Genomic DNA, 72,089 nt, shown 5'->3' with positions numbered 1-72,089 from the left:
AAGAAAGTAACATTCCTGCCTACAATCCAGGCTGTCAAAAATAAGAAGAAAATAACAAAAGACTGGCACTTCCAAATCAGAAAACTGTTGTGATCAGGTGAAAACTAAGAGTAAAGAAGATGCAACCATCTCTTTAACATAAAAGATTTAATAAAGAGAAAAGCAAATAAAAAACACAAAGCAAAAAAAAACCAAATAAATGCAATAAACAACAAAATACTGTATATACATATTCCTCGAATACAAAAATGTTAATTAATAAAATAAATATAAAACCCCATAAAATATAAAAAATAATTGCCATGCAGCCACATATTTCTCATCGCTTTGTTGTATATTTTTAGAAGATTTTTTTTACAGACAGAAGTGAGCATGGCAGAATTTGTGAGATGAATGATTACTCTTCCTCCAAGCGAAGATGTATTTTTGCTTCTTTAAAATCAGTGTTTTGCCCAAGGTTACAAAGATCTTTTACTGAAAGGTTATGTTGTAATTAACTTTAACTGCAGAACCTTCCACCACACACCGGTGCGTGGTCTTAAAATAGTGCCGCCATAACTGCAATGGATCAGTGCATTGTGACCCGGCGCCTGATCTATCTGTACGGTTACGAGAGCTTCTGTCCTCGTCTAACGAGAGCTGGATTTGATTAGTCTTCTATTTTTCATCTGTCGCTCTCACCTCTAGCGTCTTTCAAGCTGATCTAGTTAAAATTAACAAGCAGGAGTAAAGCCAGGAACAAATATCAGCTGGAAATAACAGAAAAAATAATAATAAAATGGTTATAAGGAAACTGGCGCTGTAACATCTCTTCATCACAAAACAAGATTTTCCCTGTTAATGACCTGAAACGTGTTACTGCAAATCGAAATGTCAGCTAAGTAGATAAGGACAGCAGACAGTAGGCTGAGTTCTAGCTTTTCCTTTTCGCTTGTTACTAAAAGGCAACTTATACCATTTATTGCAAATGTTATGATGTGAGATCTGTTTAGATCAATTGGCCCTCATCAGCGCAGCGCAACCTCCTGCCGAGCATTGAAGCAAAGCCTTGATCCATGCATCTGGAGAGATAAGCATCTGTAGATAATCCCCTTTTTCATTCTATTGATTTGTTATCACTGTACTTCAAAGAAAATATATAATGAGAGAAAGACCTATTGTTTAAATCAGGATTTTGTAATAAATGTTTCTTTTTGTTGTGATATGCCAATTTTTATTTTTCATAGCATAATCTGTGTAAAGAAATATAGAAATATTGCAATATTGACATTGGCCACCAGGGCTATTTTAGTCTTTTATATGCTGGTCTTTACAAACACTTTTCAGCAGTCTCAATATCATTGCTGTTGGGGTCATAATGACAGCTAGTACCTCTACACAGAGCTGATAACTCAGAATCCGCCAATCATTATAGGTGGTCACAGCTCACATCCTCCTCCTGATAACACATCTATATACAGTAGATAGCAAACGATCCACCATTCACAATAGGAGATGTCACAGCTCACCTCATCCTCCTGTACAATGACTGATAATATAGAGGAGTAGAATGGGCTATAGGTGCTGACAAGGTACTGGTCCGGAAGTTCTGGGGCCGGGACTACTTTTGCAGGGGGGAAGGAGATTGAGGACAGAGCAGACCATTGACCTGTGTAGAAAGGGCGTGGTGAACCACAAAAGTATAAGATGGTTTTTGCTGGAGAAGAGAGGGGCTTCCCGCCAGAGAGAGGAGTTAGCGAGGATTGGCGCTGAGGCGCGGGTAGAGATAGGCTGCACAGCAGAGATAACGGCCGGGTACAACATGGACTCCCAGACCTCATCAGGCGTGCGTAGGAATGTACGCCGATTGGAGAATGTTAGGCGTCGGGTTCCTGTCACTACACAGCAGGAATCCAGAGCCTTGCATTTGGCAGTCTCCCATTCCTCTTCGGCTGCTCAGCAGACTCGTCGATCCTGGCACTCTGCTCAGACCAGCTCTGTGGGTTTGGTTGCTGCTCCCACCTCTGGTCCAGCTATAGCAATGCATGCTGGTCAGCAGCGAGCTACTCCAGGGACTAAGTCCTCCTTTCGGTCAACTGAGCATGCCCGTGGGACGATCTCTCATTGGAGATCGGAGGTCACATGCACAGGTCCTTCTCCAGCTCGGATTGGACCATCAGGAAGGTCAGGAAGGTCCCGGAAGGACGCTGCTATAAAAGGTTCGCATGGCCGCTTGGCCATGTGCTAATATAGAGAAAGATTTAGACCATGTGGAGTGAGTGTTGTATGCATGTATGAATGTCTCTGGTGAATGACTCATTGGAAACCCCTACCCTTGGTACGCATGTGTTGCGTAACCTAGCCTGCTAGCGCCCAGGCTTAGGTGTAGGTAGAGGCAGAGTCAGAGACTGGCATCAACATCCACCTGTAGCTTTGTCTGTACGCCACGGTGCACATAGTCTGCACTCCTCTGTGATCAGCATTCATTAGAGGCGTCCGCAGGTGCGACACCGCACTCTCAATAGGTCTAGAGGGACTCAGACCTCGTGTCCTTGGGACTGAGTTCTGTGACCACATACTGAGCGCTCTCTTGCCGAGTGCTGTGAGTTAAACAGGCTCCGGCATTTATGTTCAGCGGTGGCGCGGCTCTGTGTCGTAACAGAGTTCACTACTGTTCACACTGGGTGACATTAACCCACGTGTGACCTTTTGTATACCACTTTATACTTCCGCCATTACTAAGCAGCAGTTTACCACCCCTGCACGGTGGACCCCAGGCTGTGAATGCACCTTACTATTATTTTATTATTTGGTGCGTTCCGCCAGCCCTAACAGAGGATCGCAGTGAATTACTCCCTGATATGCTGCAGCATAATGGACTAGGGGCTCAGCGGGTCAGACCAATGACCGCCCGCTGCTACCAGAAGTGAGACCAACTTGTTAGGTGGGGAATCCAGAAGAACTCAGCATTGGCCTCAGCCGGCAGTCAGCCATCCAACCCAGGGAGAGAGAAAGACATCCGAGTTACGCTAAGTGTAATTGACATTTATAAACTGCCATCTTCAGTTATCTCCCCCCTTTATACCCATCTGCTTTCACCTTGTTTATTCCCTGCTGCTCCCTGCGAGGAGTTTATCACTGTACGTATTAAATAATTGTTTTCCCCCGTTACCCTTTGCTCTGCACCTCATGCCTCTGTCACTGCATCCTAGTACCTGTGCTACATTTGGTGTAGTCAGCAGGATGCAGTCTTTGGACACAGGCGCTGCAGATCAATCCATCATGAGTGCTCCAAGGTCTAACTTGCCATTAGGGGCCATGTTCAGCCATCTCCCAAAATTAATGGGAAGTAATATGATATTGTGGGACTGAACTGAGAGGATTAAGAGCATGTTGCAGATGCACCCCATGACCCCTGCTATGCAAGCTGAGATTGCTTTAATGGCCCTGGTTGGTGAGGCCCGTTACTCAGTTATGTTCTGCCTCCCCCATGAGCGGGATGCATGGTGATCTCACTGATGTCAAGAAGCTGCGGATGTGACTGTTTCAAAGCGTTCAGCGGGAGGGAGAAACTGTGACGCATTATATCAATGCATTGCAGGAGGTGAACGCGTATATCACTAAGTGGGATGATGTGGGACCTTAGTAATGGGGCCCCTAATATGATATTGAGAGATCAGTTTTTGTCGGGCCTCAGGGAGGCGCCGCTCAAGCAGGCCTTGTGAGAATGCGTGTGTACTAGCCCACGTATGACCTTCTTAGAAGTGGGGCGGAGACACATGTGAGAGAACAGAAACAGGGGATGGCGAACCTAGCAGGGATGATCCGGAAAAAAGACGGGACCCTACGTTTCAGTGTTAACTACAGATGACTGAATGCCTGTACGTTGCAGGACTCCTATCCATTGCCAAGAATTGAGGAGTACCTATTTGCATTGGGAAAGGCAATGTACTTTTCATCCCTCGACCTGGCCAGTGGGTACTGGAAGGTGCCCATGGCTGAACACGTACGGCCGAAGATGGCGCTTGTTTCCCTGTGAGAAGGTTATCCCTGAATCTATTAAACAAGTAATTGTTGTCCCCTGTTACCCTTTGCTCTGTGCCTCTGTGCCATTGCTGCGTGGAATTTCCCACGCAGCAATGGCATAAAGTGAGACTAGGGACTTTTTTTTTTTTTTTACAGTGGTGGAGGAATACAGTGCGGAAGGATACCTACCTTCCGTCATTGTATTCCTGGAGCTGGTAGAGAACGGTAGCATCAGCTGATGCTGCTGTTCTCCACGCAAAATCAACGTGGGACCCTCGTGGACTTCTGCGGATCGGGGTAAGTATATTGGTGTTTTTTTATTTTGATATTTATTCCTCAGGCGACAATGGCTTCGGGGATCAAAGTGACAAGTGACGGTGAGTATGTACTCTATGTTATATGTACTGTATGTCTATATGTATGTATTGTATGTAGTATATATGTATGTTGCATGCATGTAGTATATATGCAGTATATATGTAGTATGCATGTTGCATGCATGTGGTATATATGTAGTATGTATGTTGCATGCATGTAGTGTATGTATGTAGCATGTATGTAGTATGTATGTAGTATGCATGTAGTATGTAGCATGTATGTAGTATGTTGCATGTATGTAGCATGTAGTGTGTATGTTGCATGTATGTAGCATGTAGTATATATGTAGTATGTATGTTACATGTAGTATATATAGTATATATGTAGTATGCATGTTGCATGCATGTAGTGTATATGTTGTATGTATGTAGTATGTATGTAGCATGTATGTAGTATGTAGTATGCATGTAGTATGTAGCATGTATGTAGTATGTATGTAGCAAGTATGTAGTATGTATGTTGCATGTATGTAGCATGTAGTATATATGTAGTATGTATGTTACATGTAATATATATAGTATATATGTTGCATGCATGTGGTATATATGTAGTATGTATGTTGCATGCATGTAGTGTATGTATGTAATATTTATTAGCATGTATGTAGTATGTAGTATGCATGTAGTATGTAGCATGTATGTAGTATGTATGTTGCATGTAGTATATATGTAGTATGTATGTTACATGTAGTATATATGTAGTATGCATGTTGTATGTATGTAGCATGTATGTAGCATGTAAATTTTTTTTTTTTTTACATTCAACACATTAGCCGGATGATGGGACTACTACTGTCCCATCATTGTCTAATGTGTCAATCACTGTCATTGTAGCAGGCATAGCCCGATGGGACTTGTAGTCCCATCGGACGATGCCTGCACAGACCACCGGCAGGCCGGCACAGCCCCCCGGCAGGCCGGTACAGACCCCCGGGCAGTCGGCACAGACCCCCGGAGCCTGCACAGACCCCCGGACAGTCGGCACAGACCACCGGCAGGCCGGTACAGACCCCCGGACAGTCGGCACAGACCCCCCGAAGGCCCGAACTGACGGCGCATCATGATGCGCACAGACAGCGCATCATGATGACGTCATTTCGGTAGCCAATCAGAGCCACAAAAGTGGCTCATTGCATTTTGGACTTCCGATTCCGGTATCCGATACGAAAAAAGTATTGGTACTCGGTATCGGAATTCCGATACGGCAAATATCGGCCGATACCCGATACTTGCGGTATCGGAAAGCTCAACACTACAAATAAGTCATTTTTTCTGAGCCGCACAGTGATACACATTATGGTGGACACAGTAGGACATGACTGTAGGGAGTCCCTGAAGTAGGCTACAGCTGCCTGTCATGCGAGTGGAGTTCTAAGTAACAGCAAGAAAGAGGAACTTGAGTGTAATTCATAACTACAAGTACTTCAGATTAGCGCTAATAAGGAGACGTTCAGAAAAGTCACATTTGGAAGGGAGAGCTGGAAGAGTGTGCTCCATCTGCCTGGGAGTTGGCTGAGCCCCTCACCTGAAGGACACGACATTGAAGCGGGCACCTGTGTATGCCAGAAAAGTGAGTAAAGCATTGTAACTGCATTCAGCTGTGTCATTGCCTCCTTCCTGTGCCAACCCCTTCAGCACTGCTACATCTCTGTGCCTAACACTACACCATCTACCTCAACATCTATTCTCATCTGCCCTGGGACTACAGCTCTGCCTGCGGAGAGCTATTACACCTCTGCTGCATCCCACTATCTGTCCCAGAGGATCTGCACTGCAGCGCTTGTCCCCTTCTGACCAAATACCACAGGTGGCGTCACGAACTTATCTACACATAAACTTTATTCCACCTATTTTACATGGACACCCAGGGCCATGGACCGCGTCACTGCCACCGCGACACATCCCCTTTAAGACACCGGCCCGGTACCGAGTGAGAACCCCACTTGCCCTGGGGGTGATCCAGACCAACTGCTTTAAAAGCAGCCATGGTATAAGTGAAAGACTAGTTTAGACATTTTATTTTTGCCCTTATTTTTTCACCAAGTAATAAAGAAAGTGTAAATAGAGAAATCTGTAAAATTCATTCTGCTTTTAATTAGGTTAGTGTTACAAGGGAATTTAAGAGAAAAAAAATGACCCACTATGTGCCAATGAGAAAATAACATTATAGTCCCACGTGGGAGTTTGTATTGTATCTTTAATATAACACCGAGATTATGATGAAATGCTGGCAAAAATCATCAAAATCTCCTAAAGGTGCAATGTTTTGGTGGATAAATGATACAATTAATAACTATAATTACATTTGATGATATTGCCTTTTAACTATCTAGGCTATCACTGTCAGTGCCTTCCAGAGCATCGGGTATTTTGTGTGGCATGTAGAGTTGAGCGATACCAGCCGATACTTGAAAATATCAGATCGGAATGGATCGGCCGATCTTAAAATAAAGTATCGGTATCGCCGATTCCGATACCGGGAACCAATGCACGTCAATGGGGCCAAAATATCGGAATTAAAAAAAACCCTTTCTTTCCTTGTAGGTTAATTCTACATGAAGAAAAACAAGTAAGAATAATGTAGAATGTATTGTGGGAGGTGGAGGAGACATTAAAGCCATAGAGGTTTAGCCCAATCAAATGGAATATCAGGAATTAAACTTTTACTTTAAAGACGTTAGGAGTTACAAAGATATTGACTATGTTAGCCTCATTTATATTTTGCCAGACATGTATGTCTTCTTCTTCTTTCTTCTTTCTTCTTCTTTCTTATTCTTCTTCCTTTTTTTACCTTCTTCTTCTTCTTCTTATTCCTTTTTTTACATTCTTCTTCTTCTTCCTTTTTTTACATTCTTCTACTTCCTTTTTTTACATTCTTCTTCTTATTCCTTTTTTTACATTCTTCTTCTTCTTCCTTTTTTTAAATTCTTCTACTTCCTTTTTTTACATTCTTCTTCTTCTTCCTTTTCTTACATTCTTCATATTCTTCTTATTCAACAATTATTATTCTACATATTCAACTTCTTCATCTTCTTCCTATTCTTCTTCATCATATTCTTGTTTGTGTCAGGCATTCCTGTAGTTGTTATCTAGAAAAGTTAGAAGTTTACACCTTCCGTTCTGCCTGTCACAAAAGATTTACAACAGGATTTGTCCGCGTTCAGTTTGGCCTGCAGCAGCAGGCCTTTTCCAGGGGCACCACGAGGAGGAACGGACTCACCCCCATACACTGCTTAGTCTTCTTCTGCTTATAAATAAGATAATATCATTTGCTCAGAGTATTAGTCTTATGCTTAATGTTCTTCTGCTTTGTTTTTTTATGCTTCTTTGTCTTCTCTCTCTTGTTGTTCTGCATCTTGGTGGTTGTCTTCCTGTTCTTTGTCCTCTTGAACCAGCTGACGGTACTGGCACCCGTAGGGGCAGCAGAAGGAACAAGAGCCAATGGCACTACCGAGGACCAGCTGACGGTGCTGGAACCCGGTTACTAAGCAGGAGGTACCTGTGCTACAAAGCACTACCAAGGACCAGCAGACGTTGCCGGAACTCGGATACCGAGATGGAGGCACCTAGGCCAAAGGCTCTGACGAGAACCAGCTGACGGTGCTGGAACCCGGAGGGGTAGCATAAGCTGCAAGAGCAAATGGAAATAGCGAGGACCAGCTGACAGTGCTGGCACCCGGAGGGGCAGCAGAAGGAATAAGAGCCAATGGCACAACCGAGGACCAGCTGACGGTGCTGGAACCCGGTTACTAAGCAGGAGGTACCTGTGCTACAAAGCACTACCAAGGACCAGCAGACGTTGCCGGAACTCGGATACCGAGATGGAGGCACCTAGGCCAAAGGCTCTGACGAGAACCAGCTGACGGTGCTGGAACCCGGAGGGGTAGCATAAGCTGCAAGAGCAAATGGAAATAGCGAGGACCAGCTGACAGTGCTGACACCCGGAGGGGCAGCAGAAGGAATAAGAGCCAATGGCACAACCGAGGACCAGCTGATGGTGCTGGAACCCGGTTACTAAGCAGGAGGTACCTGTGCTACAAAGCACTACCAAGGACCAGCAGACGTTGCCGGAACTCGGATACCGAGATGGAGGCACCTAGGCCAAAGGCTCTGACGAGAACCAGCTGACGGTGCTGGAACCCGGAGGGGTAGCATAAGCTGCAAGAGCAAATGGAAATAGCGAGGACCAGCTGACAGTGCTGGCACCTGGAGGGGCAGCAGAAGGAATAAGAGCCAATGGCACAACCGAGGACCAGCTGACGGTGCTGGAACCCGGTTACTAAGCAGGAGGTACCTGTGCTACAAAGCACTACCAAGGACCAGCAGACGTTGCCGGAACTCGGATACCGAGATGGAGGCACCTAGGCCAAAGGCTCTGACGAGAACCAGCTGACGGTGCTGGAACCCGGAGGGGCAGCTGAAGTTACCCCTGAAAAGCAAAGTTGGCATGCCGCAAGCTGGCCGCAGTTACCGAATCACACAGTACTACAGGGGGTGCTTGTCCTACTGGCACTACGGAACAAGCCTTTCTTACCAGAACCCGCAGTCCACATAGAAAGCACCTAAACTGCGGGCACCCTAGCCTCGGCTAACCCAACCGCAACACGACATGGCAACTTGGGGTGGCAAACTGACATTGACACCTCCCTAGTTATGGGAATGTGGACAGAGCAGGCGACATTGCCGGACACACATCAGGGGATTAACTGACCGGACTGAACACCTGTAACACAGGAACAAGTGTGGATTGTGCAGACGCCACTTCGGAGCTGTAACTGGCAGGGTTGGAGGACAGGGGAAATACGAGAGACAGTGGAGCCACAGGCCTAATTGGAGCACGGTTAAAAATCAGTAGTAGTAGGACTGTGTAGGCAGCAGGAGACTTTGCCATCCACACAGCAGGGGATCAGCTAGCGTTACTGAACCCCACTGAGACACGGGAGCAAGTGTCTCTTTCCGTGTGGACGGCACTTCCGAGCTACAACTGGCTGTGTTGAAGCCCAGGAAATAGGAGGGTGTAGGCAGAGGCCTACTGTCTTTGGAATGCGGAGACAGCAGGAGAGACTGCCATCCACACAGCAGGGGAACAGCTGGCGTTACTGAACCCCACTGAGACACGGGAGCAAGTGTCTCTTTCCGTGTGGACGGCACTTCCGAGCTACAACTGGCTGTGTTGAAGCCCAGGAAATAGGAGGGTGTAGGCAGAGGCCTACTGTCTTTGGAATGCGGAGACAGCAGGAGAGACTGCCATCCACACAGCAGGGGATCAGCTAGCGTTACTGAACCCCACTGAGACACGGGAGCAAGTGTCTCTTTCCGTGTGGACGGCACTTCCGAGCTACAACTGGCTGTGTTGAAGCCCAGGAAATAGGAGGGTGTAGGCAGAGCCCTACTGTCTTTGGAATGCGGAGACAGCAGGAGAGACTGCCATCCACACAGCAGGGGATCAGCTGGCGTTACTGAACCCCACTGAGACACGGGAGCAAGTGTCTCTTTCCGTGTGGACGGCACTTCCGAGCTACAACTGGCTGTGTTGAAGCCCAGGAAATAGGAGGGTGTAGGCAGAGGCCTACTGTCTTTGGAATGTGGTGACAGCAGGAGAGACTGCCATCCACACAGCAGGGGATCAGCTGACGTTACTGAACCCCACTGAGACACGGGAGCAAGTGTCTCTTTCCGTGTGGACGGCACTTCCGAGCTACAAATGGCTGTGTTGAAGCCCAGGAAATAGGAGGGTGTAGGCAGAGACCTACTGTCTTTGGAATGCGGAGACAGCAGGACAGACTGCCATCCACACAGCAGGGGATCAGCTGGCGTTACTGAACCCCACTGAGACACGGGAGCAAGTTTCTCTTTCCGTGTGGACGGCACTTCTGAGCTACAACTGGCTGTGCTGAAGCCCAGGAAATAGGAGGGTGTAGGCAGAGGCCTACTGTCTTTGGAATGCGGAGACAGCAGGAGAGACTGCCATCCACACAGCAGGGGATCAGCTGGCGTTACTGAACCCCACTGAGACACGGGAGCAAGTGTCTCTTTCCGTGTGGACGGCACTTCCGAGCTACAACTGGCTGTGTTGAAGCCCAGGAAATAGGAGGGTGTAGGCAGAGGCCTACTGTCTTTGGAATGCGGAGACAGCAGGAGAGACTGCCATCCACACAGCAGGGGATCAGCTAGCGTTACTGAACCCCACTGAGACACGGGAGCAAGTGTCTCTTTCCGTGTGGACGGCACTTCCGAGCTACAACTGGCTGTGTTGAAGCCCAGGAAATAGGAGGGTGTAGGCAGAGGCCTACTGTCTTTGGAATGCGGAGACAGCAGGAGAGACTGCCATCCACACAGCAGGGGATCAGCTAGCGTTACTGAACCCCACTGAGACACGGGAGCAAGTGTCTCTTTCCGTGTGGACGGCACTTCCGAGCTACAACTGGCTGTGTTGAAGCCCAGGAAATAGGAGGGTGTAGGCAGAGGCCTACTGTCTTTGGAATGCGGAGACAGCAGGAGAAACTGCCATCCACACAGCAGGGGATCAGCTAGCGTTACTGAACCCCACTGAGACACGGGAGCAAGTGTCTCTTTCCGTGTGGACGGCACTTCCGAGCTACAACTGGCTGTGTTGAAGCCCAGGAAATAGGAGGGTGTAGGCAGAGGCCTACTGTCTTTGGAATGCGGAGACAGCAGGAGAGACTGCCATCCACACAGCAGGGGAACAGCTGGCGTTACTGAACCCCACTGAGACACGGGAGCAAGTGTCTCTTTCCGTGTGGACGGCACTTCCGAGCTACAACTGGCTGTGTTGAAGCCCAGGAAATAGGAGGGTGTAGGCAGAGGCCTACTGTCTTTGGAATGCGGAGACAGCAGGAGAGACTGCCATCCACACAGCAGGGGATCAGCTAGCGTTACTGAACCCCACTGAGACACGGGAGCAAGTGTCTCTTTCCGTGTGGACGGCACTTCCGAGCTACAACTGGCTGTGTTGAAGCCCAGGAAATAGGAGGGTGTAGGGAGAGCCCTACTGTCTTTGGAATGCGGAGACAGCAGGAGAGACTGCCATCCACACAGCAGGGGATCAGCTGGCGTTACTGAACCCCACTGAGACACGGGAGCAAGTGTCTCTTTCCGTGTGGACGGCACTTCCGAGCTACAACTGGCTGTGTTGAAGCCCAGGAAATAGGAGGGTGTAGGCAGAGGCCTACTGTCTTTGGAATGTGGTGACAGCAGGAGAGACTGCCATCCACACAGCAGGGGATCAGCTGACGTTACTGAACCCCACTGAGACACGGGAGCAAGTGTCTCTTTCCGTGTGGACGGCACTTCCGAGCTACAATAGGCTGTGTTGAAGCCCAGGAAATAGGAGGGTGTAGGCAGAGACCTACTGTCTTTGGAATGCGGAGACAGCAGGACAGACTGCCATCCACACAGCAGGGGATCAGCTGGCGTTACTGAACCCCACTGAGACACGGGAGCAAGTGTCTCTTTCCGTGTGGACGGCACTTCCGAGCTACAACTGGCTGTGCTGAAGCCCAGGAAATAGGAGGGTGTAGGCAGAGGCCTACTGTCTTTGGAATGCGGAGACAGCAGGAGAGACTGCCATCCACACAGCAGGGGATCAGCTGGCGTTACTGAACCCCACTGAGACACGGGAGCAAGTGTTTCTTTCCGTGTGGACGGCACTTCCAAGCTACAACTGGCTGTGTTGAAGCCCAGGAAATAGGAGGGTGTAGGCAGAGGCCTACTGTCTTTGGAATGCGGAGACAGCAGGAGAGACTGCCATCCACACAGCAGGGGATCAGCTAGCGTTACTGAACCCCACTGAGACATGGGAGCAAGTGTCTCTTTCCGTGTGGACGGCACTTCCGAGCTACAACTGGCTGTGTTGAAGCCCAGGAAATAGGAGGGTGTAGGCAGAGGCCTACTGTCTTTGGAATGCGGAGACAGCAGGAGAGACTGCCATCCACACAGCAGGGGATCAGCTAGCGTTACTGAACCCCACTGAGACACGGGAGCAAGTGTCTCTTTCCGTGTGGACGGCACTTCCGAGCTACAACTGGCTGTGTTGAAGCCCAGGAAATAGGAGGGTGTAGGCAGAGGCCTACTGTCTTTGGAATGCGGAGACAGCAGGAGAAACTGCCATCCACACAGCAGGGGATCAGCTAGCGTTACTGAACCCCACTGAGACACGGGAGCAAGTGTCTCTTTCTGTGTGGACGGCACTTCCGAGCTACAACTGGCTGTGTTGAAGCCCAGGAAATAGGAGGGTGTAGGCAGAGCCCTACTGTCTTTGGAATGCGGAGACAGCAGGAGAGACTGCCATCCACACAGCAGGGGATCAGCTAGCATTACTGAACCCCACTGAGACACGGGAGCAAGTGTCTCTTTCCGTGTGGACGGCACTTCCGAGCTACAACTGGCTGTGTTGAAGCCCAGGATATAGGAGGGTGTAGGCAGAGGCCTACTGTCTTTGGAATGCGGAGACAGCAGGAGATACTGCCATCCACACAGCAGGGGATCAGCTAGCGTTACTGAACCCCACTGAGACATGGGAGCAAGTGTCTCTTTCCGTGTGGACGGCACTTCCGAGCTACAACTGGCTGTGTTGAAGCCCAGGAAATAGGAGGGTGTAGGCAGAGGCCTACTGTCTTTGGAATGCGGAGACAGCAGGAGAGACTGCCATCCACACAGCAGGGGATCAGCTAGCGTTACTGAACTCCACTGAGACACGGGAGCAAGTGTCTCTTTCCGTGTGGACGGCACTTCCGAGCTACAACTGGCTGTGTTGAAGCCCAGGAAATTGGAGGGTGTAGGCAGAGGCCTACTGTCTTTGGAATGCGGAGACAGCAGGAGAGACTGCCATCCACACAGCAGGGGAACAGCTGGCGTTACTGAACCCCACTGAGACACGGGAGCAAGTGTCTCTTTCCGTGTGGACGGCACTTCCGAGCTACAACTGGCTGTGTTGAAGCCCAGGAAATAGGAGGGTGTAGGCAGAGGCCTACTGTCTTTGGAATGCGGAGACAGCAGGAGAGACTGCCATCCACACAGCAGGGGATCAGCTAGCGTTACTGAACCCCACTGAGACACGGGAGCAAGTGTCTCTTTCCGTGTGGACGGCACTTCCGAGCTACAACTGGCTGTGTTGAAGCCCAGGAAATAGGAGGGTGTAGGCAGAGCCCTACTGTCTTTGGAATGCGGAGACAGCAGGAGAGACTGCCATCCACACAGCAGGGGATCAGCTGGCGTTACTGAACCCCACTGAGACACGGGAGCAAGTGTCTCTTTCCGTGTGGACGGCACTTCCGAGCTACAACTGGCTGTGTTGAAGCCCAGGAAATAGGAGGGTGTAGGCAGAGGCCTACTGTCTTTGGAATGTGGAGACAGCAGGAGAGACTGCCATCCACACAGCAGGGAACAGCTAGCGTTACTGAACCCCACTGAGACATGGGAGCAAGTGTCTCTTTCCGTGTGGACGGCACTTCCGAGCTACAACTGGCTGTGTTGAAGCCCAGGAAATAGGAGGGTGTAGGCAGAGGCCTACTGTCTTTGGAATGCGGAGACAGCAGGAGAGACTGCCATCCACACAGCAGGGGATCAGCTAGCGTTACTGAACCCCACTGAGACACGGGAGCAAGTGTCTCTTTCCGTGTGGACGGCACTTCCGAGCTACAACTGGCTGTGTTGAAGCCCAGGAAATTGGAGGGTGTAGGCAGAGGCCTACTGTCTTTGGAATGCGGAGACAGCAGGAGAGACTGCCATCCACACAGCAGGGGAACAGCTGGCGTTACTGAACCCCACTGAGACACGGGAGCAAGTGTCTCTTTCCGTTTGGACTGCACTTCCGAGCTACAACTGGCTGTGTTGAAGCCCAGGAAATAGGAGGGTGTAGGCAGAGGCCTACTGTCTTTGGAATGCGGAGACAGCAGGAGAGACTGCCATCTCCACAGCAGGGGAACAGCTGTCAGTGCTGAACCCCACTAACACTTGAACGAATGTGTTTGGCTCTGTGGAGACGACACTTCTGAACACCAACTGACGCTGTTGGAGCCCAGGATTAGGCGAGGAGCTGGCTGGGGCCTGTTGCTTTTGGCAGGTGAAGGCAGCAGGAGACTTGCCATCTCCACAGCAGGGGAACAGCTGTCTGTGCTGAACCCCACTAACACTTGAACGAATGTGTTTGGCTCTGTGGAGACGACACTTCTGAACACCAACTGACGCTGTTGGAGCCCAGTATTAGGCGAGGAGCAGGCTGGGGCCTGTTGCTTTTGGCAGGTGAAGGCAGCAGGAGACTTGCCATCTCCACAGCAGGGGAACAGCTGTCAGTGCTGAACCCCACTAACACTTTAACGAATGTGTTTGGCTCTGTGGAGACGACACTTCTGAACACCAACTGACGCTGTTGGAGCCCAGGATTAGGCGAGGAGCAGGCTGGGGCCTGTTGCTTTTGGCAGGTGAAGGCAGCAGGAGACTTGCCATCTCCACAGCAGGGGAACAGCTGTCAGTGCTGAACCCCACTAACACTTGAACGAATGTGTTTGGCTCTGTGGAGACGACACTTCTGAACACCAACTGACGCTGTTGGAGCCCAGGATTAGGCGAGGAGCAGGCTGGGGCCTGTTGCTTTTGGCAGGTGAAGGCAGCAGGAGACTTGCCATCTCCACAGCAGGGGAACAGCTGGCAGTGCTGAACCCCACTAACACTTGAACGAATGTGTTTGGCTCTGTGGAGACGACACTTCTGAACACCAACTGACGCTGTTGGAGCCCAGGATTAGGCGAGGAGCAGGCTGGGGCCTGTTGCTTTTGGCAGGTGAAGGCAGCAGGAGACTTGCCATCTCCACAGCAGGGGAAGAGCTGGCAGTGCTGAACCCCACTAACACTTGAACGAATGTGTTTGGCTCTGTGGAGACGACACTTCTGAACACCAACTGATGCTGTTGGAGCCCAGGATTAGGCGAGGAGCAGGCTGGGGCCTGTTGCTTTTGGCAGGTGAAGGCAGCAGGAGACTTGCCATCTCCACAGCAGGGGAACAGCTGTCAGTGCTGAACCCCACAAACACTTGAACGAATGTGTTTGGCTCTGTGGAGACGACACTTCTGAACACCAACTGACGCTGTTGGAGCCCACGATTAGACGAGGAGCAGGCTGGGGCCTGTTGCTTTTGGCAGGTGAAGGCAGCAGGAGACTTGCCATCTCCACAGCAGGGGAACAGCTGGCAGTGCTGAACCCCACTAACACTTGAACGAATGTGAAGTGGCGTCAGCACAATCTACACTTGTTCCTGTGTTACTGGTGCTAAGTCCCGTCAGTTGATCCCCTGATGTTTGTCCGGCAAGTTCGCCAGCTCTGTCCTCATTCCCACTACTGGTTATGGGAATGTGGACAGAGCAGGAGACCTTGCCGGACACACATCAGGGGATAAACTGATGGGACTGAGCCACAGGAACAAGTGTAGATTGTGCTGACGCCACTTCAGAGATGTAGATGGCGGGGTTAGAGGCCAGGGGAAATAGAGACAGTGGAGCCAGAGACCTAAGTTGGGCACGGTTAAAAATCAGTAGTGGTTTGAATGTTGATGGAGCTGGTGACTTTGCCATCCACACAGCAGGGGATCAGCTGGCGTTACTGAACCCCACTAACAGAGGAGCTAGTGTGTTTCTCTGTGCAGACGACACATCTGAGCGACAACTGGCTGTGTTGAAGCACAGGGATTATAGTTCAGGTGGTAGAAAAATGAACACACCAGCAGACCTGGCTACAGTTGACAACCACTAATTTAGTCTGTAAGAGGAATGGCAAAGTCTTTGGAGATCCAGGCCATGTTCATTTTCAGAAAAGTCAGCCGGTCAACATTATCGGAAGATAGTCGCGTGCGACGGTCTGTTAGTACACCACCTGCGGCACTAAAGACACGTTCCAATAATACACTGGCAGCAGGGCAAGCCAGCACCTCCAATGCATACTGGCTAAGCTCTGGCCATGTATCCAGCTTAGAGACCCAAAACTTGAAGGGGGAAGAGCCATCTGGGAGTACAGTGACAGGGCAAGACATGTAGTCTGACACCATCTGACGGAAGCGTTGCCTCCTGCTGACTCGAGGCGTCGCTGATGGTGTAGACAATTGTGGTGGACACACAAAACTTTGCCACATTTCGGCCATAATGGTCTTGCCTTGTGCTGCGGCACTGCCTCTGCTCCCTATTTGTGCAGAGTTTCCTCCACTGCCTCGATGCACAGAGCTGCTTTGTAAAGCACTAGCAACAATGCTGTCGGGTGGAATGGAAAACATTATGGACTGCACCAGTGACTCTTCGTACTCCCGCAGTTTACGCTCCCGGTTCAACGTTGGTATGAGCCTTTGTACGCTGTCCCGGTAGCGAGGATCTAGGAGGGTGTACACCCAATAATCAGCCGAGACGAGAATGTGGGCGATGCGGCGGTCGTTTCTCAGGCACTGCAGCATGAAATCAACCATGTGCTGCAGACTCCCAACTGCCAAAGAACCGCTGTCCCCTGTTTGAGGCGTGACCTCGGCCTGCTCTGCATCACCCCACCCTCGCTGTACATACTGAGTAGAGGTTTGTGTACCTCCCTCCTCTGGAGAGATGTCTTCCTCCTCCATCGACTCCTCCTCATCCTCCTCACAAAGTGTCCCCTGCCTAGGCCTTTGTGAGGAAACACGTAGCGCAGACTGTCCAGAAGCAGATGGCATTTGGGACTCCTCATCCTCCACCTCTTCCGAAACCTCATCCCTTAGTGCTTGCAGTGTTTGTTGAAGCAGGCAGATAAGGGGGACAGTCATGCTGACTAGTGCATCATCTGCACTCGCCATCCGCGTGGATTCATCGAAGGCACGCAAAACGAGGCAGATGTCCTTCATAGAGGCCCACTCAATGGTGCTGAAGTGTGAACGGCGCACAGTGCGACTTGTTTGCGCCTGATGCAGCTGGTACTCCATGACTGCTGCCTGCTGCTCACACAACCGCTCCAACATATGTAACGTTGAATTCCACCTGGTGGGTAGGTCACATATGATGCGATGTTCCGGAAGGCCAAATCGTCGCTGCAGAGCAGCGAGGCGCGATCTTGCCGTGCTGGAACGCCGCAAGTGAGCGCACTCTATGCGGACCTTGTGCAACAGTGCATCAAGATCCGGATAGTCCCTCAGAAAGCTCTGCACGACCAAGTTAAGCACATGTGCCAGACATGGGATGTGTGTGAGGTTCCCTAGGCCAAGAGCTGCCACCAGATTTCGGCCATTGTCACACACTACCAAGCCCGGCTGGAGATTCGCTGGCCCAAACCACACATCGCTCTCCTGCTTGATAGCATTCCAGAGCTCCTGCGCTGTGTGGCTTCGATTCCCCAAAGAAATTAATTTGAGTACAGCCTGTTGACGTTTGGCCACGGCTGTGCTCATATCGGTCGTAACAGGCTCCTGCTCTGCTGTTTCTGAGGAACTTGAGTAGGAGGAGGAGTCTATGTGTACAGACTGGAGTCCTGCAATCCGTGGCGTTGGAAGAACACGTACAGCGCCACTCTCCAGATCTGTACCCGGCTCCACAACATTGACCCAGTGGGCAGTGAGGGAAAGGTATCGTCCCTGTCCATGGTTACTGGTCCACGCATCGGTGGTCAGGTGGACCTTGCTACTAACGGCGTTTAGTGCGCATGTTTTATTTTGCCCTCAACATGTTTCTGCAGGGCAGGGACGGCTCGCCTGCTGAAAAAAAAGCGGCTGGGCACGTTGTATTGGGGGGACTGCCAATGCCATTAAGTCCCGGAAGGTGTCAGTGTCCACCAGCCTGAATGACAGCATTTCAACTGCCAGAAGTTTGGCAATGCCAGCATTCAGAGACTGTGCTCGGGGATGGTTTGCCGAGTAAGGGCGCCTTTTATCCCATGCCTGTGCTACCAATGGCTGTGATGGATGGGAACGTGCTGCTATGGGTGGAATCTGACAGGGTCTCCGGACAACAGTGGCAGAGGTTCTTCCTTGGCGATCCTGTGAGGAAGCCGAACCAGCAGTGTGTGAGCTGGAGGAAGAGGCCCCAACACGAACTGAAGAGGTGGTAGGTGGTGCTGTACGTTGGCCTACGTCTTCAGGGTGTCTCTGCAACTCCAACTCGTGCTTGGTGCGCACATGTTTCCACATATTTGTGGTATTGAGGTTGCTGACATTTCTCCCTCTTTTGACTATCTGATGACACAGCTTGCATTTGACAAAGCAAATGTCATCTGCAACTGTGTCAAAAAAGGACCACGCACTGCAACTCTTGGGAGTGCCCGTTTTGCCTTTGGAATGAGGAATGCTCCTAACGGGTGCCGAAGTGGAGGGTACAGGCAACCAAGTCTTCCCCCTCCCTCTGCCTCCTGTTTTGGCCGGTAGGGGAATCTCTTCCTCCGAGCTGCTCCCACCACCTTCCTGTTCCTCACGCCATGATGGGTCAAGGACCTCATCATCTTCCCTCCCCTCTTCAAACAGCTGCTTCTCCGGGGTTGTCTCGCCAGCACCGTACGCACCAGAAAGTGGCAACTGAGTCTCGTCATCATCTGATGCGTACTGAGGGTGCTGACCATAGGCACTGGCCCACTCGCCTCTTCAGATTCAGAGGGACAAAGAAGTTGCGCATCACTGCATACTCCCTCTTCTTCACATTCAGGAATGCTGCTTGGCTGGCCCCCTCTTTCCAAGCCAACAGATTCCGAGAACAGAAGTAGAGACTGTGATGGCTCCTGTCCATGTCTCTCTGACTGCCTGGGCACTTTGGCAGGTGGTGAAGAGACAGATGGTTGCTCTTCGGTGCTCTGGTCCTGAGAGGCTGTGGAAGTAATTGAAGTCGATGCGTTAGCTGCCATCCATCCGACAACGGCTTCAATTTGTTCCTCCCGCAGCAGTGGGGTACGTTGAGGTCCTACAAAGCTGCGCATAAAGGACTGTTGCCTGCTAAAACTGGGGGATGCTGATCCACTGGTGCCCGCAGCAGGCCCAGAATCCCCACGTCCTCTACCTGCAGAATCCCCACGTCCTCTCCCTGCTGAAACTCCACGCCCACGCCCACGCCCACGCGCCTTACTCCCTGCCTTCTTCATCTTGCCAGACTGCTTAAGATAGGCAGAAAAGTACAAAGGGGGGCCTTAGTGTGCTTATTCCTGAACAGCTGGTTACAGGTACAAGAAACACTAATTTTATGAAGTGTGTGTGTGTGGACTACACTTTAATAGGAGCTGATGTGGCCTACACAAGTTCCAAATGTAGTGTTTGGTGAACTTTTTTTGTGGTTTCTTTGTTGGAAACAAACTCAAAGTATGTGAACAAAGAATTGAAACTGATAGTATCACCAACTTTTTGGAGCTATTACAATGCAGGCAGGTAACCTACAATGCAAAAAATGAGGCTCCAAAAAAATTGGGTAATACTAATCTGGCTGTGCCGGCAGGGCACAAGCCAGAAAAAAAGGCTCCTCTATCTACTCCTACAGTATATAGTGTTTGCAACCAACCAATGTTGATGGATACGGATGGATGCACACTAATAGGAGAAGAAAAAATGAGCTGCACTCAAAGACAAATATGTGTGAGGCAGTGACGCACGTTGAGCGTCCTACAACCAGACGTAGCTGCAGGACACTCTACTCTGCGTGAGCTGCACTCACACACAGTCAGAGACCTCTCTGACAGCCGTGAACAGTGCAGCTAAGTGGGCACTGGCACTGACAGGCTGCAGAAAGGCTCCGCTGTGTACTCCTATATAGTGTTTGCAACCACCGTAGATGGAGACGGATGGAAGCACACTAGATTGAAATTATGTAAAAAATGCAGCTCAAAAATTAAAAGATGTATGAGGCAGCAGTGAGGCACGCTGGGCAGCCTACAACCTGACGTGGCTGCAGGACCCACTCCACAGCGTGAGCTGCACTCACACAGCCCTTGCAGACAGCTGTGAACACTGCTGCTAGGGCAAAGAAGGCTACAGTGGTGGTTTATGTAGCCTGGGTAAAGCACTAGATGTTTGGTGGAATCGCTATTTCTAACTGTCCCTCACAGTCTTCTACAGCAGCCTGTCCCTAACTGAATTCACAGCAGAGTGAACCAGAAATGGCGGCTGCAGTGGCTTTTATAGTGCATCATGACATCATTTCGGCAGCCAATCACAGCCATGCCAATAGTTAACATGCCTACATGCCTAACAGGATGTGCCCACACTTCGGAGGATTCCCATTGGCTTAATCAAAGCAAGCAGGCTCATAGCATGATGGGAACTTCCGATTCCGGTATCCGATATGACAAAAGTATCGGAAGTCAGTATCGGAATTCCGATACCGCTAATATCGGCCGATACCCGATACTTGCGGTATCGGAATGCTCAACACTAGTGGCATGTTTTGTAAGAACAGTGTTAACATCATCTCCAGATACTCTGTATCCCATACTGACAAGTCGATGTGAGAAGAATACCACCTGCACCACTGGCTACTGAAATTTACCATATTTAGAGTGGTTTCATTAAAGTGAGTTTTGATAATGAGTCCAGGAATCCTGATGTTAACATTCTATTATTTTTTTTTAAATTTTCCTTCAGTCCTACTAATGCCATCCGCGTGGACTATTATTGTTTACAGGTTGAATGTCTTCAGCTCTCCCGTTGTGCTTCTAGATTATATTTCTCAAGAGGTAGACATGTATCTGTCTCACAATTCACGCACTCCTATCCTCAATGCCTGCCTGCTTCTCTTACAAAGCACCATCCTAAGTCTTTTCTATAGTCTCAAGATGAATAAAATCAAAGCACACAGTTTCTTCTTCTTACTTTTGCAATAATGTTAAAGTTGCTGACATTGGCATCATAAAGGATCAATGTAATGTATGTGAGTAGTGAGTCAGACAATGTATTTATCTATTTTAATGTAATTTAGCACACTTGAATACTCAGTACCATCCTTTCTGGCCACAGTCAGAAGCTGAAAAGATTACGTGTTCTATGTGCAGCCTGTGATGAGCTATCCCTGCTCTTCCTGCCTGAGATTCACAGGACACCAGCATGACATCAGAGCTCACGGAAGAGCTGCTGACTGAGCTGTTTAAAGCACAGACAGGAAAACTGTATTTTGTGTTTGAAGGGACTACAGTAGGAAGTGAGGAGCTGGAGTTATCATGTGAACGCTCAGGAAGAGAGCAGCATTTGACAGTAAGTAAATTATGAAGTCTATTAATTTATGATAGGCTTTACAATGCTTAAAAGAAGCACTCTCCCGCTTCCTCCGCCCATCAAAGATTTCATGCTCTTAATATATTGCAGTCATCATATTATATAGAACTGTGTACTTACAATTGCTCATTTTGCCTTTCTACCCGGCTAATTCTTCTTTTTTCCATTAGATCTATGACATCATGTGATTAAAAACTGACTAGCTGAATCCTTCTAAAGGTACTGTTACATTTAGCGATGCACCAGCGATCCCGACAACGAAAAGACCTGGTCAGGATCGCTGGTGCATCGCTAAATGGTCACTAGTGAGCTGTCAAACAGGCAGATCTCACCAGCAATGCAGCAGCGGTCGGCGGTCATTACTTACCTGTCAGACGGCAGCTCTGGTGACGACTTCCTCTCGCATCCATGGAGTCGCTTGTCGGCGCCAGCAGGAAGCCGACGAGAAATGGACCAGGACGATCTCGTGCGATCAACGATAGCCAGCGGGGGAGCCGGTCGGAGGTAAGTGTCACATGTAGCGAGATCGCTACCAATATCGCTGTTGCATCACAAAATTGGTGACTCTTTAGCGATATCGCTAGCGATATCGCTATGTGTAAAAGGCTCTTAACTCTATGTAAAAACAGGAAGTCTCATTTCCCTGCATGAGTCATCATTGGAAAAGTCCCTGGCAGGGGGAAGAAGGAACAGCTGGGTCAGCAGATGAAGAGGGGGATGATTCATTCAGGGAATAGAGACTTCTTGTTATTGCATAAAGCAGAGAAAAGAAAAAAAATTGCTGGGTAGAAAGTCAAAATGAGCAATTGTAAGTACACAGTGCTGTATAATATGAAATTTTGATGGGAGGGCTTCTTTAACAATTTGCGTGCCCAGAAAACCCCTCAAAGGGTTTTTCTCAGAAGTAATTGAAATGAGTGTGATCTCTTTTCAGATAGTTGGAGAAGGAGAAAAATGGTAACCAGTTCACCTTCCAGTGAGGACAATTCAATATGAAATCCACTTGTATTCACATTGGTACCTTAATAAACCTTGTTTGGTCCGGGTGTGGTTCAGGGAGTGTATGAACACAGCAAGCTGGTATTCATGTCAGAAATGGAAAAAGGGTCCATGATGTGAGCTCCAGTACCAATGAGAAATTGTTAAAGCATAACTTTTAATATGCAACTAAAAACATGGTGAAAAAAAACCCCAAAAAGATAAAATAAGATTAAGAAATCATAAGTATACGCATTTTGGGTTAGTAACAGCTATGAGTAATGGTTGCTAACCCAAAACGCGTAAGCTCATGGATACTTAATATTTTTTTTTTCACCATAGTTCTTACTGTGCAATTAAAAACATGTTTTACCATTTTTTCTTTGGTGCTGGAGCCCATTCCTCGTAGAACTTCGCTCCTTTTTCCCGGATATGCCTGTGCCTCAGCTATGTACTCTGTTAAGCCTCACACAGCTTCCTTTGGAAATAGAGCTTTCTTATTTACAGTGACTTGAGATGGGTGCAATATAAGTACAAATGTCTCACTGCATCAAGACGAGTTTGTTTAGTTGTACTCAAGTTAACTATTCAGCATATACACAATAAATCTGAAGATGGTGCCATATTTTTGAGTTTTCTTTAAAGTTCTAATTTAGTTTTAGCCTTTTCCAGCTCTGCACTGCTGCTCAATGCCCGCTCTGTTCTTTGTAGTACATAATTTATACATTTTAACAGAGGTCTATTAATCAATTAACACAAATTCGTATTTAAACTCTTATATGTATTATGTACTTCACATTTTTTATAAATTAATGTCTTATTTCTTTCATCCCATTAAGTATTCTTTTTGCTTTCTCTCCTTTTTAGCCTCATGCCATCTTTTGGCCCTCACGTGCACCTTTCTCTCCTTAATTCCCTTTTTATTTTATTGCTTGGTCCTTATCCATCTCTTAATAATTCACCCTCTCTCCACATGTCGAGACCAGTGGATGATTAATTGGAGCTGGTTATGACCCGGACTACATTTTTGATGTCACGTCAATACACGGCACTATTGATGACCCTTCAAATTATCTCTTTTCCCACTGTGCTTTTCACCTTTATAGCTCTTTTGCCAAATTAGTAGCTTTTTAGTTTATACTGAAAGATTTTTTGCTGAAATTTGCCATCTACTGATAAATTAAAGTTAAAGAAGCCCTCCCATCCAAATTTAAATCCTCTTAGTACATTGCAATCATCATATTATATGGCACTGTGTACTTACAATTGCTCATTTTGCCTTTATACCCAGTTAATTCTTCTTGATTCCATTATGTCGATTTCATCATGTCATTAAAACTGACTAGCTGATTCCTTCTAAGCTCTATGTAGAAACAGAAAGTTTTTTTTTCTATCTGTTGCTGCATTCCTGAGAAATCAACCTCTCTAACTTGATTGATAGCTCAATGTCTGATTTCCTTACTGGCACTTGTGATGTCACATAGCAGTAGGTTATCAACAAAGTACAAGAAACTGGTGCTGGGCAGGGAAACTACCGCTGGAGGCAAAGGTTCTGGATGGGCTCTGTCATTCCCAGGGCACTTAATGACTCATTTGCACATGAATCAAAAAGCTGATTTCTCAGGAATGCAGCAACAGATAGAAGATATAAAGGTCTATATAGATTCGCATTTTAAAGACCTGTATATGAATATATGTTTTTTTTTAAAGGGTTGTGAGCAGGATTGAACTTAATGGCAGATTCCTTTTAATGTGTGCCTCAGTAAAACACTATGTAACGTAATTAGGAATTTCTGTAGTATTTTCCAGTATCTGTGTCACAGGCTTCTCAGCTAGCTAATCATCACCCTGCTCTGTACTGATGAGGGGCAATAACTCTGGAACAGATGTCTACAGATGGGTGTCTTTGGCTCAGCTATAACATAGTCATGTTCCATAACTCTTTAATGGTTGCCCTATGGGTGGTGCTAGCAAAATAATTTTCTTGTTTCTAGCAAATATGAGAACCTTCTGATACATTCATCAAGCATTTTTCATACCAGGATTTTAAGCCAAGCACAATCTCCCTAGGTCGCATAGAAGAGTAGAGGAAATATGCTGTCTGCCTGCTGCCCTGGAATATTCATTGTCAGTTTCTTTTTCTTTATTGTCCTTAGATAGGGATATTCATCATATTTATACACAATATTTCCTCTAAAATTTAAAGTTCTGGAATAGACTTCATCCTCCAGAAGCCTGGAGTGTCGGTAAATTTGCAGAGTGAGACAGTCGGTATGAGCAAGCATTAAATCACAGGATTTTCAGGACCATTCGCACCCCTCAAACAGCATTAAAGGTGATTTTAAAAAGCAGTAACATTTTACGGCTAATTTCAGGAGGTATTGTGAAAGCTAATAAAAGCATTTAATAATTCCTGTGACTGAGCACAAGTTACTGTAGGTACAAAGAATCTCAGAGTTATGTCCAGGCTAATAACAGGCAAAGCTGGGAATCTGGGACATAACTATAAAGAGTGAAAACTGGCAGTTACACCCAGACTTGGACTGGCCCACTGGAGAACAGGAGAATTCTCCGGTGGGCCCCTGTAAAGGAGTAGGCCACAACTCTCATTATATGAGCAGTAGTTTACACAATACACTTGATTCATCATTTACAGAAAAAGGCAACATCTTATTTATTTAAAAACCAATCCAATTTATTGCTATAGAATTTTGTGAATGAAGATAAAGTCATATTTGCATGTAGCTGAAAGGTGTGACCCTGGAATTGATGTTTCTGGTTTGCCCTTGGCACCCCAGTCCGACACTGGTTACACCTGTGGCCCAGAACTTGATCTTCCCAAATAGGGTCCCTTTCAACCCTATTTGGGAAGACCAATACTGATGTTAAAATGCCCTACTGTGTGGACACGGCTTGCATCAACTATGATAATGTCTATTTGGTGGTGTTTTTCTAGACTTATGGAATTCAGCTAAGGCCAAACTATAATATTATTTAATTGTTTTTATGTGTTTATTAGTGTTGAGCGATTTTGACAAAATTCGAGTTTTGCAACTTGTTCAAATTTGGCTAAGTCATTTTATTCGCATTAAACTTATTCCAAACCCAAACAACAGATAAACATAGGGTGAAGAAAAAACATACTTATAATCTCTTTGCACCTCTCCTACCATCAAAGCTCCCTGTCTGTTATGCCACTCAGCTGGTCACGGCACTACACATAACGTCATCTTCTGCTCTTTTGGTATCTTCACATCTTCACTCAGCACTGAGTAAGACCTTTACGTCATGATGACAAGGTACGTTGTCAGAGGATTAGTCAGTCAGTATTTGTAAAATTCTAGTCAGAAGCCAAGGCAATGTTGTAAAATTTGATGCAAATTTAATTAATCTTAAATCAATATGCTCATCTTAAATTTTCATATATACACAATGCGACTTGTTAGCATTAGTGAGTGAACATTTAAGATGACCATATTTTCAGTCCGAGTGTGATCCAACATAACATCATATCACTCTCGGACCAATATTATTCTTTGGGGGCCTGTACATGTCTGATTTTTTTCCTGGGACAGAGTCTGTCTTAGGGAAAAATAAGTCCAATATTTGGATCTCACTTGGCCATGCAAGTCAAGTAGTTCATGGAAAAAAATCAGACTGCACTTGGCAAACATCTGTCAAGACCCTGTCAGCATCAGCGATCTTCCACGGCTGAACAGGGTGACTCACTCACACTGCGATGGAGCCCGGGGATCAGGTGCTGCAAGGGAGCTCAGACAGACGGGATCCGTGCACCGTGGTGAGAGGGGACGCTGTACTAACAGGAGACAGAAGGACCTGCGATCATGTGGGGGCGAGGCCACAGTGGAGCACCGCTGGGAGACTGTAGACACAGGGGTATGCAGCGGTGACTCTGGAGGGTGAACGCAGATCAGACAAAAACGGGGTTCATATATGGAGAGGGCATCATGGTACAGGAGGGGCGAGCAGAGAATTGTCAAGAAGTAGCCAAGGGGTCAAAACACAGAGATGGCAGTGCAGTACAAGAGGGGCAAGCAGAGAATAGTCAGGAGTCAGACGTATCCAAGGGGGTCATACACAGAGATAGCAGCACAGTACAGGAGGGACTGGCAGAACTTTTAACAGGGACAGAACCAGATCAGAATCAGACAAGCATAAAGTAGCACAGGCACAAAGCACAGACACAGGCACAACAGGGTCACACACACTCGGCCAGGGGTCAGAGTATAAGCGACGAGGAATGACCCCACAATGAGGCTATAAGAAGCCTCCCAGAATCCCAAAGTGAGGCCGTCCAGCTTAACCTCTGAACTACCAAATCCTAACAGCTAAGCAAACCATGACAACATCCAAGTGTGGTTGGATTTTTATGGAGTGATAAAATGATAAGGATGGAGAATTTTTCTTTCCACATCCTCTCAACCCGGAAAATCGGATCACACTGTGATCACTATCTGATCAAATTCTGATCAGAATGTGATTAGCATAATCAGCCTGATTGTTTTGAATGAGAGAAAATATGGTGGCGTGACCCTAGCTTAAAGGTCCCGTTACATTTAGCAATGCACCAGCGTCCCGACAGCGATATGACCCAGTCAGGATAGCTGGTGCATGGCTAAATGGTCACAAGTGAGCTGCCAAACAGGCAGATCTCACCAGCGACGTAGCAGCGGTTGGCGGTCGCTCTTACCTGTCAGACGGCAGCTCTGATGACGACTTCCTCCTGCGTCCATGAGTCGCTCGTCGGCGCCAGCAGGAAGCCGACAACGAGAAATGGACCAGGATGATCTCTCGCAATCAGCGATATCCAGTGGGGGGGGGCGGTCAGAGGTAAGTGACACATGTGGCGATATTGCTAGCGATATCGCTATTGCATCACAAAATCGGTGTAAGAGGCCCTTAACATGTTCTACCAGTAGTTCAAACAAAGAATAGGCATTCCCTTCAATTCCAAGATGAAAAGACCAAGAGCAGGGATGAATGGACCCATGGATGTTTGGATTCATCGGGTTCAAAGGAACTTTAGACCAAATTTTGTTTTGGGTACCAGAACTCTACCCAAACTTCAACCTGAACCCCATAAAAGTCCATGGGGACCTGAACTTTGGTGCTGTAAAATGGTTGTAGTAAGTCTATCTCTTCAGCATCCAAACTCCTAACTCTAAAACGGACATCTGGTATGGACCTCAAACTTTGTATGCCTTGCACATAATAGCCTTGAATTAACGCTTGACATATTAGTGCCCAATTCAAAATCTTCACCATTCCCAATTTATTGTTTGGATGGGGGTTTTTCTTTAAATGCTATGAACAACCAAGTCAAATAATAGTAGGTATGGTCCAAGGATTAAGTAAAAGCAGATTTGCAAACCTCATATTCATTGTATAAAGATAAATTTAGTCATTTCTTAAAACGATATGGATATTTGTAAATATATATATAATATATATATATATAAAAGTGGAACTCAACACCCAGCAATAAAAGTTCAATGGCTTTTGTAGTTTTAAAGGGGTTGTCTACTTTTGGGTATTTTTTTCACATAAATACATGTATTGTGGACTAAAAAAAATTTTTTTGCAATTGGGTATGAAAAATGTTGCACCATTTTACTTTTACAGGTTGTTTGATTCATTGCACAGTCAACTTTTATGTGGTCTGGGGTCATAAATCAGCTCAGAGGAACTCAAGGAAAGACAGATGAAAGCGTTATAAACTCCTCATCAGACCGCCAGAATGAGCTTAGTGACACAATCACATAAAACTCATTCTGCAGCCTGCAATAGGCAGTGCAGCACAGAGGTTATAGAAGGCAAAAAGTGCATAATATTTTTTTTAGAAAATTAAATTGCAAAACTTTTTTTTTAGTTTCAATCTTATGCATTTAAGCAAAAAATAAAATTTTCCCAATGGTGAACAAACAAGGGTGAAGGAAGATGCAAGCCCATGAAACTCAACCTATAACCTAATATCTTGATCCGGAGGAAGACAAAAACTCCATGAGTACTTGCATGTCTCATACTAGTGGAGAAATTCTTCCCCAATTCTACATGTAGAAGATCTAGTTCTCGACTCTGGAAACTAGAATGTATAACCTTTATAACCCTCCTTGAACAGTTTATTTGGTAGGAGAAGTTTGGAAACGATTTTTTTTTTCTTACAAGTGATGCATATGTCACACTAAAGGTAAATATATTAAGGCTTGGATGAAAAACAGATGAAAAATAGATAAAAACATTAATCAAAATTGATCTGTTTTTCTTGTATCTGAATGAGCCCTTACTCTGAGGCTTCAAGTCAACCTTCGTTTTTTCAACTTTTTATATGCAATCGCATACAGCTTCCATTGATATTCCATCCATTTAGCCATTTAAAGCTTCTGCATTTCAGTATGTAATTAACTTGTGCGTAAGGAGAATATAATGACATATTATGGTATTTCTTTAACAAAAACTTGGCACGTCAAGGAATTTCTTTGACCACTTAAATTTCCGCTGATTTCACAGCATGCCTCTGCTGGATCCTGTCCAACCGTCCAATCCTTAAGTCATTAAATTAGGGTGTAAATGACTTTTTCATTACTTTTGGCTTCACTGTCCTACAGTAGGGAATTATACTGTATTTAACAGTTCACGATGCTTCGCTCATCATTTCGCTTCACACGAGCATGCACACATAAGACACATCTTATTGTCTAAATTTTGGATTTTATTTCAAAGTTGACTATCTCAAGTGCCCAGCTTTTTGGAATATTTTTACACATAGCCTTAGGATGCAAAGTCAGACTGAAATAAATGTCTGTACATAAAGAAGAATGTATTCTTCCCATAGACAGAAATAATTGACAAAATCCTACAAGTTCAACATAGTGTTTGGTAATACAGCGCTCATCATCCAAGAACTACTTGGTTTGCTTTTTACTTTTATTAAAATATTAATGTCCTGATTCATCATTTGCTTTTTTTAAAATGATTTTCATATTTTGTCTTGTGATATTCATTAACATTTTTGCACCAAATAACTTAAAATAGATGGTTTGAGGAATTTTGTGCAAAATCAAAGATGTTCTGTTTTTTGCCTTAATGTTAGTTTAAAACAGGTGCAAATCAAATAATGAATAATGGGCAAACATACAAATCACTATTAGGGAAGAGTCAGACAGCTGTATAACTTGGACGGGGATAGCAGCGCAATGCTAAGACTGGCCGGAGGCTTTTCCAATCCAAGCATGACAGCAACAGAGATATACATACTGTCAAGCTCATTTCGGGAGAGCCGCCAGCCAGTCAGAGCATTGCGTTCCCCGTCCGATTAATACTGCTGTCTGATTCTTCATTTCAGGCTCATGTAGCCAACCATAGTTTTTGGTCCAAGTACAATCAAAATATTGGATAGCTCTCCGACCTATGTTATTCAATGAGGCTACGCATATGTCTGATTATTTTTCCTCAAACCAAGTTGTGGTGGCTGAGGCCTGGTGTTATTAGGCTGGGAGGGGGGTCAATATGCATGCCCTTTACCAGTCTATTAAGATCAGTCCGCAGCTATCTTTCTAACCTTTGCAGGTTACTAAATATAGGGGGGACCCCATGTCATTTTTTTGGGTGCCCTCCTTTTTAATAACCAGTAAAGGCAGAACAGACAGCTGTGAGCTGATATTAATAGGTTGGGAACCTTTATGGTTATTCGCCCCTTCCTATAGTAATAACACCAGCCCCCAGCCGTCTGCTTTCCTTTGGCTGGCTACTAAAAATTGAGGAAAACCCACATCATTTTATGGTGGGTCCATCCTTTTTACAAACCAGTAAAGGCTATGCAGACAGCTGTGAGCTGTTATTAATAGGCTGGGAACCTTTATGGATATTTATTCCCAGAATAATACCAGCTCACAGCTGTCTGCTTTTCTCACTAATGTGATTTAACTCTGTGTGGGTTTCAAGGACTGGATGGATATTAACACATGAAATTGATAAGAATAATCTACATTGCCTTATATTGATTTTGGACTGTGTGTTGTCTAGCCTCACACAATTCCACTGATTCTATCCAACCTGTTCGGTAAACTAATTAACTCAATATTTAATGACTAGTTTAACCCCTTAACGTCCAATGACAGACACAGTCTGTCAAGTCTGGGTGTCAGTTCCCTCCCCAGTACAGACTGTGTCTGTCATGCATTTAAACTATCACTGCGTGTAAATATGCAGTGGTAGTTGAGTGCCGACAGCTGTCTGTGACAGCTGAGAGGCATGGCAAGGGGTGCAGGGACCCATGCTGTCGGTCCCCTCACCTAGACCACTGTGATCGGTCAGCCAATCTGACTGACAGATAAAAGCATGATCACACAGGAGATGCTGAAATATCAGCACCTCCTGCCCCATCAGTGGAGGAGCTCAGCACTATCAGTGGCTGAGCGTCTGCACTAACAGCCAGGAGCGGTGTCCGTGCCTGGCTGTTAACCCCCTAATTCCTGCAATTGAGCGTGATCGCAGTGTTCAGGAGGCAGGCAGAGGGACGGGAGCTTCCTCTGCCTTCAGATCGGCATCCCCGCGGCGTCATCATGGGGTCCGATCATTGCCATTGTGATCTGGGGTCATCATGACGACCCCCGGGTCGTCAAGTTACTGAAAGCTTTGAAGCCATGCTCACAGCATGGTGTTAGAAGCTTTCAGTATAGGTATAATGCACTGCAATATTAGTACATTGCAATGCATTACACCTGCAATCAAATTTAAAAAAGTGAAAGTCCCATAAAGAGACTAGGTAAAAAAGTATTTTTTTTTAAGGAAATATGTAAAAAAAATACAAAATTATAATAATAATTTAAAAAATCCACTAATAAATACACATTTTTACGTAAACAAAATTAAATAAACAAAAAAAGTAGACATGTTTGGTACTACCACGTCCGGAAAAATTCGATCTATAAAAGTGTCACACTAGTTAACCCCTTCAGTGGATCCCTTAAAAAAAACACAAAAAAAAGTAGCAAACTATGCTTTGCCATCATACCCTTTGGAAAAAGTGGAATTAAAGGAGATCAAAAAGATGAAATAGTATAATTGAAAACACCATATTGTCCCGCAAAAAACAAGCCGCCATACAGCTGCATCAGTGGAAAAATAAAGTTATACCTCTCAGAATAAAGCGATGCAAAATAATTAATTTTTCTATAAAAGTTTTTATTGTGTAAAAATGCCAAAACACAAAAAACTATATAAATGTGGCATCACATCACTGTAATCATACTGACTATAAAACTGCCTTATAAATTTTACCACACGCAGAACAGAGAAAAAAAACAAAGAATTCCTGAATTGCTGGTGTTTGTTCATTCTGCCTCCACAAAAATCGGAATGGAAAGTGCTCAAAAAAGGTTATGCGCCCGAAAATAGTAAAAAAGTCAGCTTGTCCCGCAAAACACAAGCCCTCACATGACATGTGGGCCGAAATATAGAAAAGGTATAACTCTCAAAATTAGTGTTGAGCGATAACTTCCGATATCAGGAAATATCGGATCAGATTGGATCGTACCGATACCCAAAAAGTATCGGATATCGTCAACTTCGATACCGGAAACCAATGCAAGTCAATGGGACAGAAATATCGGAATTAAAATAAACCCTTTCTTTCCTTGTAAGTTAATTCTACATGAAGGAAAACAACTAAGAATAATGTAGAATGTTTTGGGGGAGGTGGAGGAGACGTTAAAGGCATAGAGGTTTAGCCCAATCAAATGGAATAGCAGGAGTTAATTTTTTTTTTAAGACGTTCGGAGTTAAAGATATTGACTATGTTAACCTTTTTTATATTTTGTCAGATATGTATGTTTCAGTACTTCCATGCTCTGTCTTCACCTTCTTTTTTACTTCTCCCACACTTTCTCCTTCATGATCCTCAGCAGCAGCAGCATCTTTTTCATCAACTTCTTCTTCACCTTATTCATCTTCTTCTTCTTCACCTTCTTCCTATTATTCTTTTTTTTTACATTCTTCATATTCTTCCTATTCAACTATTATTCTTCTTCATATTCTACTTCTTCATCTTCTTCCTATTCTTCTTCTTCAACATATTCTTATTTGTGACAGGCATTCCTGTAGTTGTTATCTATAAAAGTTTGAAGATTACACCTTCCGTTCTGCCTGTCACAAAAGATTTACAACAGGATTTGTCCGCGTTCAGTTTGGCCTGCAGCAGCAGGCATTTTCCAGGGGCACCACAAGGAGGAACGGACTCATCCCCATACACTGCTTAGTCTTCTTCTGCTTATAATTTAGATAATATCTTTTGCTCTGATTTTTAGTCTTATGCTTAATGTTCTTCTGCTTTTTGTTCTTCTGCTTCCTGGTCTTCTGTCTCTTGTTGTTCTGTATCTTGGTAGTTGTCTTCATGTTCTTTGTCCTCTTAGTCTTCTTCTTCAGGGTCATCTTTTTGGTCTTCTTTGGGGTGGTCTTCAGGGTCGTCGTCTTCAGGGTCGTCGTCTTCAGGGTTGTAGTTTTTGGGGTCGTCATCTTCTTAGGGGTGGTCTTCAGGGTCGTCGTCTTCAGAGTCAACGTCTTCGGGGTCGTCGTCGTCTTCTTCGGGGTGGTCTTCAGGGTCGTCGTCTTCAGGGTCGTCGTCAGGGAGATCCAGAGTGATTACCAAATACCATTTCAAAAAGCTTGAACTTGGAAATGTAGCAGAAGGCACAAGAAGGCTGAGGAACTACCGAGGACCAGCTGATGGTGCTGGAACCCGGAGGGGCAGCAGAAGGAACAAGAGCCAATGGCACTACCAAGGACCAGCTGATGGTACTGGAACCCAGTTACTAAGCAGGAGGTACCTGTGCTAGAAAGCACTACCAAGGACCAGCAGACGTTGCTGGAACTCGGATACTGAAAAGGAGGCACCTAAGCCAAAGGCACTGCCGAGAACCAGCTGACGGTACTGGAATCCAGATGGGTAGCAGAAGCTACAAGAGCCAATGGAACTACCGAGGACCAGCTGACGGTGCTGGAACCCGGAGGGGCAGCAGAAGGAACAAGAGCCAATGGCACAACCGTGGACCAACGGATGGTACTGGAACCCGGTTACTAAGCAGGAGGTACCTGTGCTAGAAAGCACTACCAAGTACCAGCAGATGTTGCTGGAACTCGGATACCGAGAAGGAGGCACCTAAGCCAAAGGCACTGCCGAAAACCAGCTGACGGTACTGGAACCCGGATGGGTAGCAGAAGGTACCCATGAAAAACAAAGTTGCAAGGCCGCGAGCCAGCCGCAGTTACCGAAATCCACAGTCCTACAGGGGGTGCTTGTCCTATTGTCACTACGGAACCAGCCTTTATTGCCAGATCCCGCAGCCCACATAGGAAGAACTAAACTGCAGGCACCATAGAGTCAGCTAACCCGACCGCAACATGACAGGACAACGTATTGGTGGCAAAGTGACCTTGACACTACCCGGAAACAGCTGGCGTGCTGGAACCAGGCTGGGCAGGATGGAGTACCCGTGACAAAGACACTGCCGAGAACCAGCTGACAGTGCTGGATCCCGGAGGGGCAGCAGAAGCTACAAGAGCTAATGGAACTACCGAGGACCAGCTGACAGTGCTGGAAGCCAGAGGGGCAGCAGAAGGAACAAGAGCCAATGGCACTACCAAGGACCAGCTGATGGTACTGGAACCCAGTTACTAAGCAGGAGGTACCTGTGCAAGAAAGCACTACCAAGGACCAGCAGACATTGCTGGAACTAGGATACCGAGAAGGAGGCACGTAAGCCAAAGGCACTGCTGAGAACCAGCTGACGGTACTGGAACCCGGATGGGTAGCAGAAGGTACCCATGGAAAACAAAGTTGCAAGGCCGTGAGCCGGCCGCAGTTACTGAAACCCACAGTCCTACAGGGGGTGCTTGTCCTATTGGCAGTACGGAACCAGCCTTTATTGCCAGATCCCGCAGCCCACATAGGAAGCACCTAAACTGCAGGCACCATAGAGTCGGCTAACCCGACCGCAACACAACAGGACAAAGTTTTGGAGGCAAAGTGACGTTGACACTACCCGGAAACACCTGGCGTGCTGGAACCAGGCTGGGCAGGAGGGAGTACCCGTGCCAAAGACACTGCCGGGAACCAGCTGGTGGTGCTGGAACCCAGGGTAAATACTACAAACAGAGTGGAGACAGAGGCCTAATTGGAGCAAGTTTAAAATCTGCAGTTGTGTGAGTGTGGACAGAGCAGGAGAAATTGCCAGACACACAGCTGGGGATCAGCTGATGTTGCTGAACCCCAATAACACTGTGACTGTGCAGACGGCACTTCTGAGCAGCAACTGGAGGTGTTGGAGCCCAGGGTTAATACTACAAACATAGTGGAGCCAGAGGCCTAATTGTATCAAGATTAATATCTGTTGTAGACTACTACTGATTTCAAACTTACTCCAATTATGCCTCTGGCTCCACTCTGTTTCTAGTATTTACCCTGGGCTCCAACACCGCCAGTTGCTGCTCAGAAGTGCCATCTGCACAGTCAACACATGCTCCTGTGTTATTGGGGGTCAGTAACATCAGCTGATCCCCGGCTGTGTGTCCGGCAATTTCTCCTGCTCTGTCCACATTCCCACTTCTAGTAGTGGGAATGTGGACAGAGCAGGAGAAATTGCCGGACACACAGCTGGGGATCAGCTGACGTTACTGAACCCCAGTAACCCAGGAGCAAATGTTGATTGTGCAGACGGCACTTCTGAGCAGCAACTGGCGATGTTGGAGCCCAGGGTAAATAATTGAGACAGATTGGAGCCAGAGGCCTAATTGGAGCAAGTTTAAAATCAGTAGTAGTGTGAATGTGGACAATGCAGGAGACATTGCCGGACACACAGCGGGGGAGCAGCTGACATTACTGAACCCCACTAACACAGGAGCTAGTGTTTTTCTCTGTGCAGACGGCACTTCTGAGAAGCAACTGGCAGTGTGGGAGCCCAGGGTCATTCAGGGTGTAGGCTGAGGCCTAATTGGAGCAAGTTTAATATCTGATGTTGTGTGAATGTGGAGCGAGCAGGAGACATTGCCGGACACACAGCAGGAGAGCAGCTGACATTACTGAACCCCACTAACACAGGAGCTAATGGTTTTCTCTGTGTAGATGACACTTCTGAGCAGCAACTGGCGGTGTTAGAGCCCAGGGTCAATCAGGGTGTAGGCTGAGGCCTAATTGGAGCAAGTTTAATACCTGATGTTGTGTGAATGTGGAACGAGCAGGAGACATTGCCGGACACACAACAGGGGAGCAGCTGACATTGCTGAACCCCACTAACACAGGAGCTAGTGTTTTTCTCTGTGCAGACGACACTTCTCAGCAGCAACTGGCGGTGTTGGAGCCCAGGGTGAATCAGGGTGTAGGCTGAGGCCTAATTGAAGCAAGTTTAATATCTGATGTGTGAATGTGGAGAGAGCAGGGGACATTGCCGGACACACAGAAGGGGTGCAGCTGGCAATACTGAACCACACTAACACAGAAGCTAGTGTTTTTCTCTGTGCAGATGGCACTTCTGAGCAGCAACTGGCGGTGTTGGAGCCCAGGGATTACAGTTCAGGTGGTAGAAACATGAACACAACAGGAGACCTGGATACTGTTGCCAACCAATTATTTAATCTGGAAGAGGACTGGCAAATTCCTGCGAGATCCAGGCCTTGTTAATTTTCAGAAAAGTAAGCCGGTCAACATTATCGGAGGATAGTCGCATCCGACGGTCTGTTAGTACACCACCTGCGGCACTAAAGATGCGTTCTGATAATACACTAGCAGCAGGGCAAGCCAGCACCTCCAATGCATACTGGCTAAGCTCTGGCCATGTATCCAGCTTAGAGACCCAAAACTTGAAGGGGGAAGAGCCGTCTGGGAGCACACTGAGAGGGCAAGACATGTAGTCTGTCACCATCTGACGGAAACGTTGCCTCCTGCTGACTGGAGCCATCTGTGATGGTGTAGACATTTGTGGCTGGGACACAAAACTTTGACACATTTGGGCCATACTGGTCTTGCCTTGTGCTGATGCGCTGCTTCTGCTCCCTCTTTGTGCAGAGCTTCCTCCACTGAATCGACGCACAGAGCTGCTTTGTAAAGCACTAGCAGCACTGCTCTCGGGTGGAATGGAGAATATGATGGAATGCACCAGTGTGTCTTGGTACTCCTGCATTTTACGCTCCCAGTTCAACGGTGTTATGAGGCTTTGTAAGTTGTCCCGATAGGAGGGTGTACACCCAATAATCAGCCATGTTGAGAATGTGGGTGATGCGGCGGTCGTTTCTAAGGCACTGCAGCATGAAATCAACCATGTGCTGCAGACTCCCAACTGGCCAAGAAACACTGTAACCTGCTTGAGGCGTCATCTCTGCCTGCTCTGCATCACCCCACCCTCGCTCTACATACTGACTACTAGAGCATTGTGTACCTCTGGAGAGATGTCTTCCTCCTCCATTGACTCCTCCTCATCCTCCTCACAAAGTGTCCCCTGCCTAGGCCTTTGTGAGGAACCACTTTGCGCAGACTGTCCAGAAGCAGATGGCATTTGTGACTCCTCATCCTCCACCTCTTCCACAACCTCCTCCATTAGTGCTTGCAGTGTTTTTTCAAGCAGGCAGATAAGGGGGACAGTCATGCTGACTAGTGCATCATCTGCACTCGCCATCCGTGTGGAATCATTGAAGGCACGCTAAACGTGGCAGATGTCCTTCATAGAGGCCCATTCAGTGGTGGTGAAGTGTGAACGGCGCCCAGTGCGACTTGGTAGCACCTGATGCAGTTGGTACTCCATTACTGCTGCCTGCTGCTCACACAACGGCTCCAACATATGTAACGGTGAATTCCACCTGGTGGGTAGGTCACATATGATGCAATGTTCCGGAAGGCGGAATCGGCGCTGCAGAGCTGCAATGCGCGATCTTGCCATGCTGGAACGTCACAAGTGAGCGCACTCTATGCGGACCTTGTGCAGTAGTGCATCAAGATCCGGATAGTCCCTCAAAAAACTCTGCACGACCAAGTTGAGCACATGTGCCAGACATGGGATGTGAGTGAGGTTGCCTAGGCCCAGAGCTGCCACCAGATTTCGGCCATTGTCACACACTACGAAGCCTGGCTGGAGATTCGCTTGCACAAACCACACGTCGCTCTCCTGCTTGATGGCATTCCAGAGCTCCTGCGCTGTGTGGCTTTGATTCCCCAAAGAAATTAATTTCAGTACGGCCTGTTGACGTTTGCCCACGGCTGTGCTCATATCAGTCATAACAGGTAAGCTTTCACGGGTCCATGTGGAGGTAGACTGTGACGGCTCCTGCAGCGCTGATTCAGAGGAACTGGAGTATGAGGATGAGTCAATGTGTACAGACTGGATTCCTGCAATCCTTGGAGTTGGCAGAACATGTACTGCGCCACTCTCAAGATCTGTACCCGGCTCCACAACATTTACCCAATGGGCAGTGAGGGAAAGGTATCGTCCCTGTCCATGGTTACTGGTCCACGCATCGGTGGTCAGGTGGACATTGCTACTGACGGCGTTTAGTAGAGCATTTTTAATTTTTCCCTCCACATGCTTTGCAGGGCAGGGATGGCTTGCCTGCTGAAATAAAAGCGGCTGGGCACATTGTATTGTGGGACTGCCAAGGCCATGAAGTTACGGAAGGTGTCAGTCTCCACCAGCCTGAATGAGAGCATTTCAAGAGACAGTAGTTTTGCAATGCCAGCATTCAGAGCCTGTGCTCGGGGATGCTTTGCCAAGTATGGGCGCCTTTTCTCCCATGCCTGTGCTACGATGGCTGTAGAGTGGCCTGGGAGTGTGAGGATGACAGGGAACGTTGTGCTGTGGGTGGAATTACACTGGGTCTCTGTACAACAGTGCCAGAGGTTCTTCCATGGCAATCCTGTGAGGAAGCCGAACCAGCTGTGTGTGAGCTGGAGGAAGAGGTTACAACACGAGCTGAAGAGGTGGTAAGTGGCGCTGTAGGTTGGCCTACGTCTTCAGTGTGTCTTTGTAACTCCACCACGTACTTGGTCCGCACATGTTTCCACATATTTGTGGTATTGAGGTTGCTGACACTTTTCCCTCTTTTGACTTTCTGATTACACAGCTTGCATTTGACAAAGCAAATGTCATCTGCAACTGTGTCAGAAAAGGACCACGCACTGCAAGTCCTGGGAGCACCCGTTTTGGGTTTTGGAATAGGAATGCTCCTAATGGGTGCCGAAGCGGAGGCTTACAGGCAACCAACTCTGCCCCCTCCCTCCTGTTTTGGCAGTTCGGAGAATCTCTTCCTCAGAGCTGCTCCCACCACCTTCCTGTTCCTCACGCCATGATGGGTCAAGGACCTCATCATCTACACTACCCTCTTCAAACACCTGCTTCTCCTGGGTAGTCTCGCCAGAACAGTACGCACCAGAAAGTGGCACCTGAGTCTCATCATCAGATGCGTACTGAGGTGTGCTGACCATAGGCCCTTGCCCACCCACCTCTTCAGATTCAGAGAGACAAAGCTGTTGCGCATCACTGCATACTCCCTCTTCTTCACATTCTAGAATGCTGCTTGGCAGGCCCCCTATTTCCACGTCAAGAGATTCAGAGAACAGAAGTAGAGATGGCTCCTGTCCAGGGCTCTCTGACTGCCTGGGCAATTTGGCAGGTGGCGAAGAGACAGATGGTTGCTCTTCAGTGCTCTGGACCTGAGAGGATGTGGAAGTAATGGAAGTCGATGCGTTAGCTGCCATCCATCCGACCACGGCTTCAATTTGTTCCTCCCGCAGCAGTGGGGTACGGCGAGATCCTACAAAGCTGCGCATAAATGACTGTTCCCTGGGAAAACTGGGGGATGCTGAGTCACTGGTGCCTGCAGCAGGCACAGAATCCCCACGTCCTCTCCCTGCTGAAACTCCACACCCACAACCACATGCCTTACTCCCTGCCTTCTTCATCTTGGTAGACTGATAAAGATAGGCAGAAAAGTACTAAGAGCTTAGTGTGCTTATTCCTGAACAGCTGCTAACAGGTATAAGAAACACTAATTTTATAAAGTAAAGTGTGGACTACACTTTAATATGAGCTTATGTGGCCCACACAACCGTAAAGTGGAGTGTTTGGTGAACTGTTTTTACGTGTTTTTTTTTTCCCAAAAAAAAAGGATGTGACCAAAGATGTAAAAGCGATAGTATCACAAACTTTTTGTAGCTATTACAATGTAGGAAGGTAACCTACAATGCAATAGATGAGGCTACAAAAAATAGGCTAATACTAATCTGGCTGTGGCTGCAGGGCACAAGCCAGCAGAAAGGCTCCTCTATCTACTCCTATATATAGTGTTTGCAACCAATCTAGCTGCATACGGATGGAAGCATACTAATAGAAGAAATTCAGGAAAAATAAGCAGCACTACAGCAAAAAAGGACAATATATGAGGCAGTGACGCACGCTGAGCGGACTACAACCAGAGGTGGCTGCAGAACACACTACAGCGTGAGCTGCACTCACACACAGAGACCTCACAGACAGCCGTGAACAGTGCAGAGAACTGTGCACTAGCACTGAAAGGCTGCAGAAAGGCTCCGCTATCTACTCCTATATAGTGTTTGCAACCAATGTAGATGGATACGGATGGAAGCACACTAATAGGAAAAATCAGGAAAAATGAGCAGCAGTAAAACAAAAAAAGGACTATGTATGAGGCAGTGATGCACGCTGAGCAGACTACAACCAGAGGTGGCTGCAGAACACACTACAGCGTGAGCTGCACTCACACACACAGACATTGCAGACAGCTGTGAACAGCGCTGCAAGGCAAAAGAAAGCTACAGCGGTTGATGAAGTTACCTGGGTAAAGCACTATATAGAAAATCACTATCTCTAATTATCCCTCAGAGTCTGAACAGCAGTGTCCTGTCCCTAACTGAATTCACAGCAGAGTGAACCCAAAATGGTGGCGGCGGCTTTTATAGTGCATCATGACATCATTTCAGCAGCCAATCACAGCCATGCCATTAGTTAACATGCCTACCTGCCTAACAGGATGTGCCCACACTTCTTAGGATTCCTCATTGGCTGAATCAAATCAAACTGGCTCATAGCATTATGGGAACTTCCGATTCCGGTATTCGATATGCAAAAAGTATCGGAACTCAGTATCGGAATTCCAATACCGCGAATATCGGCCGATACCCGATATTTGCAGTATCAGAATGCTCAACACTACTCAAAATATGGCGATGCAAAAAACTTCTTCTTGCAAAGAAAGCATCTTTTAGTGTGTGACAGAAGATAAACATAAAACAAATATAAATCTGGTATCACTGCATTCACACCAACCCGAAGAATAAAGTCGCTTATTCACTTACACTGCATGAGGAACGGCGTAAAAAATATAACCAATTCTTACCTGCTATAGATTTGTCATTCAGCCTCCCAAAGATCGCAGTAAAGCTCGGCGCACATTTATCCTGCGCTCTACGCTGAGCTCTTCCATGTAAATCTCTGAAATACATGATTCATACAGAACCATCGTTGGAAGATTCCCTATAATGAGGCAGATGGAAGCACTTTGAACACCATAGGACCTGTGATCTTGTGGTGTCCATCTTTTTCAGAGTGCATAAAAGCGCAATCCCCCATAGTTTTGTGCACCTCTGAAAGGAAGGACGACACTGAAGAAAGGCCAGACGGAATCCAGAGTAACTCTTCTGCCTTATTATAGTGAATGGATCCCTCAGGGGTTTCATCTGTCATGTAGCTCAGAGATTTAGATGGAAACCCCAAAGTATGTGCTCAGCGTAGAGTGCCAGATAAATCTGATCACAAACGTTATGAAAAATGTTCCAAATAAAAGCTTCAACTCAATCCACAAAAAAATTCCCCATTCAGGTCTGTCATCTGTTAACAGAAATGTAGGAGGCTTTCACGTTACTGGTAGCACAAAGGCTCTGGAAAAGCCATAAGAAATTCTGAAAATTCTGCACTCACAAATCCAAATGCCCTCCTCCCTTCTGAGCCTAAGTGTGCATAAACCACCTTTAGCATTCAAATTTGGCAGGGGTATAATTTCCAAAATGGGGTCACTTGGGGGGAGATTCTGTTCTATAGCACTTAGGGGATTCTGCATATGGTGTCCACAAACTATTTGAGGAAAATCTGCGCTCCAGGAGGCAAATAGTGCTCCATCCCTATCGATACTCTCCCTATGGCTAAGCAGTACTGTACAGCTACATATGGTGTATTTCTATATACAGTAGAAACTGTGGGACAGATTCTGGTGCCAATTTTACCAACTTCTTGTGTGAAAATGTTCAATCTGGGGCTAAAACAAAATGATATAAAATTCTGTGATACACCCTTAGTATCAATATGATCATTACACCCCTAAATTAATTCATTGAGAGATGTAGTTTGTAAAATGGGGTCAGTTATGGGGTGTACTACTGTTCTGGCACCTCAGGGGCTCTCCCAGTGGGTCATGGTACTCAAACTATAATAGTAAAATCTGCACTATAGTATGATGCTCCTTCCCTTTTGAGCTTTGCACTGTGCCTGAAAAGTAGTTTTTACCCACACGTGGGGTGTTAGCACAATCCAGAGAAATTGCACAACAAATTCTGGGGCATTTTCTCCTGTTTCCTTGAGTAAATAAAAAATTTGGGGCTAAAAGAAAAATTTTGCAAGAAAAATGTGTTTTTTTTTACATTTTCTTAGCTCTGTTACAAACTTCTTTTAAGCACCTAGTGGTTCAAGGTGCTCACCACACATCTAGATAAGTTCATTGAGGGGTCTAGTTTCCAAAATGGTGCAATTAAGGGGGTTTCCACTGTATAGGCACATCAGGGGCCCTCCAAAACTGACATGGCATCCACTCTCGATTCCAGCCAATTTTGTGTTCAAAAGTCAAACCTTTCTCTTTCCCTTCCGGGTCCTGCCGTGTGCCCAAACAATTGTCTTCCTTCACATATGGGGTACCGACGAACTCAGGAGATATTGCACAACAATTTTTGGGGTCCATTTTATCCTGCTACCTTTGTTAAAATAAAAAAATTGGTGCTAATATTGATTTTTGAGGAAAAAATGGGATTTTTAATTTTCACGGCTCTACATTATTAACTTCTGTGAAGCACCTGGGGGTTAAAAGTGCTCATCACACATCTAGATAAGTTCCTTGGGGGTCTAGTTTCCAAAATAGGGTTTCTAATGTTTAGGCACATCAGGGGGTCTCCAAATGTGACATTGGGTCCGAACCCAATTCCAGCCAATTTTGCGCTGAAAAGGTCAAACGGTGCTCCTTCCTTTCCGAGCTCTGCTATGCTCCCAAACAGTGGTTGACCCCCACATATGGGGTATCAGCAATAAGCATACTCAGGACAAATTTCACAAAGGTTGGGGTGCAAATTCTTCTGTTACACTTGGGAAAATAAATTAGAGGCAAAAAGATCTTTTTTTGGAAAAAAAATATGATTTTTTTAGTTTCACAGCGCTACATGCTGTACATTATTAACTTCTGTGAAGCACTTGGGGGTTCAAAGTGCTCTCCATACATCTAGATAAGTTCCTTGAGGGGGTCTAGTTTCCAAAATGTGGTCACCTATGGGGAATTTCACTGTTTAGGTACATCAGGGGCTCTCCAAACGCGACATGGCATCCGCTCTCGATTCCAGCCAATTTTACATTCAAAACCTCAAATGGTGCTTCTTCCCTTTCTAGCCCAGTCGTGCGCCTAAAGAGTGGTCTTCCTCCACAGATGGGGTATCAGTGTACTCAGGAAAAATTGCACAACAAACATTGTGGTCATTTTCTCCTGATACAATTGGCAAAATTAAAAAAAAATGTGTCCAAAGTAACATTTTTGTGAAAAAAGCTAAATGTTCATTTTTTCATTCCACATTGCTTCAATTGTTGTGAAGCAACTGAAGGGTTAATACATTTTTTGAATGTGGTTTTGAACACCTCAAGTGGTGCAGTTTTTAGAATGGTGTCACTTTTGGGTATTTTCTCTCACATAGGCCCCAAAAGTGACTTCAAATATGAGGTGGTCCCTAAAAAAATGGTTTTGTAAATTTTGTTGAAAAAATGAAAATTCACTGTTCCTATTTTAACCCTTATAACTTCTTAACAAAAAAATTATGTTTCAAAAATAGTGCTGAGGTAAAGTCGACATGTGGGAAATATTATTTATTAATAGTGATGAGCGAGCATATTCGGTTATGCTCGGTGCTCACCTGAGCATCGCTGTAATCGCGGTGCTCTGCGAGCACCGAGCATTTCCAGGATTGTTTAGTGGGGGTTCGGGTCCACGCCCTGCATGTTTGGTGCTCTTTCGAATGCCAATCAACATGCAGAGATTGTCTGCCATGCATTGTAATGCCGCAGCCATGTTGACTGTGGCATTACAGGGATTGGCTGCCCGCACGGTGTCATCAGGTCAATATCAGACCTGGCGTCGCCCTGCTTGTCACATTCAGCTCCGGAATCAGATGGAGTAGGGAGACTTGCTGCCGAGATAGGGTCAGATTTGGGGGTTTCAAAGTCAGTGTGGTTATACCATAATTGAATACACAAATCCAGCTAAATCAGCAGTCCTTCTAAGGACTAATTACGGGGTATATAGATTGCAGTAGGTAGGGAGTGTATATAGGTATATCCATATCAGTGCAAAGCATGCAGGCATTGTATGTGGGTATATAAATATCACTGCTCATCAGGCGGGCCTTGTATGTGGCATACTTCATTGCATACATCAAGAGGGTCCATTCCATTACTGTATGCTGCTGATGCTGCCTATTACATATATTGACCGTATATATATAGCCCCAGGTATCAGTGGCCAGGAATAATTTTTTTTGCATCTTAATCCTGATTATTTTATTCAAAAGCATTTTTTTTTCTCCATTTACTTGTTGACACTGCAGAATACAGATACTTTTCATAGTATGGCATGAAAATCCAGCTATTTTAAACAGGTTTGCCCGTCCCAGCGATCACATCTGAGTGCACAGAAAATTCGGCCATTTTTGTGGTACTGTAAAAAAATTTTTGAGTGTGTTATGCAATCTCTTGACACCATTTTGCTGGCAAAAAAAATTTAGCTGCCTAAAAAATATTTAGCTACAGGGCAGATATTTTCCACGGGGTTTTGTCCGCCACATGGATCGAATATCATTGCGGTCAAAATTGTGCCATTTCAGGCCTCCATAGAATTATTTTTGTTGTTTCTTAGCCTACTTATTGACACAATTTTACTAGCCCCCACCAAAAAATACAGGCCAGATATTTGAAAGTTTGGTATCTTCGTCACACGCCACATCTTTGAGGCGCTCCCTCAAAACACATTTGTTCAGAGTGGCTTATCACGTTCACTAATCAAAGTCATTCTATGTGTAAGTGTGCTTGTGTAGCCCATTCACTATATCCATCCATCCTTCACTCCCTCAAGATGGCTGGACCTTCATTGTAAATATACAATTGTAAATACACACCTGTACTTTGTATCTCCCTCACCACATTGTAGATTGTAAGCTCTCACGAGCAGGGTCATCTTATTTCATCTTATTTTGCTTTAATTATTGCATTGTTAACGTTGTTACTTATGGCTTGTGTTTTGAAACTGTTAAACTGTAAAGCGCTGCAGAATATGTTGGCGCTATATAAATAAAGATTATTATTATTATTATCTATCTTTGGGCTACAAATTGTGGCATTTGAAGGCCTCCTTTCAACTGTTTTAGCTGTGTGCTACCCTAGTTAGTGACACTATTTTACTGTAAAAGACAAAAATACAGGCTACATATTTTGCAGTGTGGTATCTCTGTCACACGACTCATCTATCTGTGGGCTAAAAATTGTGGCATTTCAGGCCTGCATTGAACTGTTTTTGCTGTGTGCTACCCTAGTTAGTGACAGTATAATGCTGTAAAAAAATAAAAACACAGGTCACATATTTTACAGAGTGGTATCTCCATCACAAGCCTCATCTATCTGTGGGCTAAAAATTGTAGCATTTCTGGCCTCCATTGAACTGTTTTTGCTGTGTGTTACCCTAGAAAGTGACACTATTTTGCTGTAAAAAAAATACAGGCCCCATATTTTACAGTGTGGTATCTCCCTCACATGCCTCATCTATCTGTGGGCTACAAATTGTGGCATTTGAGGCCTTGTTTCAACTGTTTTTGCTGTGTGTTACCCTAGTTCTTGACACTATTTTCCTGTAAAAAATAAAAATACAGGCCACATATTTTACAGTGTATTATCTCTGTCACATGCCTCATCTATTTTTGGGCTACAAACTGAGGCATTTGAGGCCTCCATGCAACTGTTTTTGCTATGTGTTACTCTGCTTATTAACACTATTTTGCTGTAAAAAAAATACAGGCCACATATTTTACAGTGTGGTCTCTCCCTCACACACCTCATCTATCTGTGGGCTACAAATTGTGGCACTTGAGGCCTCCATTCAACTGTTTTTGCTGTGTCTTAGTCTAGTTATTGACCCCAGTTTGCAGAAAAAAAAATTTTACATACAGGACAGATATTTTAAACCATGGTTTTTCCTGCAAACGGATCACATATAAATTCACTCCAAAATCAGCCATTTGTAGTGAACGTGGAAAATATTGTAGTCTATTTAAAGGCATGTGGCAAGGGAAAGGGAAGTGGACATGATGGTGATGGTGTATGCAGAGGCCGAGGCCGTGGTCAAGCTGAAATTGGACCACAACAAACACCCACATCTTCTCACTCTATCATCCTGTCCCAATTACTAGGGGACTGCAGCAGCACACCACTATTGAACCCACAGCAGTGTCAAAAGGTTGTTGGTTGGATAATTAATGCTTTCAGTCACTTTGCCACCGCCACCACCACCCTGTCTTCCACACGGTCAAGTCTGAGTAGCCGTGAGTCTGGACCGCATATTCCTCACCCTGATCCTCCTTTCTCCCACCATGCCGAGTGCCCGGAGACAACTGATCCTGCACTTGGACACTCCGAAGAGCTGTTCACTTTTCCATTTATCGATGCCGGTCTCTTGCCCTGTCCACTTGAAGCAGGGCATGATGAGATTGCATGTAGCAGTGCCCAAATATTTGAACAGCCACGGTCACACGAAGGCAATGGTGGGAAAGTGTCACAAGAGGTGGACAATGATGAGACACATTTGCCAGAAAGTCAGGAGGAGGACCAAGGTGCGGAAGTGGAAGACAAGCTGCACCTCCTCTTCATTCTCCTCCTCTTCAGCCTCCATCTCCAAAATGACCACATCAGTCACAAGCTGGAAGCATTGCAGCACTGCCTCAGCCAAGTGGCAACAGGCTGTGCTGAAGCTAATATGCTTAGGTGACAAACTGCACAATGCTGAAGAGTTGTGGAAAGCTCTGAAAGAGCAGGCAGATCTGTGGCTGACACCGCTGAACCTACAGTCAGGCATGGTCTTGTGTGACAATGGCCAGAACCTGGTGGCGGCTCTGAGGCGAGGCGAGCTCACATACATACCATGCCTGGCCCATGTGCTTAACTTCATTTAATAGTTTCTCAAATGCTATCTGGAGCTGCCGGATCTGTTTGTGAAAGTACGCCGCCTGTGTGCCCATTTTAGAAAGTCAGCTACAGCTTCAGCCGCCCTTGCCATGCTTCAGCAGCATTTGCAACCTCCGGCTCACCGATTCATGTGTGATGTCCCCACGTGTTGGAACTCTTCACTACATATGTTGGAAAGGATTTGTGAGCAGAAGAGGGCAGTTGTTGACTACCAGCATCTACTAGGCCGTCTCTATTCAGTTCAGACTCCACACATAAGACCTCAGGAGTGGACATGGATATCAAACATATGTACCATCCTACAAAACTTTGAGGAGTCCATCAAGATGGTGAGCGGCGATGATGAATTAGTGTCACCATCCCGCTTCTCTGTATTCTGAAAAGCTCTCTGCTCACAATTAAAGAGGATGCATTGCAGGTGGAGCACAATGAGAAGGAGCAAGAAACCTTACAGAGTGATTACACAGAGCCCAGCCTCATGTCATCCCAACATGGCTTGGTTGACAATGAGGAGGAGGAGGAGGAGGAGGAGGAGGAAGAACAAGAGCTACTTTCATGCACTATAGATGGTACTAGAAGCACAACTTGAATGATAAACTTGGCACTCAGTATGCAGAAAAAAACTCAGTTCCTTTTATTGTATGCATCCAGACCCAGTCTAATTAAATGTTTTTGGTCCAACACTGGACCTTCATCAGAATGTTCTTGTTAAAGGCAACTAGAAGACAAGAATTCCTTGGTGAAAAAGGCAGTATATCCACAGTGAGTGAATTATTGTGCTGGATGTCTCATGAAAGACTGAAGGCGTCAGTGGCATCAATGGATAGTGGGGTCCAATTTAGGGCACAAAATGCTGGGCACCTTAGGGCTGTATAAACAGAGATCCACACAAGGTGCCATTTATGCATCATGGACAGGGGCTTCTCAGTGCTATTCCCCCTGTATGATCTTTGCCTCACACAGATGCGCTATCTCTGTTATTTCTATACTAGAAGCACAACTGTCATACCATCTGTTCAGCGTGGATCGCCTGACAGGGAGGAGGAGGACAGCATGGTTAGTCGTCCTCTTGGAGAGGACACGGAAGTCTTGCCTGTTAGCTGGCTGGCACGCATGGCTGACTTTCTCAAAAATTTTGAGTGACACTCATTACTGGTTGGTGACACTTCTAGACCCATGCTACAAGGAGTACTTTAAATCTCTTATTCCAGAGGCAGACAGGTATACTAAAATGGGACATTCAGTACCAGAGGGCCTTGTTTCGGAATTATTAAAAAAATTCCCATCTGAAAATGCTGGCGGCAGAGGTCACAGTTTCTTGGACAATAAAGGAGTACAGTCAAGAGAAACACAACTCCAATGCAGCAGAGGCACAGAAACACTGGCAAAGTTCTGGGAAAGTTTTCTCAGACCCTCCCACAAGGCACTGGCCTGGGGCCTGGGGTACTCTCATAAGGAGTGCAAAGTTTTGGAAGATGCTGAGAGATTACCTTGCTGATCGTACCAATGTCCTCCGTGAGTCCTCTGTGCCTTATAATTATTGGGTATCCAAGCTGGGCACTTGGCATGAACTGGCTCTCTACGTCTAGGAGGTCCTGGCCTGCCCTGCCACTAGCGTTTTGTTAGAGCGGGTTTTTAGTGCAGCTGGTGGAATTATAACTGATAAGCGCATCCGCCTGTCAACTAAAAATGCAGACAGGCTGACTTTTATAAAAATGAACAAGGGCTGGATTGGGGCAGACTTCCCTACACTACAAAATGATAACAGTAAAACATAACCTCAAATCCAGTGTCATTTTTTGGGAGGTATATTCCCATGTCCCTCTTCACACCCACACATGGGTTTATGCTTCCTGATTTTGCCTATTTGCTGTTATTCTCCTCCTTCTCCTCACCCTCATCAGCCACCACCACTACATAACGATGGTGACCATGGTCAATTATGCAACAGCCACGTTATTGTTTTAAAGGGTGTTTTTAATGCCCGTAAAAAAAATTTTACACATTATGTTGATGTGCACCCCCCAGGGGGAAATGTTTGTCAGCCCATACACTTAGTGTATGGCCATTACAACCATAGGAGACCCGCTCCTTTAAATTGTGAGATTTTTAGTAGTAGAAAAATAAAAAGTCAGCTCACCCATCAGTTGTTACTGGACTCCGAGCACAGAAACTGTAGTGCAACGGGAAAAGCAATGATCCAAGGTATAATCCAGCTCAAACAAGTCCGTTAAAAAATTCAAAACATTTTTATTGAAAAAACTTTTTCGTAAAACAATGGTCACACAGCGTAAATATCACAACCCCTATGTGGAAATAGTATTGTGGGCAGACGCGTTTCGAACAAGTTCTTATTCTTTGCATACTAAGAACTCTAGTTCGAAACGTGTTTGGCCACGCTACTATTCCCACATGGGAGTTGTGATATTTTACACTGCGTGACTAGAGTTGAGCGATACCAGCCGATACTTGAAAATATCGGATCGGAATGGATCGGCCGATCTTAAAAAAAAGTATCGGTATCGCCGATTCCGATACCGGGAACCAATGCAAGTCAATGGGGCCAAAATATCGGAATTAAAAAAAACCCTTTCTTTCCTTGTAGGTTAATTCTACATGAAGAAAAACAACTAAGAATAATGTAGAATGTATTGTGGGAGGTGGAGGAGACATTAAAGCCATAGAGGTTTAGCCCAATCAAATGGAATAGCAGGAATTAAACTTTTTTTTTTAAAGATGTTAGGAGTTACAAAGATATTGACTATGTTAGCCTCATTTATATTTTGCCAGACATGTATGTCTTCTTCTTCTACTTCCTTTTTTTACATTCTTCTTCTTCTTCTTCTACTTCCTTTTTTTACATTCTTCTTCTTCTACTTCCTTTTTTTACATTCTTCTTCTTATTCCTTTTTTTACATTCTTCTTCTTCTTCTTCTACTTCCTTTTTTTACATTCTTCTTCTTCTTCTTCTTCTTCTTCTTCTTCTTCTTCCTTTTCTTACATTCTTCATATTCTTCTTATTCAACAATTATTATTCTACATATTCAGCTTCTTCATCTTCTTCCTATTCTTCTTCATCATATTCTTGTTTGTGTCAGGCATTCCTGTAGTTGTTATCTAGAAAAGTTAGAAGTTTACACCTTCCGTTCTGCCTGTCACAAAAGATTTACAACAGGATTTGTCCGCGTTCAGTTTGGCCTGCAGAAGCAGGCCTTTTCCAGGGGCACCACGAGGAGGAACGGACTCACCCCCATACACTGCTTAGTCTTCTTCTGCTTATAAATAAGATAATATCATTTGCTCAGAGTATTAGTCTTATGCTTAATGTTCTTCTGCTTTGTTTTTTTTATGCTTCTTTGTCTTCTCTCTCTTGTTGTTCTGCATCTTGGTGGTTGTCTTCCTGTTCTTTGTCCTCTTGAACCAGCTGACGGTACTGGCACCCGGAGGGGCAGCAGAAGGAACAAGAGCCAATGGCACTACCGAGGACCAGCTGACGGTGCTGGAACCCGGTTACTAAGCAGGAGGTACCTGTGCTACAAAGCACTACCAAGGACCAGCAGACGTTGCCGGAACTCGGATACCGAGATGGAGGCACCTAGGCCAAAGGCTCTGACGAGAACCAGCTGACGGTGCTGGAACCCGGAGGGGTAGCATAAGCTGCAAGAGCAAATGGAAATAGCGAGGACCAGCTGACAGTGCTGGCACCCGGAGGGGCAGCAGAAGGAATAAGAGCCAATGGCACAACCGAGGACCAGCTGACGGTGCTGGAACCCGGTTACTAAGCAGGAGGTACCTGTGCTACAAAGCACTACCAAGGACCAGCAGACGTTGCCGGAACTTGGATACCGAGATGGAGGCACCTAGGCCAAAGGCTCTGACGAGAACCAGCTGACGGTGCTGGAACCCGGAGGGGTAGCATAAGCTGCAAGAGCAAATGGAAATAGCGAGGACCAGCTGACAGTGCTGGCACCCGGAGGGGCAGCAGAAGGAATAAGAGCCAATGGCACAACCGAGGACCAGCTGACGGTGCTGGAACCCGGTTACTAAGCAGGAGGTACCTGTGCTACAAAGCACTACCAAGGACCAGCAGACGTTGCTGGAACTCGGATACCGAGATGGAGGCACCTAGGCCAAAGGCTCTGATGAGAACCAGCTGACGGTGCTGGAACCCGGAGGGGTATCAGAAGTTACCCCTGAAAAGCAAAGTTGGCATGCCGCAAGCTGGCCGCAGTTACCGAATCACACAGTCCTACAGGGGGTGCTTGTCCTACTGGCACTATGGAACAAACCTTTCTTACCAGAACCCGCAGTCCACATAGGAAGCACCTAAACTGCTGGCACCCTAGCCTCGGCTAACCCAACCGCAACACGACATGGCAACTTGGGGTGGCAAACTGACATTGACACTTCCCGGAAACAGCAGGCAGGGCTGGAACCAAGCTGGGCAGGAGGGAGTACCCGTGCCAAAGTCAGTTATGAGCAGCAACTGGCGATGTTGGAGCCCAGGACAAGCACTTAGCAGGCTGAGGCCTGATGTGCTGTCAATTGGGAGGCAGCAGGACAGATTGCCATCAAAACAGCAGGGGAACAGCTGACGTTACTGAACCCCACAAACACAGGAGCTAGTGTTTTACTCTGTGAAGACGGCACTTCCGAGCAACAACTGGCTGTGTTGAAGCCCAGGGACAAGCACGGAGCAGGCTTAGGCTGCATTGAAGAAATTTTAAGATCGGTTGTAGACTACTAATTTGAACCAAGCTCCACTTAGGCCTGTGGATTCACTGATTTTCGTATTTCCCCTGTCCTCCAACCCCGCCAGTTACAGCTCCGAAGTGGCGTCTGCACAATCCACACTTGTTCCTGTGTTACAGGTGTTCAGTCCGGTCAGTTAATCCCCTGATGTGTGTCCGGCAATGTCGCCTGCTCTGTCCACATTCCGATAATGGGAATGTGGACAGAGCAGGCGACATTGCCGGACACACATCAGGGGATTAACTGATTGGACTGAACACCTGTAACACAGGAACAAGTGTGGATTGTGCAGACGCCACTTCGGAGCTGTAACTGGCAGGGTTGGAGGACAGGGGAAATACGAGAGACAGTGGAGCCACAGGCCTAATTGGAGCACGGTTAAAAATCAGTAGTGGTACGACTGTGTAGGCAGCAGGAGACTTTGCCATCCACACAGCAGGGGATCAGCTGACATTACTGAACCCCACTGAGACACGGGAGCAAGTATCTCTTTCCGTGTGGACGGCACTTCCGAACTACAACTGGCTGTGTTGAAGCCCAGGAAATAGGAGGGTGTAGGCAGAGGCCTACTGTATTTTGAATGAGTTTACAGCAGGAGAGACTGCCATCCACAAAGCAGGGGATCAGCTGACGTTACTGAACCCCACTGAGACACGGGAGCAAGTATCTCTTTCCGTGTGGACGGCACTTCCGAACTACAACTGGCTGTGTTGAAGCCCAGGAAATAGGAGGGTGTAGGCAGAGGCCTACTGTATTTTGAATGAGTTTACAGCAGGAGAGACTGCCATCCACACAGCAGGGGATCAGCTGACGTTACTGAACCCCACTGAGACACGGGAGCAAGTATCTCTTTCCGTGTGGACGGCACTTCCGAACTACAACTGGCTGTGTTGAAGCCCAGGAAATAGGAGGGTGTAGGCAGAGGCCTACTGAATTTTGAATGAGGTGACAGCAGGAGAGACTGCCATCCACACAGCAGGGGATCAGCTGACGTTACTGAACCCCACTGAGACACGGGAGCAAGTGTCTCTTTCCGTGTGGACGGCACTTCCGAACTACAACTGGCTGTGTTGAAGCCCAGGAAATAGGAGGGTGTAGGCAGAGGCCTACTGTATTTTGAATGAGTTTACAGCAGGAGAGACTGCCATCCACACAGCAGGGGATCAGCTGACGTTACTGAACCCCACTGAGACACGGGAGCAAGTATCTCTTTCCGTGTGGACGGCACTTCCGAACTACAACTGGCTGTGTTGAAGCCCAGGAAATAGGAGGGTGTAGGCAGAGGCCTACTGAATTTTGAATGAGGTGACAGCAGGAGAGACTGCCATCCACACAGCAGGGGATCAGCTGACGTTACTGAACCCCACTGAGACACGGGAGCAAGTATCTCTTTCCGTGTGGACGGCACTTCCGAACTACAACTGGCTGTGTTGAAGCCCAGGAAATAGGAGGGTGTAGGCAGAGGCCTACTGAATTTTGAATGAGGTGACAGCAGGAGAGACTGCCATCCACACAGCAGGGGATCAGCTGACGTTACTGAACCCCACTGAGACACGGGAGCAAGTATCTCTTTCCGTGTGGACGGCACTTCCGAACTACAACTGGCTGTGTTGAAGCCCAGGAAATAGGAGGGTGTAGGCAGAGGCCTACTGAATTTTGAATGAGGTGACAGCAGGAGAGACTGCCATCCACACAGCAGGGGATCAGCTGACGTTACTGAACCCCACTGAGACACGGGAGCAAGTATCTCTTTCCGTGTGGACGGCACTTCCGAACTACAACTGGCTGTGTTGAAGCCCAGGAAATAGGAGGGTGTAGGCAGAGGCCTACTGTATTTTGAATGAGTTTACAGCAGGAGAGACTGCCATCCACACAGCAGGGGATCAGCTGACGTTACTGAACCCCACTGAGACACGGGAGCAAGTGTCTCTTTCCGTGTGGACGGCACTTCCGAACTACAACTGGCTGTGTTGAAGCCCAGGAAATAGGAGGGTGTAGGCAGAGGCCTACTGTATTTTGAATGAGTTTACAGCAGGAGAGACTGCCATCCACACAGCAGGGGATCAGCTGACGTTACTGAACCCCACTGAGACACGGGAGCAAGTGTCTCTTTCCGTGTGGACGGCACTTCCGAACTACAACTGGCTGTGTTGAAGCCCAGGAAATAGGAGGGTGTAGGCAGAGGCCTACTGTATTTTGAATGAGTTTACAGCTGGAGAGACTGCCATCCACACAGCAGGGGATCAGCTGACGTTACTGAACCCCACTGAGACACGGGAGCAAGTGTCTCTTTCCGTGTGGACGGCACTTCCGAACTACAACTGGCTGTGTTGAAGCCCAGGAAATAGGAGGGTGTAGGCAGAGGCCTACTGTATTTTGAATGAGTTTACAGCAGGAGAGACTGCCATCCACACAGCAGGGGATCAGCTGACGTTACTGAACCCCACTGAGACACGGGAGCAAGTATCTCTTTCCGTGTGGACGGCACTTCCGAACTACAACTGGCTGTGTTGAAGCCCAGGAAATAGGAGGGTGTAGGCAGAGGCCTACTGAATTTTGAATGAGGTGACAGCAGGAGAGACTGCCATCCACACAGCAGGGGATCAGCTGACGTTACTGAACCCCACTGAGACACGGGAGCAAGTGTCTCTTTCCGTGTGGACGGCACTTCCGAACTACAACTGGCTGTGTTGAAGCCCAGGAAATAGGAGGGTGTAGGCAGAGGCCTACTGTATTTTGAATGAGTTTACAGCAGGAGAGACTGCCATCCACACAGCAGGGGATCAGCTGACGTTACTGAACCCCACTGAGACACGGGAGCAAGTATCTCTTTCCGTGTGGACGGCACTTCCGAACTACAACTGGCTGTGTTGAAGCCCAGGAAATAGGAGGGTGTAGGCAGAGGCCTACTGAATTTTGAATGAGGTGACAGCAGGAGAGACTGCCATCCACACAGCAGGGGATCAGCTGACGTTACTGAACCCCACTGAGACACGGGAGCAAGTATCTCTTTCCGTGTGGACGGCACTTCCGAACTACAACTGGCTGTGTTGAAGCCCAGGAAATAGGAGGGTGTAGGCAGAGGCCTACTGTATTTTGAATGAGTTTACAGCAGGAGAGACTGCCATCCACACAGCAGGGGATCAGCTGACGTTACTGAACCCCACTGAGACACGGGAGCAAGTGTCTCTTTCCGTGTGGACGGCACTTCCGAACTACAACTGGCTGTGTTGAAGCCCAGGAAATAGGAGGGTGTAGGCAGAGGCCTACTGTATTTTGAATGAGTTTACAGCAGGAGAGACTGCCATCCACACAGCAGGGGATCAGCTGACGTTACTGAACCCCACTGAGACACGGGAGCAAGTATCTCTTTCCGTGTGGACGGCACTTCCGAACTACAACTGGCTGTGTTGAAGCCCAGGAAATAGGAGGGTGTAGGCAGAGGCCTACTGTCTTTGTAATGCGGAGACAGCAGGAGAGACTGCCATCTCCACAGCAGGGGAACAGCTGGCAGTGCTGAACCCCACTAACACTTGAACGAATGTGTTTGGCTCTGTGGAGACGACACTTCTGAACACCAACTGACGCTGTTGGAGCCCAGGATTAGGCGAGGAGCAGGCTGGGGCCTACTGGATTTTGGCAGGTGAATGCAGCAGGAGACTTGCCATCTCCACAGCAGGGGAACAGCTGGCAGTGCTGAACCCCACTAACACTTGAACGAATGTGTTTGGCTCTGTGGAGACGACACTTCTGAACACCAACTGACGCTGTTGGAGCCCAGGATTAGGCGAGGAGCAGGCTGGGGCCTGTTGTTTTTGGCAGGTGAAGGCAGCAGGAGACTTGCCATCTCCACAGCAGGGGAACAGCTGGCAGTGCTGAAACCCACTAACACTCGAACGAATGTGTTTGGCTCTGTGGAGACGACACTTCTGAACACCAACTGACGCTGTTGGAGCCCAGGATTAGGCGAGGAGCAGGCTGGGGCCTACTGGATTTTGGCAGGTGAAGGCAGCAGGAGACTTGCCATCTCCACAGCAGGGGAACAGCTGGCAGTGCTGAACCCCACTAACACTTGAACGAATGTGTTTGGTTCTGTGGAGACGACACTTCTGAACACCAACTGACGCTGTTGGAGCCCAGGATTAGGCGAGGAGCAGGCTGGGGCCTGTTGTTTTTGGCAGGTGAAGGCAGCAGGAGACTTGCCATCTCCACAGCAGGGGAACAGCTGGCAGTGCTGAAACCCACTAACACTCGAACGAATGTGTTTGGCTCTGTGGAGACGACACTTCTGAACACCAACTGACGCTGTTGGAGCCCAGGATTAGGCGAGGAGCAGGCTGGGGCCTACTGGATTTTGGCAGGTGAAGGCAGCAGGAGACTTGCCATCTCCACAGCAGGGGAACAGCTGGCAGTGCTGAACCCCACTAACACTTGAACGAATGTGTTTGGCTCTGTGGAGACGACACTTCTGAACACCAACTGACGCTGTTGGAGCCCAGGATTAGGCGAGGAGCAGGCTGGGGCCTACTGGATTTTGGCAGGTGAATGCAGCAGGAGACTTGCCATCTCCACAGCAGGGGAACAGCTGGCAGTGCTGAACCCCACTAACACTTGAACGAATGTGTTTGGTTCTGTGGAGACGACACTTCTGAACACCAACTGACGCTGTTGGAGCCCAGGATTAGGCGAGGAGCAGGCTGGGGCCTACTGGATTTTGGCAGGTGAATGCAGCAGGAGACTTGCCATCTCCACAGCAGGGGAACAGCTGGCAGTGCTGAACCCCACTAACACTTGAACGAATGTGTTTGGTTCTGTGGAGACGACACTTCTGAACACCAACTGACGCTGTTGGAGCCCAGGATTAGGCGAGGAGCAGGCTGGGGCCTACTGGATTTTGGCAGGTGAAGGCAGCAGGAGACTTGCCATCTCCACAGCAGGGGAACAGCTGGCAGTGCTGAACCCCACTAACACTTGAACGAATGTGTTTGGCTCTGTGGAGACGACACTTCTGAACACCAACTGACGCTGTTGGAGCCCAGGATTAGGCGAGGAGCAGGCTGGGGCCTACTGGATTTTGGCAGGTGAATGCAGCAGGAGACTTGCCATCTCCACAGCAGGGGAACAGCTGGCAGTGCTGAACCCCACTAACACTTGAACGAATGTGTTTGGTTCTGTGGAGACGACACTTCTGAACACCAACTGACGCTGTTGGAGCCCAGGATTAGGCGAGGAGCAGGCTGGGGCCTACTGGATTTTGGCAGGTGAATGCAGCAGGAGACTTGCCATCTCCACAGCAGGGGAACAGCTGGCAGTGCTGAACCCCACTAACACTTGAACGAATGTGTTTGGTTCTGTGGAGACGACACTTCTGAACACCAACTGACGCTGTTGGAGCCCAGGATTAGGCGAGGAGCAGGCTGGGGCCTACTGGATTTTGGCAGGTGAAGGCAGCAGGAGACTTGCCATCTCCACAGCAGGGGAACAGCTGGCAGTGCTGAACCCCACTAACACTTGAACGAATGTGTTTGGTTCTGTGGAGACGACACTTCTGAACACCAACTGACGCTGTTGGAGCCCAGGATTAGGCGAGGAGCAGGCTGGGGCCTACTGGATTTTGGCAGGTGAAGGCAGCAGGAGACTTGCCATCTCCACAGCAGGGGAACAGCTGGCAGTGCTGAACCCCACTAACACTTGAACAAATGTGTTTGGCTCTGTGGAGACGACACTTCTGAACACCAACTGACGCTGTTGGAGCCCAGGATTAGGCGAGGAGCAGGCTGGGGCCTACTGGATTTTGGCAGGTGAAGGCAGCAGGAGACTTGCCATCTCCACAGCAGGGGAACAGCTGGCAGTGCTGAACCCCACTAACACTTGAACGAATGTGTTTGGTTCTGTGGAGACGACACTTCTGAACACCAACTGACGCTGTTGGAGCCCAGGATTAGGCGAGGAGCAGGCTGGGGCCTACTGGATTTTGGCAGGTGAAGGCAGCAGGAGACTTGCCATCTCCACAGCAGGGGAACAGCTGGCAGTGCTGAACCCCACTAACACTTGAACAAATGTGTTTGGCTCTGTGGAGACGACACTTCTGAACACCAACTGACGCTGTTGGAGCCCAGGATTAGGCGAGGAGCAGGCTGGGGCCTACTGGATTTTGGCAGGTGAAGGCAGCATGAGACTTGCCATCTCCACAGCAGGGGAACAGCTGGCAGTGCTGAACCCCACTAACACTTGAACGAATGTGTTTGGCTCTGTGGAGACGACACTTCTGAACACCAACTGACGCTGTTGGTGCCCAGGATTACGCATGCCGCATGCAGAGGCCAATGGGCAGCGGTTTTTATGGAGGTTGTGGACTACTACTGATTCTAACCATGCTCCACTTAGGCCTCTGGCTCCACTGTCTCTACTATTTACCCTGGCCTCCAACCCCGCCAGCTACATCTCTGAAGTGGCGTCAGCACAATCTACACTTGTTCCTGTGTTACTGGTGCTCAGTCCCATCAGTTGATCCCCTGATGTTTGTCCGGCAAGTTCGCCAGCTCTGTCCTCATTCCCACTACTGGTTATGGGAATGTGGACAGAGCAGGAGACCTTGCCGGACACACATCAGGGGATAAACTGATGGGACTGAGCCACAGGAACACAGGAACAAGTGTAGATTGTGCTGACGCCACTTCAGAGATGTAGATGGCGGGGTTGGAGGTCAGGGGAAATAGTAGAGACAGTGGAGCCAGAGACCTAAGTTGGGCACGGTTAAAAATCAGTAGTGGTTTGAATGTTGATGGAGCTGGTGACTCTGCCGTCCACACAGCAGGGGATCAGCTGGCATTACTGAACCCCAGTAACACAGGAGCTAGTGTGTTTCTCTGTGCAGACGACACATCTGAGCGACAACTGGCTGTGTTGAAGCACAGGGATTATAGTTCAGGTGGTAGAAAAATGAACACACCAGCAGACCTGGATACAGTTGCCAACCACTAATTTAGTCTGTAAGAGGAATGGCAAAGTCTTTGGAGATCCAGGCCTTGTTCATTTTCAGAAAAGTCAGCCGGTCAACATTATCGGAAGATAGTCGCGTGCGACGGTCTGTTAGTACACCACCTGCGGCACTAAAGACACGTTCCGATAATACACTGGCAGCAGGGCAAGCCAGCACCTCCAATGCATACTGGCTAAGCTCTGGCCATGTATCCAGCTTAGAGACCCAAAACTTGAAGGGGGAAGAGCCATCTGGGAGTACAGCGACAGGGCAAGACATGTAGTCTGACACCATCTGACGGAAGCGTTGCCTCCTGCTGACTCGAGGCGTCGCTGATGGTGTAGACAATTGTGGTGGACACACAAAACTTTGCCACATTTGGGCCATAGTGGTCTTGCCTTGTGCTGCGGCACTGCCTCTGCTCCCTCTTTGTGCAGAGTTTCCTCCACTGCCTCGACGCACAGAGCTGCTTTGTAAAGCACTTGCAACAATGCTGTCGGGTGGAATGGAAAACATTATGGACTGCACCAGTGACTCTTCGTACTCCCGCATTTTACGCTCCCGGTTCAACGTTGGTATGAGCCTTTGTACGCTGTCCCGGTAGCGAGGATCTAGGAGGGTGTACACCCAATAATCAGCCGAGACGAGAATGTGGGCGATGCGGCGGTCGTTTCTCAGGCACTGCAGCATGAAATCAACCATGTGCTGCAGACTCCCAACTGCCAAAGAACCGCTGTCCCCTGTTTGAGGCGTGACCTCGACCTGCTCTGCATCACCCCACCCTCGCTGTACATACTGAGTAGAGGTTTGTGTACCTCCCTCCTCTGGAGAGATGTCTTCCTCCTCCATTGACTCCTCCTCATCCTCCTCACAAAGTGTCCCCTGCCTAGGCCTTTGTGAGGAAACACGTAGCGCAGACTGTCCAGAAGCAGATGGCATTTGGGACTCCTCATCCTCCACCTCTTCTGAAACCTCATCCCTTAGTGCTTGCAGTGTTTGTTGAAGCAGGCAGATAAGGGGGACAGTCATGCTGACTAGTGCATCATCTGCACTCGCCATCCGCGTGGATTCATCGAAGGCACGCAAAACGAGGCAGATGTCCTTCATAGAGGCCCACTCAATGGTGCTGAAGTGTGAACGGCGCACAGTGCGACTTGTTTGCGCCTGATGCAGCTGGTACTCCATGACTGCTGCCTGCTGCTCACACAACCGCTCCAACATATGTAACGTTGAATTCCACCGGGTGGGTAGGTCACATATGATGCGATGTTCTGGAAGGCCAAATCGTCGCTGCAGAGCAGCGAGGCGCGATCTTGCCGTGCTGGAACGTCGCAAGTGAGCGCACTCTATGCGGACCTTGTGCAACAGTGCATCAAGATCCGGATAGTCCCTCAGAAAGCTCTGCACGACCAAGTTAAGAACATGTGCCAGACATGGGATGTGTGTGAGGTTGCCTAGGCCAAGAGCTGCCACCAGATTTCGGCCATTGTCACACACTACCAAGCCCGGCTGGAGATTCGCTGGCCCAAACCACACATCGCTCTCCAGCTTGATAGCATTCCAGAGCTCCTGCGCTGTGTGGCTTCGATTCCCCAAAGAAATTAATTTGAGTACAGCCTGTTGACGTTTGGCCACGGCTGTGCTCATATCGGTCGTAACAGGCTCCTGCTCTGCTGTTTCTGAGGAACTTGAGTAGGAGGAGGAGTCTATGTGTACAGACTGGAGTCCTGCAATCCGTGGCGTTGGAAGAACACGTACAGCGCCACTCTCCAGATCCGTACCCGGCTCCACAACATTGACCCAGTGGGCAGTGAGGGAAAGGTATCGTCCCTGTCCATGGTTACTGGTCCACGCATCGGTGGTCAGGTGGACCTTGCTACTAACGGCGTTTAGTAGCGCATGTTTTATTTTGCCCTCAACATGTTTCTGCAGGGCAGGGACGGCTCGCCTGCTGAAATAAAAGCGGCTGGGCACGTTGTATTGGGGGACTGCCAATGCCATTAAGTCCCGGAAGGTGTCAGTGTCCACCAGCCTGAATGACAGCATTTCAACTGCCAGAAGTTTGGCAATGCCAGCATTCAGAGACTGTGCTCGGGGATGGTTTGCCGAGTAAGGGCGCCTTTTATCCCATGCCTGTGCTACCGATGGCTGTGATGGATGGGAACGTGCTGTTATGGGTGGAATCTGACAGGGTCTCCGGACAACAGTGGCAGAGGTTCTTCCTTGGCGATCCTGTGAGGAAGCCGAACCAGCAGTGTGTGAGCTGGAGGAAGAGGGCCCAACACGAACTGAAGAGGTGGTAGGTGGTGCTGTACGTTGGCCTACGTCTTGAGGGTGTCTATGCAACTCCAACTCGTGCTTGGTGCGCACATGTTTCCACATATTTGTGGTATTGAGGTTGCTGACATTTCTCCCTCTTTTGACTCTCTGATGACACAGCTTGCATTTGACAAAGCAAATGTCATCTGCAACTGTGTCAAAAAAGGACCACGCACTGCAACTCTTGTGAGCGCCCGGTTTGCCTTTGGAAGGAGGAATGCTCCTAACGGGTGCCGAAGTGGAGGGTACAGGCAACCAAGTCTTCCCCCTCCCTCTGCCTCCTGTTTTGGCCGGTAGGGGAATCTCTTCCTCCGAGCTGCTCCCACCACCTTCCTGTTGCTCACGCCATGATGGGTCAAGGACCTCATCATCTTCCCTCCCCTCTTCAAACAGCTGCTTCTCCGGGGTTGTCTCGCCAGCACCGTACGCACCAGAAAGTGGCAACTGAGTCTCGTCATCATCTGATGCGTACTGAGGTGTGCTGACCATAGGCACTGGCCCACTCGCCTCTTCAGATTCAGAGGGACAAAGAAGTTGCGCATCACTGCATACTCCCTCTTCTTCACATTCAGGAATGCTGCTTGGCTGGCCCCCTCTTTCCAAGCCAACAGATTCCGAGAACAGAAGTAGAGATTGTGATGGCTCCTGTCCATGTCTCTCTGACTGCCTGGGCACTTTGGCAGGTGGTGAAGAGACAGATGGTTGCTCTTCGGTGCTCTGACCCTGAGAGGATGCGGAAGTAATTGAAGTCGATGCGTTAGCTGCCATCCATCCGACAACGGCTTCAATTTGTTCCTCCCGCAGCAGTGGGGTACGTTGAGGTCCTACAAAGCTGCGCATAAAGGACTGTTGCCTGCTAAAACTGGGGGATGCTGATCCACTGGTGCCCGCAGCAGGCCCAGAATCCCCACGTCCTCTACCTGTAGAATCCCCACGTCCTCTCCCTGCAGAATCCCCACGTCCTCTCCCTGCTGAAACTCCACGCCCACGCCCACGCCCCCGCGCCTTACTCCCTGCCTTCTTCATCTTGCAAGACTGCTTAAGATAGGCAAAAAAGGACAAAGGGGGGCCTTAGTGTGCTTATTCCTGAACAGCTGGTTACAGGTACAAGAAACACTAATTTTATGAAGTGTGTGTGTGTGGACTAGACTTTAATAGGAGCTGATGTGGCCTACACAAGTTCAAAATGTAGTGTTTGGTGAACTTTTTATGTGGTTTCTTTGTTTGAAACAAACTCAAAGTATGAGAACAAAGAATTGAAACTGATAGTATCACCAACTTTTTGGAGCTATTACAATGCAGGCAGGTAACCTACAATGCAAAAGATGAGGCTCCAAAAAAATTGGGTAATACTAATCTGGCTGCGCCGGCAGGGCACAAGCCAGAAAAAAAGGCTCCTCTATCTACTCCTATATAGTGTTTGCAACCAACCAATGTTGATGGATACGGATGGATGCACACTAATAGGAGAAGAAAAAATGAGCTGCACTCAGAGACAAATATGTGTGAGGCAGTGACGCACGTTGAGCGTCCTACAACCAGACGTAGCTGCAGGACACTCTACTCAGCGTGAGCTGCACTCACACACAGTCAGAGACCTCTCAGACAGCCGTCAACAGTGCAGCTAAGTGGGCACTGGCACTGACAGGCTGCAGAAAGGCTCCGCTGTGTACTCCTATATAGTGTTTGCAACCACCGTAGATGGAGACGGATGGATGCACACTAATAGAAGAAAAAATGAGCTGCACTCAAATAAAAATATGTGTGAGGCAGTGACGCACGCTGAGCGTCCTACAGCCAGACGTAGCTGCAGGACACACTACTCAGCGTGAGCTGCACTCACACACAGTCAGAGACCTCTCAGACAGCCGTGAACAGTGCAGCAAAGTGGACACTAGCACTGAAAGGCTGCAGAAAGGCTCCGCTGTCTACTACTAGTGTTTGCAACCAACGTATATGGATACGGATGGAAGCACACTAGATTGAAATTATTTAAAAAATGCAGCTCAAAAAATAAAAGATGTATGAGGCAGCAGTGATCACACTGGGTGGCCTACAGCCTGACGTGGCTGCAGGACCCACTCCACAGCGTGAGCTGCACTCACACAGCCCTTGCAGACAGCTGTGAAAACAGCGCTGCTAGGGAAAAGCAAGCTACAGTGGTGGTTTATGTAGCCTGGATAAAGCACAATATTGTTTTTAGAATCGCTATTTCTAACTGTCCCTCACAGTCTTCTACAGCAGCCTGTCCCTAACTGAATTCACAGCAGAGTGACCAGAAATGGCGGCTGCGGTGGCTTTTATAGTGCATCATGACATCATTTCGGCAGCCAATCACAGCCATGCCAATAGTTAACATGCCTACATGCCTAACAGGATGTGCCCACACTTCGGAGGATTCCCATTGGCTTAATCAAAGCAAGCAGGCTCATAGCATGATGGGAACTTCCTATTCCGATTCCGATCCCGGAATCCGATATGAAAAAAGTATCGGAATTAAGTATCGGAATTCCGATACCGCTGATATCGGCCGATACCCGATACTTGCGGTATCGGAATGCTCAACACTATGCGTGACCATTTTTTTACTAGACATATTTTTGAAATAAAATTTTTTTTAAATTTTTAATGGACTTGTTTGAGCTGGATTATACCTTGTATCAAAGATTTTTACTAGGGTCCTTTAAATTGGGAAAAGATTTTTAGTAGGCCATCTTCCACGTGTCTTCTGACATGACTACTAGATCACCAGGGTGAACATGTTCCATGATGCAACAGTCAGGTTTTTTTTTTCAAGGGTGTTTATGATGCCCGTAAAAAAAAGTTTACAGAGTATGTTGATGTGTACCCCCCATGGGGAAATGTTTGTCGCATTACAACCATAGGAGACCTACTCCTTTAAATTGGGAAAAGATTTTTAGAAGGCCCTCCTACACATCTCTTCCAAGGGGAATTGGGGTACATCTAAATTTGGAGCATGCCTTGCATTCACTTCATGGGCAAACATTATGGGTCTAACAAATGAAGAAAAATGGGAACTTTGGTTTCATGTGGCCGTCCAGTAATTTGGTCCAAAGTGTTATTGGGGTGCGTATAACTTTGGGGCATGGCAGGCCGTGCATTCAATGCATAGGCTAACATTATGGAGTAGCTAATTAAGAAAAATGGGAACTTTGGTTTCATGTGGCCATCCAGGACGTCTGTTCCAAGTGTTATTGGGGTTCGAGTAAGTTTGTGGCAGGGCAGGCCTTGGATTCACTTCATGGGCAAACTGTATGGGAGTAAAAAAATAAGCATAATGGGAACTTTGGTTTCATATGGCCATCCACTACATCGGTTCAAATGGTTACTGGGGTGCATGTAACTTTGTGGCAAGGCGGGCCTTGCATTCAATGCATAGGTAAATACTATGGGAGACCCACTTTCTACTAATAGGAACAATTTTTCATGAGACTCTCCTGTACGTATCTTCAAAGTGGTATTGGGGTGCGTCTAAATTTGGTGCAGGGCAGGCCTTGCATTCAATGCATAGGCTAACAGTAAGGCAATACCTAATGAAAAAAATGGAAGCTTTTGTTTCATGTGGCCATCCAGTACGTCAGTTGAAAGGGTTATTGGGGTGCGTGTAACTTTGTGGCAAGGCTGGCCTTGCAATCAATGCATAAGCAAACACTATGGGAGACCCACTTTCTTATAATGGGAACATTTTTTCATGAGGCCCTCCTGTATATCTCGTCAAAGGTGTATTGGGGTGTGCCCTAATTCTCGGCAGCCCAGCCACTCACTGCATAGGCAATAACAGTATAGGAGACCCACTGTTTAATAATGTTTAATAAAGCATAGCCGGCTGATGGAGCTTTAAGAATATTAATGCCGCCTGATACCCCTATAAAAATAGGCTTTGTGATTTTCAGAGTCTCTCCTTCATAAATGAAACAGGTGTGTCTGATGATATGTGTCACACACCACATGGCCAGCTAGGGTTGTTAAATGTTAAAATGACATTTCTTTGTGAATGCATTTGTATTGGTTGAAAGCAATGCTAAAGTTGAAAATGCATCAAAAACGCTGTTTGTGACCATTGCCCAAGTGGTGGAGGAACATTCTTTTTTGGGTTATTAATTTTGCCTTACATACAAATAATTACCTTGGAAAGGATGTTCTTTAACATATTTCCCAGGAAAATGCATTTTGGTTTTGTTTTTGTATGCTTTAGTGTGCGCCAGTAAAGGTGGCATAAAAACATTGTTCACAGCAGTGACCAAGGAGTCAGGAATGCTTCCAGGGGTCCTCCCCATGATTTTCCCAGGTCATTTCAGCACTGTTCCCATCGATATCAGACATTTTCAGACCCTAAAAAGGCCTTTGGGGTGGCGGCAAAAATGCTTAGGTTTCCCATAGGCTTACATTGGGCTCGTTGCTCGGGTCGAACACCCAACCATTCCAAATTGCTCGACCTGAGCAATGAGCACCCGAGCATTTTAGTGCTCGCCCGTCACTATTTATTAACTATTTTGTGTGACATAATGCTCTGATTTAGCGGCATAAAAATTAAAAGTTTGAAAATTGTGAAATTTTCAAAATTTTTGCCAAATTTACATTTTTTTCACAAATAGACAAGAAATTTTGAAGAAATTTTACCACTGCCATGAATTACAATATGACACGAAAAAACATTCTCAGAATCAGTGGGATACGTTGAAGCTTTCCAGAGTTATAACCACATAAAATGACAGTGATCAGAATTCAAAATTAAGGCCTGGTCATTAACCTACAAAGTGGCTTGGTCTTTAAGGGGTTAAGGGATTTAAGTCATTTGTCTAGCTACATTTTTTGCAGTGCATCAATCCTGCTCTTAAACCCATTTTGCATCCTCTTGAAGTCCCCTAGCTCTTACTACGACAATTTTACAGCACCAAAGTCCTGGTTACCATTGATTTCTACTGCTTTTGGGTTGAAGGTCAAGATCAGACCCGAAACAAACTTTTAACTCAAGTTCGGCCAACCCTGCCGAACTGAACTTCCACGGGTTCGCTCATCACCAAATCAGATCTTACTCTGATCAAACTCGGATCAGATTATAATTTTCATAATCGGATTGATTTTGTCTGATGAGATAAAAACATTTGTGTGACCCTACAGTAAATACCATTTTTACTCCAGAAAAGAAAGTATAAAGACTAAGATAAATCAAAGCAGCAATGTAAATCTATGTAAACTCTAATTGTGCTGGCACACTGCTAACAATATACATAGAACATTCTCTTTCTATCTTAACGCTTTCCAAAATATTAAATTAAGAGTTTCTGAATTTTTCAGCCTACTCATGTATTCAGGCTTGGCTTATCCATTAGCTACATAGATTTCTGCGTGTTAGATGAAAGTAGCAAAAAAAATAAAAAAATTCTCGACTTGCATATCAGTTACAATATGAGCACCGTTCCCCCTTAGCTGTGAGGTGACCAAGGAAACTAAAAGTTCCCTCTGCTAAATGAAAGTCTACTTTCTCCGTTCCTTTTCCAATTGATTGGGCAGAGACTTGATAAAGCACTGTGTCTGATCATAAAGAGAAAGTCTCCTGAGATACCGTTCGTGTCGTACTGTCCTTTTTATTCACTCTCTGAATTCACCTTTATAATCGATGCAGATGGAGAACAAGAAGTTGAACTACTTTATTAGAGAAATTTAGATAGACCCTTACTCTGTGCTAGTTCTCCAGTGCTTCCGCCATTAACCATTACTCTGCCTTACATGACAAGAGTGTTGGGCATACAGCCTTTTCTGTCATAGACCATTCAGGGTTTTTTTTACATTATCTCTTTCTACATAGTAGTCTAGGGAAATACCAGATGCAGCTATTGTTAAAGAAAAACTAGTGCCTTTATGTTCATCTGGTGGTCATGGGGGATTCCCTGTTGAGAGGAACAGAGTCCGCTATCTGCAGACCGGATATAACTTCAAGAGAAATGTGCTGTCTTCCAGGTGCAAAAATTAAAGATGTGTCTGACAGGATATCAGGACTCTTCAGACCTACAGATGACTACCCATTCCTGCTACTACATGTGGGGACAAATGTCACAGCAAGAAACGAACTGGAAACCATCTGCAGAGACTTTGAAGACTTAGGCAAGAAAGTGAAAGAACTGGGAGCGCAGGCGGTCTTGTCTTCCATCCTCCCAGTGGATGGCCATGGAACAAGGAGGTGGAATAAGATTCTGCAGGTGAACAACTGACTACGTCGATGGTGCCGTCAGCAACAATTTGGATTTATGGATCACGGAGTGAACTACCTTTACGATGGACTACTTGCTAGAGATGGGGTGCACCTTACGAAGACTGGAAAACATGTATTTGGAAGTCGCCTTGCTACACTTGTAAGGAGAGCTTGAAACTAGAACAACATGGGAAGGGAAGCAAAAGACCAGAAAAAGCCATACACCTGACAAATGCTATTGAGAACTCTGCTATTAGAAGTGGAAAGGAAGAACAAAGACAAAAGAATCTAATTAATAAAAATATTGGAGAAAGAGAAACCAATCACAAACTAAAATGTTTCTATACTAATGCACAAAGCATGGGCAACAAACAAGGAGAATTGGAACTACTAACACAGGAAAAGAAATATGATGTCATTGGAATCACTGAAACTTGGTGGGACAATACACATGATTGGAATACAAGACTAGAAGGATGCAACTTATTTACAAGAAACAGACTTGATAAACGAGGAGGAAGTGACGCATTGTATGTTAGAAACGTGTATATCTGCACAGAGATTGAAGCTTCAGAGACAGGGAGTTCTGTGGAAACTGTTTGGGTAAGAATACAAGGACAGAACAATGGAAAGGACATCATTGTAGGCATTTACTACAGGCCGCCTGTGCAAGCTGAAGATATGGATGAACTCTTTATGCATCAAATGGCCAATTCTCCAAAAAATATGACATAGTTGTCATGGGAGATTTCAACTATCCAGACATTTGTTGGGAATCTCTCTCAGGCAAAACTAACAGGTCAAGGAAATTCTTATCCTCGCTTGCTGACAACTTTATCTTCCAAAAGGTAGGGGAGAAAACAAGGGGAACTGCTATCTTGGATCTAATCCTTATAAACAGGGAGGAAATGGTTGAGGGGGTAAAAGTGGCTGGGACCCTAGGAGGTAGTGACCATGCTATTTTAGAATTTTGGATAACTAGAGGAGGAAGACCTGTGAAGATTCAGACGTCAAGGTTAGATTTCAGAAAGGCAGATTTTAAGGGATTCAGAATGAGAATTGGAGGGATCCAATGCCTGGATATCCTTAAAGACAAAAATGTCCAGGAAGGATGTGAAATCTTGAAAAATGAAATTCTCAAAGCACAATTGTTAACAATTCTGAAAAGAGGGAAGAATATGAAGCATTTAAGTAAGCCAGGATGGATGAACACAGAACTTAAGCACATGCTGAAAAGGAAGAAAAAAATGTTTATACAATGGAAAGAGGGAGGCATATCTAAAGAAAAATATAATGCTGTCTGCAGAACCTGCAGGGCACAAATCAGATTACTAAAGCTGACAATGAATTGAGGCTTGCAAGAGATGTCAAAAGCAATAATAAAGGATTTTGGGGATATGTCAAAAGTAAAAGAAAAGTCAAAGATGTAATAGGATTTTTACAGGATGAAAATGATGAAATTGTAAGACAGGATGTCGAGAAGGCCGAACTTTTAAATTCCTATTTTGCATCTGTTTTCTCTCAGAAAGGAAATGTAACATCAACTGTTCTTCACTGTCCTATTAAGGGAATAGAAGAATCCAGGATATCTATAAACAGAAAGATAGCTAACCTAAATGAATTCAAGTCTCCAGGTCCAGATGAATTACACTCCAGGTACTGAAGGAGATAGCAGAAGAAATTTTTGAACCCCTCTCCATAATCTTTGAAAATTCTTGGAGAACAGGAGAAGTCCCAGAAGACTGGAGAAGAGCAAATGTTGTTCCTATCTTCAAAAAGGGGAAGAAGGTGGACCCAGGCAACTATGGGCCGGTGAGTCTGACTTCTATACCAGGAAAGATCTTTGAACAAATTATTAAACAACATGTTTGTCAGTACCTGGATAAGAATGAAGTGATTAAACAGCATGGGTTTGTAACTAATAAGTCATGTCAGACTAACTTAGTTTCCTTCTATGACGGAATCACTGATTGGGTGGATCAAGGAAATGCTGTAGATATAGTATATCTTGACTTCAGCAAAGCATTTGACAAAGTATCTCATACAATCCTTATTGAAAAAATGACTAAGTATGGAATAGACAAGGCAACTGTTAGGTGGATTCATAACTGGCTTAGTGATCGGACCCAAAGAGTTGTCGTAAATGGCTGCACATCCAGTTGGAAGAATGTCTCAAGTGGGGTACCACAGGGCTCTGTCCTGGGCCCTGTATTGTTCAACATCTTTATCAACGATTTAGATGATGGAATTGAGGGTAAACTGATTAAGTTTGCTGACGACACAAAGCTAAGAGGGATAGCTAATACTAGAGAAGAGAGAGAGGATTCAAAAAGATATAAATAAACTGGAGAAGTGGGCAGCAACTAACAGAATGGTTTTTAACAGGGAAAAATGCAAAGTACTACATCTGGGCAATAAAAATGAAAAAAGCATATACAGAACGGGAGGAATAGGGCTAAGCAACAGCACATGTGAAAAAGACTTGAGTATACTAATAGATCACAGACTGAATATGAGTCAACAGTGTGATGCAGCAGCAAAAAAGACAAATGCAATTCTAGGATGTATTAACAGAAGCATACAGTCTAGATCACGTGAAGTAATTATTTCCCTCTACTCCTCTTTGGTCAGACCTCATCTGGAATATTGTGTCCAGTTTTGGGCACCACATTTTAAAAAAGACATCAACAAACTGGAGCAAGTTCAGAAAAGAGCAACCAGAATGGTGACCGGTCTGCAAACCCTGTCTTGTGAGGAAAGGTTGCAGGATTTGGGAATGTTTAGTTTGCAAAAGAGAAGACTGAGAGGAGACTTAATAGCTGTCTACAAATATCTAGAGGGATGTCACATTGTAGAAGGATCAACTTTATTCTCATTTGCACAAGGAAAGACTAGAAGCAATGGGATGAAACTGAATGGGAGGAGACACAGATTAGATATTAGAAAAAACTTTTTGACAGTTAGAGTGATCAATGAGTGGAACAAGCTGCCACAAAAAGTAGTGAGTTCTCCTTCAATGGAAGTCTTCAAACAGAGGCTGGACAGACATCTGACTGTGATGATTTAGCGAATCCTGCTTTGAGCAGGGGATTGGACCAGGTGGCCCAGGAGGTCCCTTCCAAGTCTACGATTCTATGATTCTATCTATAGGTCACCTTACTGAACATCACTGGTATGATATTTTTACAGGATTTAGCCCTTAAAAAACTCAGCTAGTCAATTTCCTTTTCCAAGCATTGTTACTGCTGTTAGTATGCTTTATTCTTACGATATTTGTAATTGTGTTTTTCTTTTTGTACGTTTAGAGGCTGCATTTTCGAGAAGACCCATTTTGAGGGAAGAAAGAATGTGAGCTCAAAGAAGCCCCAAATTATCTGATTAGAATCCGGTGAAGAGTAAATAAGTCCAACAGGATGAATAGGGCACAGGAACATTTTTGGTCTTCTAGAATCACAAAAGGAGGGAATTATGGGAAATCAGGATCCATTTTTTTTCTCTCAGTCCCCATTTTAGGCTCTAAATCTATCTACAGTACGTGATACCCTCTACACCAGGGATGGGAAACCTCAGGCCCCAGGGCCATTTACGGCCCTCGATGACCTTTTTGTCAGGCCCCAGGGCAGATTCTCAGGGACCGCATTCTTGGGCAGGGAGCTGTATTTTGATTGCCACAAACTCACTAATTTCTTCTTGCTCTGTTTGCACACATACACAGTGTTCACTAATGAACACTGAAGGGCATGCAATGAAAGATTACATCCTGACACCAGTGCCAGAGTCAGGATGTAATTTGTGGGCGGAGTTTGTACGGCCCCCGAAGGATGGTATAAATATCCAAATGGCCCTTGGCAGAAAAAAAATTCCTCACCCCTGCTCTACACATTCCAAGTGCCTGAGAAGCTTAATCAAACTCAGACACCTAGAACATCTATGTCTAAATCCCAGAAAACAGTTGCTTGTTACTTGGCATTAAGCCCTCTCTGTTCAGGGGTGTATACAACCCCCACCCACATTGCATTAAAGTAGAATCTCTTGCTGGACACTATGCGTATGCAGGTCTATTGATTCTCTGAACACCTTCACCTCTAATCTGGCCTTGCACATCAACTCCGCTGGGACCATTGTGCCACAGCATCTACCATTCTCTGCTCTTGTCCACATGGTATGTCAGAGATTAGTAGATACAGTGCCTTGAAAAAATATTCATTCCCGGTGAACTTTTCACATTTTTTCTCATTATACCCACAAACTTAAATGTATTTTCTTTGAATTTTATGTGATATCCAAACACAATGTAGCAAGTATTTGGAAAGTGTTATGGAAATGATACAGGTTTTTTTTAAATATCTTAACCCCTTAATGTCCGTCAAAATGCCTTTTAAAGGCGGCAGTTAAGGGTACTTACTCCTTGGCGCCGTTTCTTAATGGCATTGAGTGTATTGAACGCCCCAGCTTTTGAAAATATCCAAGGTATCAGCTACTCTGGGTAACTGAGACCCTGGAGAACATGATTCGGGTGGGGTTATAGGGTTGGGGATAGAGTTAGGGTTGGGGCTAGGGTTAAGGTTGTGTTGGGGTTAGGGTTATTTTGGAGTTACGGTTGTGTTGGGGTTACGGTTGTAGTGTTGGGGTTAGGATGGCATTGGGGTTAGGGTCGGGGCTGGATTTAGGGTTGGGGTTAGGGTTGTGGTTAGGGTTTTGTTGGGGTTAGGATT

The sequence above is a fragment of the Dendrobates tinctorius genome, unplaced genomic scaffold (assembly GCF_039654945.1).
Source record: "Dendrobates tinctorius isolate UK_male_01 unplaced genomic scaffold, ASM3965494v1 ptg000086l, whole genome shotgun sequence".
Classification (NCBI taxonomy): Eukaryota; Metazoa; Chordata; class Amphibia; order Anura; family Dendrobatidae; genus Dendrobates; species Dendrobates tinctorius.
Note: the sequence above shows the minus strand (reverse complement) of the source record.